General features: G+C 34.6%; 1 protein-coding gene across 1 annotated transcript; it reads right to left on the bottom strand.

Annotated features, from left to right (window-relative positions):
• Positions 1–15,078: 15,078 nt before the first annotated feature.
• LOC144437566 (glycine receptor subunit alphaZ1-like) lies at positions 15,079–55,617 on the bottom strand. The gene is made up of 9 exons (XM_078126528.1): positions 55,486–55,617; positions 49,613–49,734; positions 43,463–43,530; positions 28,753–28,982; positions 19,765–19,847; positions 18,010–18,144; positions 17,075–17,304; positions 16,526–16,641; positions 15,079–15,509 (listed from the first exon to the last, which is right to left on the bottom strand). Exons 1-9 carry the CDS (start codon positions 55,575–55,577, stop codon positions 15,224–15,226), a joined length of 1,362 nt encoding a protein of 453 aa, XP_077982654.1. The 5' UTR covers positions 55,578–55,617; the 3' UTR covers positions 15,079–15,223.
• Between the last annotated feature and the right edge of the window lie 16,472 nt (positions 55,618–72,089).

The following is a 72,089-nucleotide window of genomic DNA, read 5'->3' as shown; positions in this document are numbered from 1 at the left end:
TACACTTTCATGATCCACAATAAACCGTATTTAATCCTAATTCGATATCACTCCGTGTGTGGTAGAAGTTTCTGATTATGCACAAAGAGATGATGTTTTATAATCACGTCAGAACGTTATCACAAAGCATATCCGATGAGAGTTCTACGACTTTGTTGACATGATTAGGCAAGTATTTGTTGATACAATATGTCAATATGATAGCAAATATGAACTATAATATTACAGACGTATATATACATCAACATGATAAATAAATAAACAGACCGTATTTCAGTAGTCAATCCATCCATCTAGTATCTATCCATCCATCCATTCACACACACACACACACACACACACACACACATACACATACATACATACATACATACATACATACATACATACATACATACATACACACACACATACATACATACATACATACATACATACATACATACATACATATCAGCAGTTATTTACTCAGGATTCATGATAAACATTATATAGATAACGATGTTTATCCCCCCAAAATCGACTGGACACAAAATTTACACATTCATGTCTTACATCTTCTTTTCCATGTTCTGAAAGAGCCTTTAGCAGCACTAACACTCAGGTATCGTGCTGACCACTTCTTGGTTTGATGCGGGATGCCAATCAACTTAAAACCAGGTATTACTATTACACGTTTGTGAACTAATCCTAAACTGCCGATCACTATGACAACGATTGTACAAAAGAACCCTAGGTTATTAATTTCAAGAGAGAGTGGCATATATTTATCAAATTTCTCTGTGTAACACCTGTCGATGTAACCATCAAATGGAACTGAAACTTCAACTAGGAAAACTTCGTGGCCAGTTGTATCAATAATGGTTATGTCAGGCCTTATTGCTGTAGTTGTGAATGATTCTAAAGTACCGAAAAGAAGTACCGAAAAGCATGGTCTTGGTTTTACTTGTATTCAGTGTTAACTTGTTAGCCAAGCCAGGCCTTGACATGCATTATTTCCTCTGTGAGTGTCACTTCAATATCAGCAACTGAATTGCTTGAATAGAAAATAGCCGTGTCATCTGCATACATAATTACTTGAGCCTTTATAACTGTTTCCGTCATTGATATAAAGGATGATATATAAAGGTCCCAGGATTGAACCTTGGGGTACCCCACAAGAAATGCCCATGCTTTCTGATAATGTGGAATTTAACTGTACAACTTGTATACGGCCCTTTAGATCGGCACGGAACCATGTCAATGCACTGCCTTGTATTCCAAATTGATGTAGTTTCTGAAGCAGCAGTCCATGATCTACTGTATCGAATGCTTTCTTCAGATCTAGAAATATTTCACCAGTTAGTGGTTTACGATCAACATTATTAAATAAAATATATGTAACATGAGTAAGGGCCGTTGCCGTGGAGTAACCTGGCCTGAATCCTGACTGACATCTATTTGAGTCACAATGTCATTCTCATCTAGATAGCTGTACAGCTGATCATGGACAGCTCTTTCCAATAGCTTAGAAACTACAGGGAGGATAGATATTGGTCGGTCATACGGTGACGTCAGTTCTATCCCCTTCTTTAAATAATGGCACAACCCTAGCTCGTTTCCACTCTGCAGGAACCTGTCCTGTCTGTAGAGACATATTAAAGATGTATGTCAATGAAAATAATATATACGAAGCCGCATATTCAAGTAACCGTGCATTGACATTAGTCAATACCAGTGGCTTTAGCAATACAGAGTTTCGACAATTGCCTACACACGTACTCAGTGGTTATGGGCTTAAAGTAGAAGTTACTGTCACATTGGGTTAAAAGTGTAGTATTTGTAAACTCATTGCCAGCTTGGATCCAATTGTAGTAAAAAAGTTATTAAAAGTTATTTGCTATTGTTTTTGTATGGGTGGTGATATGATCATGTACTTTCAAACTCATTTATAAATTATGACCGACTTATTCAGACGTGTTCTCATCTAGTGAACTTTGTTTTTTTTCGCACAATAACAAATACTGCTGTAGAAATGACGCGACGAAGATACCAGTTCATGGAATTGATAATGGACTACTCGTTCAAGCACACCTTCCACGTGGCTGGGAAAGGAGACGCCGATAGCTAGTACTTCAACTTTTGTGTTGTATGAAATTAACAATACTGAGATATGACATGTATGTGAACTCGAACCACCAAACTGATAGAGGTTGAACTTTCGTCGAGACTTTGACTAGCTAGGAGTGCTAAGGTGCCTCCATCTCGTAGTATATAACATCTTAAATCCTGACTGTGTGTGAGTTCATCCAGTGTATGTCCATCTTATGATCTCTGTACCTCGAATTAGCCAAGCGACTGAGACTGTCACCCTAGAATTCTAGAAGTCTCGCTTTCCCCGTATCCCCTTATTTACACAGTTGTCATTCAGTGTTTTATGTCTATGACTAAAACTGTTATATACATGTCTGTCTGTCTGTCTGAATATATATATATATATATAAACTATAGCTCACTTTGACGTTACCTCTATTGAATATTTTGTGGAATCCTTTGGGAAATACCTGTCAATGAGGTGGCGGAATTGATTTCCGATATTTGATTTGACGTTTTTACTGTATGGTGGGTCAAACCAGATGGTATAGTTTCGTCTATTCTTCCTTCTTACTTTATCACCACCTTAATTACTTATTTATGTAGCCTCTTGCTTATTGCTGCAGGAAGATGCTTGATGATTGATGGCAGGTGGTTCGAATTAGAGTGAACATATACTGGGTGGCCATTCGGTTTCCTATATGGGTAGCACTTTCTGCTTGCAAGATTCAATGTGATATCTAGGTAGTTGACAATCTTCAAATTAGACTCTATCGTTTATTCAGACTAACCAGTTCTCATTTGTAATTATATGTATATCGCAGTTGTTGATACAGAAAAAAACGACGTTCTATTTTCGAAAATGTCGATCGTGCTGCACGGTTACATTTTTGGGTTACACGATCGACATTTTTGGTTTTCAATCGTATCATGCATGTTGTAAACACTGTCTATTTATTAGACACAATAAAGCATTTCTTGGACTACATCGCGATCGGCTTTTTACATCAATCGAATAGAACGGTTACATTGCTTTGTCTATGAGATAAACATTTTTGATTTTCATCCCTGCCAAAAAGCATTTCACAACTTTGTTTCATTTTTAAAATGCCAACTGTGCTGTGATATTAGGCATAATCCCTCTATGACTGATTTTTGTCTACACGATAGACATTTTGGCTTTGCATGATTTTACCGTTTGTTTGTTTTCTGTTGTTTTGTGAATTCATGAATAAATTAAGTGGCAGGGCGATTTACGGATGTCCTCTGGACACGTCCCTTTGGAGTTGCTCCCCTTTCGTGTTACATGTACCGCCATTAGTCGGATCAGTGGATGTTTACACTCACGGCATAATGCGTTAATGTGGGCAAATAACTAGTGAGTTTGTTCTTGAATTAGGAAGCTACTAATTAATGCAAAGCTGATAACCTCAGATAAGACAGTGATATCAGGTAGGAAATAGAAAAAAAAACAGTGAGAGGAAACAGTATTTGAAATATACAGAAAATAATATTACAAATCCGGAAAATCGCAAGAATAAAATTGATTATATGTCCTTTTCCCTCTGGTTTTACTTCGGGGTAAAAATACGCAATTGTCTCCGAACTCCCAGAGAGTGTAGGAAGTGAAATAAAGCTTTCCTGTTCTGATATGTTTGTATTTCGATATCAGAAAATTGATTTACTTTGTCCCGAGTTTATAATGATGAAACATGCGGCTGACATATGTTTACATTGTTGTGTACAGTGAGACATATGATGGCAGAACTATAATTACATATCTCTTAAAAATGCTGGCATTAGTGCCTTTACATTATAAACCTTGAATACGGTGACCTTTGATCCTTGACAACCCTATTGTTTATATATGTTGAACGTCCTTTAAACTGACGAATAAACTACGGCTAGTATACATATTATCATATCATGGACAATCCGTCCTTTTGCTCCCCCCCCCCCCATAATATATCAACATGATAGTCCACATCGTCAAGTTGGATTGTTCATGGTCATGAAAGTGCATAAGAGTGACTTATACTAACTGTCACATCGGTTCATTCAAAGGAATCGTTCATGAATCCTTAAGGTTATTGAATCTAGTACTGTAATACTGTAGAACTTCAAAAATTATCCGCCGTCAGGTGGTGAACATTATAGAACAAATTAGGTGTAAATTGTTGGCAAAAAAGGTTTTATCATTTATATTTCTATTGTATTGCCGACATGTCATCTTTCATGCTAATGAAGTTAAAATGCTATATTCTTATCAAGCAAAACCGATTAGATAAAATGCTTATTTCTTTTAAAGAAACTTTCATTTAGCTAAGGGACAACGCTCAGACTGATTCTTGTTATTATCTTTATTTGTGAACACATCAATTGCTTCATGTAATAACACCCAGATATAGCACTGTGGTCTTTTACACAACTTGTAGTAAAGTGTCCATGACACAAAATCTCCTTGAAACAAACAGAACAATGAGTCATTTCTAATTCCAAATAATTTCTGACATTTGTATTAGGGTGCAACAACTATTGTCATTTACAGTTGTCATGTCAACCTTATACGTGTATGTAGCAATAAAAGACCTTTGTGACATATCATTCCAGGGTTTTTTAAACTATCATTGACGTTGATTTACAGTATTTTGCCCTTTAATATTCAGTCTCAAGATTTATTATTTATGTAAGATTCAAGAATAAACAGTGAGATAATTGAGAAATTATATCGAGTAAAACTATATTTAAGTTACTAAAAGTACTTTCGATTCAGGTGAGAGGGGAGGTCAAAAGAACGGGGGCAATGGGCCTTCTTCCGTTACTTACCATGTCATCAGGTAAAGTAAAGCACAACATAATGTTTTGCTAGAATGTCTCTACTATTGATTCATGCTATTTACATATCAAGTCCAAAAACAACCATGTTATCAATATAAAGGTGCCCTTATTTGTTGTCCGTTTCTCATTACCAACATCAAAATAACCAGATTTAAACTGAATGCCTTCTGTAAGGCATAAGGGTATAGTCTTGCAATTTCATGATTTATGCAAGAAATTTAGCTCTATATCTGTGATTCGTCAAGTGTCAATGAAAGTTAGTTGTCAAAAATGTTGTTGAAATGCCCGCCACGCCTCCTATTCTCAGCACAGGAAAGCTTGCCATCCTCGACTTCACTCGGCTTTTGTGATCCCCTAGCCCTACATACCCGGGATATGGCATGTGCATGTTGAACTTCCTTCGAATTCTGTCCCACCACGAGTTTACACATTCCTTAATCACTACGGGAAAATTGTCAAGATTTTGTTGAGTGGCGCACCCTCACTGTACACTAATTATATAATAGTCAATGTATAGGCCACCATTATTGATACATTGTCGCAAAATTTTCTTTGTAGGCTAGGTGAGGCTTGGTCTATTTTCCACATTTTGACCACACACATTTGGGTATAAATTATAGATTATTACACTTGATAAATATGTGAGAGTTACAGATACAGAGCTAGCGGTAGTTTGTTATCGAGAGAAATCGGAAAAGAACACGGTAAAAAGGAGACGGTTTGAGGTCAATATAATACTTCCTAAACTTCTAATCGAAAATCTAAAAAGACAAGATTTCTCTTTATTCATCTACATTAGTGTGTGAAATTTGAAAATGATAAGTCTATATTTAATGAAATTGAAATGATGATAAATATTTCACCTGTTTGTGAACTCCGCACTCATTCAGAAAAAAACATTGTTTTCTGGTGAGTTTGAATAACTTAAATACCCTACCTCTCGGTCTTCTTTTTTCTTGTGTTGGTGCAGCCAATGCAGAGTGCAGATCCAAGGGAAACACAAAATAAGGTTGGCATGAAACCCCTGAAAACAGAGTCTTTCTCGTAGAGCATGAGTATGAAGTTGGTGTCAGATTCAGATTCAGGTAGCGTCATATTGAGCATCAGATGGCCTCAGATCCAAATACATCCGACGGCAGTGAAGCAGAATCCTTCCCTGTAGTCTCGATCTCAATGGTATTATTTCATGTTTGAGTCCATCGAGTGTCTTCGGATCTGAGGCCATCTGACGCTCAATATAACGTTCATAAGATGACGCTACCTGAATCTGAATCTGAATCTGACCCCAACTTTATACTCATTCGATCGATTATTTACTCAAATTGGTCATTAATATTCATCGGATTACTACCAAAACCTAATCAGTTCTTGCCATTACCCTACCGAACATGTCTATGCAATTTCATTTGAATTGATGCAGCCGTTTTTTCGGAAATGGTGATACAGACACACACACGCACATACACACAGACTTCATCACTATATTAAAACCTTCCTTACAGAAGGTAGAAATGTATTTCCATTTTCGCCCACCCTTAATATTTTGCAGTGTCTGAACTGTCGACATCATCTTCAGTTATGGCGGCGACGAGGCTTGTTCACGAACAGATGCCTTTCTTTCATGACAGAAGTTATTCTAGTGGGGAGCTCTGAATATGTCAGTTGTGTACCGCAGAGTAGCTACCTGGGAAAGGGCTTGTTACGAGGGATAAATAAAAAGGAGATAGAGAGGAGGAAAAGGAGAGGCAGAAAAACATGATTATTATTTGTTTCTCTTTTCTTATAAATCGACCAACCGACCGACCGACCCATAGTTGACGTGAACAAGGTAATGAGAAACATTTTTAAAAATAGGGTCACTCTAACCATTGCAACGACTTTTTCTTGTCAACGAGGACAAGGTCTGGCCATCATCGTCAGTACCAGTATTTCATATGAAAGTTGAAATATCTTAATATCGTCATTTTAGCCCCCCCCCCCACCCTCCAACCCCTTGGCCATATTAGCAACACATGTACAGTTTCACATACATGTGTTTACCTCGCATACAGACAGTTATTAAAGGTTTGGACTTTCATGATTTCGTCTGGTTCTTTTGCTGATTTTGATAAATATAAATATAAATTCGTTCTGCCAGAGTGCAAACGTTTTGAAAAAGTAAGACCGTTTTGAATTTAAAATAAGTATCAATGAAACCTTGACGGATGAAATTCTGAATCTATATCAGTCGAAACATTATTCATCTGAAAAAATATTTTATTATATTCACTAAAATATTAATCTATCAATATTTATGTAACTTAAGCTAGATGGACTTATCATACACTTGCGTCACTCTTTCAATTATTAATTAGTCTTGCAACTGATTGATTTAGATATGAATAATGCTCTACTGCATCATTCCCTTTCGTTCATTAGAGCACAAACATTTTCTGGGATATAAAATCTATGAAATGACAGGTGCACAGAATGTATTCTGGGACAATGTGTTAGGTAGATTCATGTATGTATATAATAGTATGTATGTATGTATGTATGTATATGTATGTATGTATGTATGTATGTATGTATGTATGTATGTATGTTTGTATGTATGTATGTATGTATGTATGTATGTATGTATGTATGTATGTATGTATGTATGTACGTACGTGTGTGTGTGTGTGTATGTGCGTGTTTGCGCGCGCATATGAATTTATGTACAGAATATCCACATCCACATGTCGCTATTCTGAAATTATTCACATAAAATCGTAAAACGATATTTGACATACATTTCTATAACGGGTTGCTGCATAATATAGCAAGCCGTAGTTGTTGTATAACGTTATCATCCTGCAGCAGCTGTCTATAGCAACACTGCAATGTGTTACTGTGGGGTCAATGTCGCTATAAGTCGGCATACTAGGACGTTGACAATCAATCAATCAACCAATCAATCAATCAATCAATCAAAAGAAAACTCTGATGTTCAGTAGCGTTGTAAGAGTCCAAATTAAGTGGTAGCAATGGTAACACTGCTTTCACGCTGTTCACAAAAATATCCCATTATGCAGCAGGTAGATAATTCCATTCATTGACTTGTTGTGAGCACTTTACCTGGAAGGAGTATTCTTCTAACTATTCCACACAAACACTTACTAGCCTGACAATTTGTCATCAGTAATGCAGTAAGCAATCGATTGATTGATAAGTGTTGGTGTCAAGGCTAAATATTACATTGGCAATGGCATCGGCTAGGTGATAGTGGTTATGGCAATTTGCATGCAGATAGTAGAAAGGAATTGTCACAAAGTGGTGACATATTTAGTAAAGTTATTGGCCTAGGGTCAGCGACATTAGGTTTACCCGTCAGAGTTGTGGACACGATATGGAAATCAGAAGCATGTGTGCTCGCATACAGTATCACTTAAGTAGTAAATTAGCATAATATGTCTCGACAGATGACTGGATAAACACCTTGATTGAATTTGCATATACTATCATGGAATTGATGGAATTTGCATATACTATGAAGTGACAACCGGTAACAATTATGATCATCCAATCGTGTGTGGCAACCGAGTTGTTTTGACACTAGTATAAAAGGGGCAAGGTTTGACATTTCTGGGAGCTGAACTCTAGATTTTGATCTGTGATATACCTTGATGAACGTTGATGTAGTATGCTGTTGGATTCCCGAACTCTTTTATTGATTTGCCGGGACTGTGATGATACATTATGTAGACCTGCGTATTTCATCACTCAGGAAAATCGTGAGGATCGTCTACGATTTCTGTGTGTTGTGGTATACACAGTGTGTCCCAAGTCTGTGCTTTGATACGAGACAAAAAGACTTTACATCGAATACGATTATGAGTAGTTTTTATTTGCTATAACCAGCCATCAGTCATTTTCAAGTGTACTCTAAGTTATAGATGTAACCATATTTTTTTCGTACAAGTAATTTCGGTGTACAAATTGTTAACGTTGAATATCTTTTTTATCAGATAGAAATTATACCAGTTCAAGTTAAACCTGTGAACTGTGTTGCCATGGTGTGTTCTTTCTTAATTCTCCAGCGAATGTGGCCCCTCTCAACCGTGCACTTTAGAAAACTCGGCTTTCGTGACAGGTATATAGCCTGATGAGCTACGATTTGGCGGTTGACAATTTCTTTAACATATATCCTGAGGGTAGAAAATCACACACCCACATACACACACACAACCCCCCCCCCACACACACACACACACGCACGCACAAATTAGATTATTTTATTTCAGTAAATGAACAAAACCTATGAACAGATATACAAATAGTAACAGCCTGTGATACATCCGTCATTAAAACGAATATGCATTGCATTGCATTGCATTGAAAAGATCCAATGAGGCGAAATGTGTCAGCTGATTCAACAGACACAGCTGTAGTGTCATATTGCACCATTCACTTTACATAACTTGCAAAGCAACTCACAAAAGTGTAAGGACCCATTTCCATCCAAAACTCTCTCAAGCTCTACATATTTTAATAGCATTCTACAAAATAGATATACTGTAAATGATTCATAAGTTTGATTGATGGAAGATGATAAACCTCATGCCATTAATTGCTGGATATTGTGATGACTACCTAAAACAGTGCCCTACCTAATCCCTTATATGTAACCTTATCTAGTTTGAAGAGACACAACAGTCATAAAAAAGACATTAACAACGGAAGGCATGAATAAATGATATAAGATTGTCTGACAAAACTCATTTGTTACCAATCCACGTTTTCAATTATTGCGAACGATAAGTATAATGGCATGACACTTCGGTGTGTAAAGCACGACGCTAGGTGTTAACGGTGTTCAACAAAAATACCTGTCTACTAGATTTGCCAAATTTCTGTTATTGTTACGTTACTTGAATTAGTTTTCCATTTTGGCATCACATTTTGAGTATGCCTCCTCAACATACTTGCCTGTAGTTTACAATTGATTTGGAACAGATTCTTATCTACTTTGCGCATAGTTAGGTAGTAACACATTGATACACTCGAAAACAGCTTTATTCCTCACCACATTCACCCTGTGGCTAACACGATACTAAAGTAATTGACCACCTGTATATATGAACGTGACTGAACTTTTGCTACAAAATTACTAACTTTGAATATGCCACACTTTGATTGTCGAAGGTACTTTTTCAAATCAACAAAGATGTTACCATCGTTGTACAATTTGTGGTCATTCTCGCGTTCCACTAATAATTACTTAAAATAGGTCACTACTGGATCACATCTATCACCGGATTTTATGTGGGTAAGGCCCCTACCTTCATACATCCAATTAAGAAAGTTTAACCTTGAAAAAATATCTACTTGCGACATTCCAAGAGGCATCTTTGCATCAAGTAACAATACTGTGATATACTTGAAATAAAGAAGTTATATTTTTATTTTTTATGCAGACTGTTTGATAAGCATCCCTTTGTAATTAGATACGTCGGTTAAATGCCATACGAAACTACGTTATTTATGCCCAATACTATTGTTGTATCCAGACAGTAACTAAATTCAAACGAATAGTACTGAATACGTATTTGATTTATTGAATGTATCCATTAGATTCTGTTATTAACAATGTCATTTGTTTACCTTCAAATATGCCACACTCATCATACATACACTCACTCGATAAACATGCAATTAGGGAACTTGGAATTTATTCCTTGAAATCTCCCAACAGCTGACTCTAGAGAGATATATAATGTTCTACTTGAGACAGGTCCATGTCTTCCTTAAAAAAACGTACTGCAAAGACAAGGTAAGTTTACAAAGTCAAGCAAGTAGAACGGTGATTTTCCTACTACGAATTTCGCAATGACTTACATATAAACAAAGTGCACACGCTAGAATAATACACTTTGTCTTGTCTAGTCCGACAATTATGTGTCAGTGTTGTTTTAATTATTTGTTTTACACTAACACAAAATGTCTCAATTTATGCCTTCTAATTCTATGAGTGTATGTATGTTGTTATGTAAGTCATAGCATAACCACAATTAAACACATGCATTTCACATGTTTCCGTAGTATTCAAGTAATTCAAGTTGAAGGAATCCGTTCAAGACCCGTGTCATTAATTGGCGGCGACTTTGAAATATATATACCAATTGAATTTGCAAAAAATATAACTCTCTGATCAAGCCATTACACTAATGCAATCATTGGTTAAATGTATTATGAATCAATTACGTTTGTTTCTAAGAACATATACAAACTTACATACTATTCTTGTTACATCTGCAAACCGCCAATTCCGCCGAATTGGAGGTATGCATCGTTTCCTTAATCATAAGTATGGTGATACTTTCATTAAGTGCGCTATTTTAAAATCATGTCAAGTCTGAGTCACTTCAGTAATCCAAATAAATAATGGACTTCGAACATCCTTGTGGTACCCGCTGAGCTCGCAGATTCCAAACATTAGGAGTGTGATAACTAATTTAGTTTTTAGCAGTTTACTTTATTTGAAACCAAAGATACAGGACAAATCAAATGTAATGTCTAGCAATTGGCATGTTGAAAAATAGCCAGTTAGTTAGCACTTGATGTGTAATACATCTTACCCTTTAGAGAGTACGAATTATATTATTCAGAGTGGAAGAAATGTGTACAGACTGAGGTCGTTTCTTGATATAACTCGTATGTCGTAAGAGTGACTTTTGTAAATTTGCCAAATTAAACTCATTTTACAGTTGCGATGTATGTGTTTGGTAAGGTATCTTCTCTTTAATATCTGTTTCACGGATTACCAGTAAGCTAACGACACAACTGAGACGATTTGTTTTAATGATCATAGCGTGTGAATCACCCATGCATGTTCATTCAAATAGAGTTCTCATCGCATTTCACTGTCAGTTGTATCACTGTAAACCTATAATTGTGTAAATGTCATTTCCTGTCTAATATGACTCAGGAAAGTGATCAGAAAATGCCCCGGGAAAATGCACATCTAAATTTGTTTTAGCCAGCAAGGTATACATACGTTCGGTCGTCTAGATACACACAAAATATCTTCTCATATTACTCTTGATGTGTACTTCTACTAAATAAGTATGGAACAAACATTTACATTCCTACGGTAATTTGTTACAATTTAATTTTTAAAAACAATAAAAAATCAACCAAGACTCTTGAGAAAATAAACAGCTGATATCCAAAGTAAACGTTTACATTGAAATCATGTATTACGCGGGCCTTGTAGATCAAAACACTGTGTTATTTTTATTCGTTCACTGACAGCCACAAAACTTATTACTGTCCCAAAGCAAAGCTTTCTACCAGTCTCTTCATATCACATCGTTTTCATATAGTCTTCAGTGATTGGCGTATACTATGTCACGTTGTTTCGACTAGTGACCCCAACTCACCTTAATTTGCATAGAGAGGGCAATGTAAACATCATTACATTTAAAATCACATGTACTTTATTTGAAGAATATTGCACAACAGCAACAACAACAACAACAACAACACTAGTAACTTGGGTAATATTGAAGGCCCAGCCTCCAAATATTTGTTTAGCCATATTTACATATCAAATTCTACATTGATACGAGATAGGCTTATTATATAATTACATACAATTCTAAGAAAATGGAAATTCCTCAGGTTTATTCAAGATTCCAAGGCACTTATGAACGGCAACAAATATAGTATTACTAATAGATCGGTGGCATTGAATATATCAAATATAATGACGTGCATTGAGAGGAAATACAACTCGTGTGAAACGTACAACTTATATAGGAATAATATCTTGCCATTATATCTACAAAGGTTAACGCACAAGCACTTCAATTTTTTCGGGATCGAGCTTTGAACTGCTTGTGCTAATAACCTTTGTAGATCATTTGATTTACCAAGTTGAAAAACATTTTAGGTCATCTTGTCATTTTGCTATTTGCTATCTATTGGTGTAACACTTAATGAACATTAGTATTTCTTCTCTCTGTGTATTACACACTACCATATTTATAAATGTGTCATAAGACACTGTCATACCATGGCAACAACAAAACAAAGCACGTATTTGTACAACGCAGTTATCGTTTACTGAATGTGATGTTAATCATTTCAAGTGATAGTTTCAGAAACTAAATATGCTTTACTTTTTAAAAAATAAAATCTTCAAAAATATTGCCATCACATAAAAAAACAAAAAAATCATTAGTCATCATACTTAATTAATGCATAAGTTAACGCAACTATCATGGGCAATGTTAAATTTGACCAATAATAAAATGTATAAAGTCTCAGTTTATCATCAATTAAAACCAGTTGAACTTCACTGAGTAGTGTTTGTAAACAGTTATGAAAAGGTTGCACTATTCTTTTCCTAATTCAATCTTCAGCTACACATAACATATTTATATCAAATTTGTACAAAATGTATTTATAGGTCGTAGGGCCATAAGTATACTTTATATATTATTATGATTCTTTTTTGCAAAGTGTATGTCTGTCTGTATGTATGTATGTATGTATGTATGTATGTATGTATGTATGTATGTATGTATGTATGTATGTATGTATGTATGTATGTATGTATGTATGCCTGCCTGCCTGCCTGCCTGCCTGCCTGTCTGTCTGTCTGTCTGTCTGTCTGTCTGTCTGTCTGTCTGTCTGTCTGTCTGTATGTATGTATGTTTGTGTGTGTGTGTCTGTATGTATGTATGTATGTATGTATATTGAAGGTCCGATAATATGTAAGAAATGTTGCTTATTAGCAGACGGTATGGCTGTACGTCTATGTGCAATGTGTATGTATGTCTATGTGCAATGGATTGCAATGGCACGTAGTCAGGAATGTAAGCAGGAGAACAACATTGTAAACCTCTATCAATCATTTGACTCACAAATAAAGCAAAATTCTAATTTAGGCTGACAGTAACTAAATGTAGTCGTCATTGTCCTCGTACGAAGTTTGTTGACCGATGCTGTAGGGCTCAACGACCCATGACAGATACACAGATGTATGCATTTGTATATAGTATATGCTTCGGTGAACCAACGTCACAGACTGGCTAGTCTAGAGCATTGAGAATCCCTCCAGCTAAATCACAACCTGTTACGAAAAATACTTGCCGAGAAGTACTTTAGGACCATCAATTAACCACGTTATAAATTGAAATGCGATGATGTAACATCAATGACATTTACGATATAAGTTTGAAGAAAAGAATACATTTGAAGAACTATAAGCTTATATGAGTGAAAACTTGAAATATTTCGCTGTGTGAAAATCTAAACATAGGTATTAGATTTCAAGGGAGAGGGTATATAAAACGCAAATTGTGACAAGGACAAGGTGGGTTAGGGTTTACAATGAAGACAGGACCAGCTACCTTGATACTGATGTATTACTCCTAATAGGCCTTAAACGTTGAACAACAATTGTCAAACAACAACCAAACCCACAGTTGCCTTATTCTTATTTACCAAATGTGTTAATATTGGCATTCGCGTAGTAAAAAAAATTACAAACTAGATGTTAATTGTGTTTCCATGTTGCTATAATTACGTGTTTGTAAGTGTAAAATTGCACTTACCATTGCTTGTTCTACCCAATGTATATTTACTATTGTTTTCGTGCCACTGTTCTACAATCGTGTCATATAAATTTGTTTTAAAACACACCTGTGTTATTTTCAAGGTGACTTTATTGCCCGCCATTCTAGCCTTCTTTAATGGCTACTGATACAAACAAGTTAGATAAATCAGAGCAATAAACGAGCTAGGAGTTATAACATTTTTATATATTTTGAACTGAGTGTCAGAATATCGATTCGTATAGAATTTTAAAATTTAATTTAATTGTATCACCAGCATTTGGACATGTGATAAAATCATGATATTGCCCTCGCTTGGTGTATTATTGGTAAATACAAACACCATCATACAAGTTATGTAGGAAATTTTAGAATGCAAAAATGACGTTAAAGATATGAATTGTAATGTTAATGCTATATAGAAATAGAAATGTAAAAAAAGACATCATTGACACATGATATCCGAGGAATGATGCAATGTTCAGGTAAATGATACACAAATTGAGAATACTGAAAACAATTCTTCAAATCTGATATTATTTGGCGTCATCCGGTAGCTAGCCGTGGCGCCGGACTGAGGAATATCACATACTTTTAAGCCACACTTTCCTTCCTTTTCATCGTATACATGTACCTCTCAATGCAGTGCTATTGGCTGTCACTGACGTTTAGGCTTACGTTACGTCGTGCACTGATTCAAGCGAATAATTCGCCACATTCCATTTAAATCACGAGCGATGAGGAATCGTTTCATCTCCGTATCCAAGGAAACATAGAGGCCAGTATATAACGTTAAATAGCAAGAATGACAAAGGAAAGACAAAACGAGAGATCCGATCAATTAGTCGAGGCGTTATTCTGGAATGAAATAGTGTAATAGCTGGTTGTAGAGCGAAATGTCCAGGATCTTCACACCCCGTTCCTTCGACATTTAGGGAGTTCTTCGATAGTGATTGAAGAGGTACATCAGAATTGCCATTTTCCGATTTCATAGATTTTCGCCATTCCTGTTGTGAAATAAAATGAACAAATAGTCAAAGTTTTCTTGAAATTTGATTGTACGTTTCTACTTCTATAAATAAATACCAGAAAATATACACCACACACGTTATCTTCTTCCACTTTTGATTGGGAAACAGACATAACAAAATCAATTGACCTTCTTCGACACTGTGGATGGATTGTTAGTTGTAGCACAGACAGGATTCATTGTCTGTGCACGTGGTTGTAGAAAAGTGACAACAAAGACAAAGATCTTCCTTGTATATGGTGGCAATTACTTCCACGTCTGAATTTACATATTACAGTCTTAAATTTTCACACCTCCAGTTTACCCAACACCGGCTCCAGCAAATTCGGATTATTCTGTCAAAGTCATTATTGAATCTGAAGGACAAGTGATTTGTTCAAAATATGTATGATTCCAAATCAAAAGAGAATGAAGAGAATTGCTGTGCTTCCATGATGAACATAAGTATACGTTCGTGTACGTGTTTGTAACTCGCGGTAAGAAAAGTTACATTATTTAGTAAAAAGGTTTGTTGATATACATACATAAAGTGATTTCTATATAATCTAGGTAAATGCAGTAATACCAACGCTATGTCGGGACATGCAGGCATCACCTTCCCATATATTGACATGTCATCATGCATAACTAGTTACCATGGGTTTCATGGATGCCATTACAAAAAGAAGTGCGCCCTCACACGTAAAATTATCTATCATTTCAGAGCAATATAAATGAAACCTAACATTTCTCATTTCGTACGCAGCTAATAATCTCTTCGAATTACTTGTAAAAACCACAGACAAGTAAAATAATCTCTCGAATTAATTATTAAAAGCAGGATAAATGGTATACGTAAAACATTTGTCTTAATGCCCTTTCTTCAAATCTAATTTGACTGCTTGGTTTATGTCAGATCGGTTATTAAATTTCATACTGTAAATCATTACTATTCATCTGACCCTTGACCTTAAAAAACAATACACTTCTCACAAAATATTTACAATTAGATGAACACGGTCTTACTTTCTTTGTTGCCTTCTGTCTCTGTTCCGTCAATACATAATTTACCAATGCAAACTCTACAAGTGCAGCGAAGACAAAAGCGAGGCATGTAGTCATCCACACGTCTATAGCCTGTGAAATGAAAATATCACATTTAAGTGTAGATCGTTCCCCAGAGATAATAATCATTGCAACCAAAGAGGACCATACATACATACATACATACATACATACATACATACATACATACATACATACATACAGACATACAGACAGACAGACAGACAGACAGACATACATACAGACAGACAAACACACACATTTACACTTACTTACTTGCTTACTTGCTTGCCTCTTGCTTGCTTGCTTACTTACTTAATACTTACTTACTTACTTACTTACTTACTTACTTACTTACTTACTTACTTACTTACATAGCCGCATTTGGGTAAAATCGAATAATATATCAATTGCCTTATGTTCTAAAATTTATCTTGATAAATGCATTACATGTGTATTAAATACAAAGAGTATTGACGATAAAGTTAAGATAATACCGTTATACCTTTATGTATGCCACTGGTGGCAGTGTTTCCCTTACTCCAGTACTCTGTGCTGTCATGGTGAGAACAGTAGTTATTCCCAAACCGACTCTAGCGGGCGATGCTTCAGGGTTGATCCAGAACGATACCCATGACACAACGACCAGGAGGATACTTGGAATATAGGTCTGAATCAGGTGAAAGTCGAAGATTCGTCTCAAAAAGAAGTACGCCCTCAAACACGTGAAATTACCTTTAAGAGCACAGGCGAAAAATTTCAGTCAGACCCAAGACTTTACATTCAAAATTGAGTATACCCCGAAGTAAAATTCACATCAACAGGTAATGCAGTTTTGGCAGCTATATCTAGAACTTTGACATTTACAATAGTATATGTGATACTGTAATTGAAAGTATTCCCTATAGGCGGTTAGTTTTACTCCCAGCTGCATTGATCTTTTCATCAAGGAAATATAAATATAATGACGTTTTGTATAATGAAAATATGTATAATGAAGTTTTCAATGACACATTGATCAGAAAAATATCAATTTCTTCATATCTTTTGATCACGGTCTCCTTTTGTTATGTTATAGAGATCTTAAAGGAGGTCAAGATGGCCTAGCATGGAAATAAGTCTTCTCAGTTTGGAGACATAGGACCCCAACACTTATGTGATGTTAATTGGTGTATACAATGTGCCTCTTTGCAGTGTATATTCATAAATTAAATTAAACGCGATTGGAATTGACTCAAACAGGTTTAAGTTCTGGCAGGATGATAAACCCTCTGTCCCGCGATATACTATTACGTAATCATTAGAAAATAATGCAAATATGATATACACATATAAACATATGCCTAGCCTGACGATATGGCCCAGGATGATAGTATTACAACAATTATGAAAATTAGTTTCTCGACATGCGATGTTGCATTATTCAATCTCCATACATACCAGTGACGTAACTATTTGTATCAGTCGTCGTCTGGACTTTATGCAACACAAATTCCGGTATTTCGATTGCATTATTCAGATGCACAGCGTCTTCACCTTTCCATTTGAATTGGACATCATGGACACGGTATCCGTCTATGCAATGAAATCAACACATACATTACATTAACGTGTTGAACTTAGCCATATACACTAATTTTAAAAAGAGTACAAGTAAGTTTTACGATGGGGATTATATTTAGGTATTTAATCAGCACAGCCTTAAAAATACGCTGAACTACATCACTTAAAGACTGTAAACGTAACCCTCAAATATCTTTTTAGTTTTCCTTCAAAGCAAAATTTCAATTCGAAAGGAATACCCAAATGCCTTCAAGGGACACTTGGGCTAACCCTTCATACATTGTTTCACTGAGATACCAAAGAAATGATATATGTCGAGGATGTGGAAATAATCCCCAATAGATTCAATGATAGTATACGAGGTTAGGCCAATACATTCATGATTGCTTAAGGTAAAAAACATACCTACAATGCATTATATGCAAGCGAAGCCTGCTGAAGCAACGTACGTTTCAAAGACCTACTTGACATAGACATACTTTGATTGTTAAATGTATATGGATTTACGTTTTTAAGGTCTTCTGTCTCCACTAAGCTCTACGTACTGTACCAGTGAAACCTTTGGTGTGGTCTGCACAGTTATAACCCAAAGCGTCGGTCGGTTTAAAGACCATCGTAGTGTTGAACTTCCAAACCATCCTTGTTTGTTTGTTTGATATTGTTTAATAATAATACGTTATTGTCATATGTATTTGTACAATGACGTTTATAGTGGTTCTGCAAATACGGGTTACAAATGACTTCCTAGTTCTGCGAGCTTTAAAAAAACCTCCGGTCTCTTTTTAAATTTATTCGTTTGTTTAGTCACTATTCCATTATCGCCGTAAGTTATTTGCCTTTCCAAAGAAGCCCCTCATAAGAAAAAGCAATTTATCTGAAGTCCCTCATGAAATATGTACAGCAGCAAGATTTGAAGTTTTACGACTTTGACTTTAAATAAAATTGCACAACACACATCGCATGCAGTTTGTTGTGAGTTATCTTCACAATTTAAGAAGCGGAAACAAGACCGGAAATGCCAGCCGCAATTAATGGATTATGTGTTCCTTGTACAATTACCGGTACATTATGAAACGTGAAAGGGAAAGAGACGTCACTTTACGCTTTCCTACGCAGTATTCCCCATTGATAAAACCAACCCTGTTATCTTTCTGTTGATATCATAATGTCTTTTAAGTAACCTGTAATGCCACTTTTAATATGTTTATCGCATAGTATATTACAATATTTGACAGTTAAGTATCCATCAAACTTCCTGCACGTTTTGCTTTCTTGCCTTTAATCTGTGCTTATCATCACGTTATGATATCTCACAAACATAAACCCCCTACTTCTGGAAACGATGCATTTTAGATTTGTCAACTTGATACACGTAAATCTTGTTCATGTTTGTCTGACAGCGTCTTGAATTTAAGCATATATATGAAGTTCACTGTACCATATCACCATTAATAATTCAAGCTAACGGTTGGTTTATTCGTATCGATAATAAACAAGTCAACATTTGTTCATTAAAATCGTTTGATACCCCGCAATTGTGAGTATTATTGTTGTCGCTCAGTATCATTGTTACGGAAATTTGCTGTTTTTGCTGTAACGGGATCACATACATATTAATGTAGCTATACTCACAACTTTCCATTTCCAAATGGCAAACTTGACTATCCATCGGATACTTTCTAAGGTCCATGTTACAGGCAAGGATCAAACTCAACCTAACAAGAAAATAAGGCGATTATAGCTTAATGGCATTGTTCTGGGCAATGATTAGACAGTGGTAACTAGGAATAGATAGGTAGATACTGTCACCTTCTCCATTTAGCATATTTGAGAGAGAAAATGTTTAGTTACTTGCTCGCTTGTTTACGTGCTTGCTGGTTTGGGGGTTTTGAATAGATTGTTGGCTGGTCAGTTGCTGGGTCGCTGGGTTAGTTGTCGGTCGATGGTCGGGTTTGTTGGTTGATTGATTGTTGGACCTTGCTTTCCCTTGTAGAAATTAGACTTTCTCAAACTGTACAAGAATGCTTAGTGATTTACAATGCCATTCCCATTTAACATGTTCATTAAATATATATGTAGAAAATGTCTTCAGGGAAATGTTGACCTAATTTCAGGTTCATATCGCCATGGCTAATTTTTCAACCGTAACGTGACAGTCATTTTTTTCAGACTAAATTGGTGATTATTTGATAAATAAATAGGTGGAAATATGAATGACAAACGGTATTTACTTTGGATTTTTTATTAATTAAACAATTTTACTATGGTTTTCTACTTGAAAAAAGAATGTGAAGCATCATACACAGGAAACCTTGCACACCCCTGCAACATTCACATACCTAGGACAGGGTTGTGCACATAACTGTAGCAGCTCAGTGGAACCATGGGGGCTGTGCCAGCTATCTGTACAATATCCCTGTAACAGCTCTGACCAACACACTAGGTGTAACATACCTAGATTTGACAGATGTGTACCTGGTGTGCCAACATCAATGTAGCATGTATGTTAAAAATAGCAATGCAGCACAGGTTTTTATAACATCCACGTACATAAGCTTTTTTCCCACAGCCATGTACCAGCTATGTGGGCATAGCTGTAGCATAGGTATTTCCCCTAGCCATGCACGAGCTATGTCAATATTGATGTAACAGTGGTATTTCCCACAACCATGTACCAGCTGTGTGAGCAATGTTAGTCAGATATTAACAAAAGGGTTGCTACAGGGCATTATTCAACCATAAATGTTACATGGATGTGCAACTGTGTGTTAGGTGTGCAGAACATAGCTATGGTACTGGGACGTGCAAAACAGTCGTGGCACAGAGGTGTACTCCATATCCATACAACATACATATTTTTCACAACCATGTACCAGCTCTGTGGTAAATATATACCCTGTAACGGAGCTGTGGTGCACACAGCTGGTACATAGCTGTGCTCTTCTTTCTGGCACAAGGATGTGGCCACATCCTAGCACTAGGATGTGCACATCCTAGTGCTAGGATGTGGGTACATAGTACAAGGTTCCCTGTGTATGCCAAGTCCATGTTTTGTAACCCAATAAATTGGAAAAAGCTAGAAAGTGTATTATTATTGTACGCACGATAACAAACATTTTACACCATTTGTAATTTGTCATCCATATAGCATGGTCACTTTAAGTAAAACATATACAGAAGAAACACTGTGTACAATTCATGGCGTTTTATTTTGTGGGTTTTGATACGTTTCCGAGGCCTTGTTCTACTGGTAATTCTCAACCCGTAATAATACGGAACATTGGCTACCAATTAAAGCTACAAGGAACGATATAATAGCATTAAGATTTATAATCCAAAATGATCTCAATGCTAATAATTTAATTCTAGTCTCTCATCCACAAATCTCGTGGGCTTATAGAAGGCTTAATGAAAGTATTACTGCCGCTTCGATCCGATTTAATACTGTAAATGTTATTGTAAAAATCATTTATCATAAAAAAATACTAATTATCAAAAAATAAATTCAAACGTCCCAAAGGATCCCCATATACTTCACATTTGGAATCTTAAAGTTGCAGTAATAACCTGAAGGTGTTATCTATGGTATGAAATAATTGATGTATATTTGATGTTCCTGTATATGTTTGCATGACAGGAGATATGTGTCTCTATCATAACCATGTAAGCATTGCACGTTCCCACGACACGTTAGTTAGACACTATCGTTATGGGGAAACCGATTTCATTAAATCGAATAGTGATGGTTACGTAGATTGTGTATAAGTAATTACGTCTTTTCATTGGATTTTCCCCCAAACGAGAAAACGAAAACATCTTATGAGGACAAAGAATAATAGAAATCGGAAAAGATGTCCTGCATGATTAACGAAGCTGACAATCACATACTTCCTTCATCAGTATACACAAAGCGGTCGTAAAAAAAAGAAGACTTCAGGATGGAATCGAACTTCCCGTTGTCGCTAACTTGGTAAAGTGTTCTCAACGGATATAGTTCAGAGAGACAAGACTACCACGATTACAGAGATGAATATATTCTAAAACAGATGGGAGTGCACCATCGATATCGTATACGTACAATCTAGCTCAAACTAGACTCGCGAGTGTCGTGTATTAACCACTGACTAATATGCATACTCTTGCACAACTCCAAAGAGATTCATCAGTTTGGTATCATACTGTATAAGAAGGTTATTTATCACAAGCAAGAAATGTTTCCTTGTCCCAAATATTTCGTCTAGATTCATTAACTACGTGACGCCATTATCTCCAAATGAAAACATTCATTCCACTGAAAAATACAATCAAGTCTAGACTAAATTTTTGGAAAAGGTAGTATTACTGCTTCTGATATAATTTTATCATTATACTATGTTGAATATGCTTCAAACGACCCCCGCCCCCGGCCCGTCTCCATGATACCATTTTTGCAGTTTGAGAATACAAGTCAATGCGGATCCAAAGAATGTAATATGAAGTCATGTTCATTGTTGCCAACATAGATTTGGCACATCGAATAGCATACACTGTGTAAACAATTATCGTAATAACTAAACTTTTCTTGCAATAAATTTCTGGTAATATATATACTTGACTATTGCATTGTACTATGTTAAGCTTATGATTTAAACATAAAACTCTTAATAATTAATGACACAACTTCTTAAATGATACGATTTGAATATTAAATGATAGTAATAATTCATAAGAGTTCCTTCACATATTGATAAAATGAATATTAAATAATTTGACTGTATAAAAAGTTACTTGAATGAGAATGACAGCATTATCTTTGTCAGTCCATCAAGAAGATTGCTGGCATGTCAGTGACCGCGATTACATTAACTTTTCGACACAGATCGATCGACAACTAACAAAAGAGATACAGGCAGATATACAATCTTGTAATACTAAGTGTTAACTGATATGTGCAATCAATAGTATATCCGCACTGCACTTTAAAAGTTCATCTTTGGACATTACAGGAAACTACAGACTAATGACCTCCTGAATCCCATGTACTGCTCACAAGATCTCAAAATAGCAAAATATTTTATAATCACAGGAGAGTGTAAAATTGTCATACTGTCCAGAACTATCACTGTACGATAGCATTGTTACTCTGTCCTTCGTGCACCTATCAGCCTAGATCATATAAGTGTACAAATCACTATTATGTCTCCACATTGTAACATGATCACTTGAACTTTAGGAATTAGTTAAATAAAATTCACACAGGTTTATACATGGTACAATGCCGAGAGAAAAGTAAGAGAATGAGATTATGCCACTAAAGATATGTACATCTGCTCTATAATTCTTTTGCCAAACTACACTCTAACTCTCTCCTACTAAGCCCAACTGTTCCATTATATTTAATCACTTCATTTAAAAGACGTCTAAATTTACATGGTGACTGTGAATAGTTAAAATAACGAATATAAAACCTATAACGATTAAGACAGGGAGTTATCATGTCATTTGACCATACCAAATGATTATTATGAATTCTCATTATATGAGAAATGTATACTGTTTTCTCACCAAGCTTAAAGACACATGGTGGCATCCTTATTATGACCCTAACTATGGTTTACTAACCTACTGATAAATCAAAGAAGGACATAATATGGCCAAACTATGGAAGTTACTTAAATTTACAAATATGTCATCGGTATTACAAGCAGTAATCAAAGATCTGTACTATGATTAAAACAATGACTAGGAAGGAGGTTGAACTGGCCAAGTCACAGAGGATGTGTTATATGTACCAAGGTATATTTAGATAGTAACTGTATCGTACTAAGTTCTCAATCTGCAAAATGTTACGACTGTGATATTCGAGCCTTCAGTTTACTAAGGTAGGCGCAAATTAAACCATTTGTTTTTCAATGTGGTAGATTGCACAAGTGGGTGATAACGGTTCCTCTGCTGTGTGATTGAAATCACCATCTGATAAAGATAGTATAAACATTGGAAGTAGTAAAACAGTACACTGCAAGTTCGTGGGACTCCTTCAATAAAAATCTGACATGCCTTCCTACTGAGACTATAGGGAAACTAATGTCCATTCAGTAGCTTATCACTGTTGTGGCAACATGTTGCGACAATAGTTTGTTAGTTTGTGTATATCTTTTAATTAATATTTTTAGTATTTTATATATCATTTAATTAGCATATGTATAACGAAGAAATATTTCGCTAAAAGTAGCAAATACACTGTACTAGTATAACTCTCTCTCTCTCTCTCTCGCTCTCTCTCTCTCTCTCTCTCTCTCTCTCTCTCATAGAATACTCCCAGTTTTCTAATTAACATCTCCAGAGCAGCTACCAGCATATTATTCACTTTTAGTAACGGCATACGCTCATGTCGTTAAAACTACCCTCTGAAACTGACAAGCTTACAGGAAGCGCATAATAGAATTCAATATACCTGTGAATCAATCAACCCGTATGGTTGAACATGCCAACAAAATTCCCATTTGTTATGTGCTTAAAACAATGATCCTTAAATCAAAACTCTTCTCTCCGGTTGTTTATAATCTCTTAGTTAGCTTGCATGGTAATACCCTGACTTATTGATTTTTAAATGACAAGGCATCTCTGTTAGTGCCATGTAATAAAGTTGTTTCGCAGAGTAGAGTTGCTTGTATTTTCAACCGTAACGACCAATCTTCATCGAATAGTCTGTTGCACATAGTAAGAGATAAGTTGCCATTGGATTCAACAAAGATGCATGCAAATAGCTTTCCTCTGATGAGGAGCTTTGGATTCCATATTGTTTAAATACAACAGGAATCCAATAACCTTATCATTCGTGGCGAGACGAGACGAGACAAGACAAGACAAGACAAGACAAGACAAGACAAGACAAGACAAGACAAAGACAAAGACGTGGTGAACAACAGAATCTCACGAAACACACGAATGACTCGATTGCAATTGGCAGTTTACCAAAAAGATGGCTGGCAGGAAGTCAGCGGTCAGCTACATTAATTTCCTATAAAACCCCTATTTTCGACTTGCAAAAGTATCTACTGTCTTAAAATTGATAACAAGGGATCAATGAATGTACGAAATTGGCAATTTCCTTTTAGAGCTTTAGAAAATTGGTTCCTTGCATTCACAAATGGCTGACTGTAAGAACAATGAACAAGCGTGACGTGCAGACTGAGGCGTGTTAATGAAATTGGCCAATTTATATCACAGAATTGTATATTACGGGATAGGGAAAGTATATGGGGACACAATGCAATTGTAAGAAACATAGCCATGGTGAAAAAACACAACATATTCTGTTACTATTTGTTTTCAGGAAAAATATCACTTACAAATTATTAATAAAATAAACAATATTTCTCTGATGATACATTTTGTAAAGATTTATAGAATTTCTATCAACTGATCTGATGTAGTTAAAGAAATAATCATCACTTATTAATATGCAATTAAGGAAATTCCTCAAGACGATTAATATTTGGAAAAACACCATCAATCATACGATGTAATCTCACATCAACACGTGACACAGTAGAATGAGTTTACTTCATGTGATTGTTTCATTGAGAGTTAGGAGTTATCAAAATTCCCAGTGGACCTGTATCTTTATTATATATTCTCTGGGAAAATTAAAGGAATGGTAAAGTTTTCCTTGGAGACATAACACTTTAATATGATCCACAGTTTGGGCATGACTGCTATCCCTGGCTGTATCATAAACTGCAATACAGCATGTAAATGTGTCAAACAGATATATCGTCTTCATGAACGTCACGCAATATTGAACGTTTTTATCTGAATCGAATCGTTCTTGGCCTATTAGGAATAAATTGTGTTTACCTAAATGAAAAGTTACAAATCTCTTCTAGTAACGACTTTTGACAACCTAAGGAATACAAACTACATATATTACTATGGGATGATTTATGTTATATAAATGGACGACATTGTTGCCTTGGTTTTGAAAGTATAATCACTCTGGTAGTGTAAATGTATACGCACGATTGATAACTTGATGAGCAAAACATACAATATTAATGACTCCTAGGTATTTTTTTTACCAGTAAACAATCATAAACGTATATTTTCTGCAATTTCGTGTGCATGTCTGCTGTCTCCAATGAGGCAGTGCGTGACCATTGAAGGGATCTACATTGAATAATGAATGAGGTAAAGTTTTAACTTGGGGTTTCCCGTAAATCATCACGTGACTCTCCGTAAAGCGCCATCAATTAAATTATTTGTTTGTCGTTCGCGTGCTGGTAGGTTTGTCGGTTGATTAGAAAAGAAAATAGAAAGAAAATACATTTTGGTCAAAATTTCAACGGAAAGCACTGTTTTATACTATAATTGTAAATGGAAAAACTGGTCAAATATCCTCAGAATTACTACACGTATATCTAAATAGTTGCTTATGACAATCAAACTTTTGATATGTGTATTTCAACAGTGTTACAGTAGTTTATTTAGGTATAAACAGAAAATGAATTAACACAAAAGTGAATTTACATGACATGCTAGCATTGTGCTTTTTTGTGTGTTTGCTTTTTAACCTGTCTGTCGTATAAGTGTTGGGGAAATTTAAGGACGGCAAACAAAGTATTTGATTGATGAAGCCTAATCTAAATTTTACAAAAATGACCTTATTTCTTGGCGTGTCGTTCCCCTTGAAACGTCATCTCTTACAGCTTCAAGATGAACAGGAAATTTGATATACTAGTGAACACTAACAGCGTCAAACTTAAAGTAATGTTTGATGATATTCGTACCATTTCATACTTTCTGAAGTAAAGATTTTAACGTTATATGAATAAAACTTTAATTAAAATGTGTATCAAATATTAAATTTCATTTCCTCTTTCCTTACAAGTCATCTTATCTGCTTGATTTATTTACATTGTTAAATGTTATTACACCATTCAGCTATATCAAGGGCCAGCTTGATTAAAATTTATTGGCCCGTTGAAGGTTCATAACATTGAAACTATTGACATATAAACCATTAAATGAACCATACCCGCTAGTTAATTAACATGAGCATGATTTATTTCGCTCAGAAAATAACTTTCTTTTGCGGTTATTGTTTCACTAAGTGTGCTTTGATGCTGCACTTGTATGGCATGTGTATATCATAAGAAAACGATATTAAATTGGAACGCAACTCACTAAAGGTATGAACCACTTATGAGTCATGCATATACATTGTTCACCTATTGCAAATGAATTTATCTTAACTCCCATGAGGCCCACAGCACAGACCTCGCAAATGGAGCACAAGTTCAATGTGGTGTTAATAATTAATGATGTAACGCATTGATGATTTTAATAATCCAATAATAGTACATTTGTTGACCACAAATTAGGATTATTGACTGCTGCACTCTCTTTATCATCTTTCATAACGAAGCAATTAAGTTACGAACCTTACAAAAACTAGTTATAACCTTTTGATAGTATATCGATATCCATTAAGCATGCTTAAACTCAGAGAATAACACTGAGTTTGACTTCCTCTAATCACATTGCAAAGTTCTTCCTACATATTGTACAGAAGATATAAACAATAACAATGATACATATATCTCAATGTAAAGTATTAAATGCTACAACAGGTATTTTTATATGTTTAAGTTTTGCTCACTCTTTGCATTACGTAAACGAATTCCTAAGATAAATAGAATAATTCTCTGACTAAATTCAAAATATGTTATCATTATACGATTTATCTATTTGCTGTAAAAATCAAGAAAAAATTAATACCGAAGTCTGAAGTTAGATATTCTCTCCATTTCACTTCCGTCTTGCTACTTTGGGAATGTCATTTTCCACTGTGTATTCAAAGTAATCTGTGGTGATTTACCACACCATCAACAAAACCACCTGATCCTGTACTGAACTCCAGGGTACAAAACCCTGGAGTCTTATTATATAATTCTAAATATGTATCAGATATGCCAGAGAATGAAGATCTGTTATCGCCTAGTTAATAAGTCGTGACAATTTAGCATGACCCTTCCTTTTCCAAATGACTTAACTACATTAGTGTTAGAATAGTGATGACATAAAATGAGTGGATATTCAAAGTCATTTCTTTATGAGTCTCTCTTCGTAGGAATAGCTACAGGGGAGTAATTCACACATGATGAGAAATATATATCACATGCAGTTTTTACGACTGTGGTATAGACAAAATTACATAAAACTCATAAAAGGTACCAACATAATCAAGGGCTCGTTGAATTTTCAAATGAATGCAGAACAGTGCAACCTTATTCCATAACGTTTTCAGGAAAGATTACTAATCTAGGGTTTACATACTAACCTCTAAAATAGCCGCCTCTTTTGTAAATGAAGAAAAATAGATAACTATATGTATGTATGTATGTATGTATGTATGTATGTATGTATGTATGTATGTATGTATGTATGTATGTATGTATGTATGTATGCATGCATGCATGCATGGATGTATGTATGTATGTATGTATGTATGTATGTATGTATGTATATTACATTTGAAACGATTGTATAACATCTAAAACATTATTTTGAGAACCTGCTTAATATAAAATATGTAAATTAATAACAATGCAATTATAGGAACGATTGTGTATGCCTTACCTTATGCTATAGAATATATCTCCATTCGGATAGATTCTAAGTGCTTTATTCTCAACTGTTAGCTCATGGAGTTCTCCAGCCTTTTCATTGATGATATACATATCTGGCACCCAGATTTTCTCTAGGAGCTTCTGGTTGACACTGAGACTATAATCTGGGGAGCTTGCATTAAAGGTTAATCTTGGGTCATTCCAATATTGTCGTATGAACGCCATTATGTTGAAGTCCTGCTATAGATAAAAATGTGTCAGGAGACGATAATAAAACTATTTTTAAAGAAAAAAGTTTCTGACACATACTTGCTGCATTAGCAATTGTTACTAAGTAAATACATGCATTGTTACGTAACATATTTTTTATGTGTTTTTGAATAATCAATATTTAAGACACGTCTCCAAAACATTGAATAATCAATATTTAAGACACGTCTCCAAAACCATGTCATATGTTAAAATATGCATTGTTTGCATGAAAATAAATGAGAAAATATATTATGACATACAGGCAATTTCGAATATTTCTAGAGTGGTAACCACCTTCTTAAAGATATGGAGGAAATGTGCAGACGCAGATGAATAGCTTCTACGTAATATGTGCATGATTCTTAACTTGGAACACACTGACTTCATGTTTTATCTTAAAGGTGTTAGTGTAATTCTTTCTAAATATGACACGCACACGACACAACGTCTATATAAAAAAGAACCTGTAACACAGTGTCAACACAATCTATCAGTACTTAATATAGAATTATCTTCCATCAGTTTCATAAGACTACATTTTCCAAATTAAAATCGAAGGAACTACTGTTATCTTTATACTCTTATCTCGTTATGAAATAGGTGTACTGGTCAATACCATTTTGTTAGTACATACTTTTCTAAACTTTTAAGATGCATGATGCTGATTATTATGTTGTGCACTTAGATCTATTTATGAGGGTAATGCCTTCTCATAACCTGATTGATCTTGTGAGCTAAGTGTCGTGTCCTTCACAACGGTACCTCTAGTCAGTGTTGTGACGTCTTTGGTTTACCTGTAACATGTCATTATATCTTTGTGGAATTATTAAAACATGCAGAAAAGACTTACAATATAGATTAACTGCCAGATATTACTTAGCCATTTTATTGTTGTGTTTTGACAATAATGCAAGTATAATTCATTACATCTTAATACACAGACATTGGAATGTTATTCTGCAAAGAGCCAAAGAAAGAGAGATACCCGCCTTAAGACACCCATCTTTACAAATTTTGATAGGTATCAAACTAGTTTGGACACGGAAATCTATTCTGCTATGATCAAAGCGTATTTTAAGTGGCCGATAATACATTTTCATCACGTAATCAATTGCATAGATACCTTGAAACCCATTGTGTCACATGTAAATTACTGAAAAGAAACCTAATGGACAGCAGGTAATTGGACTTCTTTACTATTAAGACACAAGATTAGAAAGGCACAGAAAGCAGCTATAAAATGGCAGAGATGCATGTTAATGGTGCCATATGTCTGTGTTTGATACGTGCTAAAGTCCATTCAACTGGAGGCAATCTAATCATCCACGAAAAGTAGACATACTGAATTAACGGAAATAACGTTAACCCTCACAATAACACCGAAATCATCCCAAGCACAGCACCGTACATTTGAATTTCCATTCGATTTCACTCAGTATGTTACCGTTGACATCATTTTCCTATATGGATACACGTTAAAATCTACGCAACCACGTTCCTTCGTGCCCAGTGTCTCCTGTCAGATATATCACTACTGTAGTTTGTGAGATGCCCATGACAACGCCACTCATTTATACAGTATTCATTGTATGTTTTCCGGCATTTTAAAACACATTAAACATCTGAAAGTGTGCCTAATAGACTATTTGGGTCACGTGTTCCTTTCTGACGTGTTAAAGAGGGTGATATACAATGTGATTGTAATCTGTCATCTGAGAGTAACAAACCAAACGTGTAGCATGCATATTAACCCAGATCGAGACCAATATACGTATCACTGTATAAGCGAAGTTTTAGAATTGTAACTTTGGTTTGGGTACATCTGTCACTAAGAAAGCGTAAGAAACATCATCGTAGATACAGCCTTTAGGGGTGTATACGATACGATACTTTCTTTACTTGAGTTCTATTTCTGCTTTAATGTAAATTTATATTTATAACAACTGGAAAGCAGAATTAGGTTCGTGTATTTCCCAATGTTTTGGGGATATATGTCACTCAAAAGTTGTGTACTTCATTATATACAGGATAAAATGAAATTGATGAATGAAACCACATGTTTAGGATTCCAACCCACGTCCCCTCAATTCTAGTTAAAGTGCTCTGTCCAGCTGAGTAATATATATTCCCTGCATTCGTCCTGCTGTGTACCTCTTTCCTCGTGGTAGGTGAGAAGTCACCTCATTATAACCTTTCAACCTAGAGATCAGATCGATCCACCTGGTCCGTGCCTACGGGTCTCGAACTCTGGAAGTGTATATGTGATGAGGCTAATATAGTCACACTGTTTTATCAATATTTGACTCAAGATAAGCATGCTGTATATTTATATAACTGTCCTATCTTAGGAAATCCATACATTTACCATGTACACCCATATTACTAAACTTTTGATCCAGGAGAAAACAATATTACATATACCCCTAATTACACACTATATATGTCTAATCGGTTAGTAAAATGGTGCATTGCATTCCTCACATGCATATGCTGTATTCAATTATGAAAAAACTCTAATCGTATCACTGTAGGATATAGTTGCCATGATTACTAGTGTTCAACGTATTGCGTTATGTACTTCCTAAGCTGTTATCATAATATGTTAGAAACACTCATTGTATATACTTCAAAGCTGAAAATCAATGTATAAGCTGTAGTACGTATGTACAAGACTTAGTGTATCATAGAATATGTTAGGTAATAAATTATTGTTAAATTACTGTTGTTGCAACAAATGTGTCGTCTACCGTCGTTTGACAAATCTAGCGCGAAGGAATTATGTCATCTCCTGTATGTAAAAAGACATGAGAAACATCTCTACATTCAAGCAAACGCACTGTACAGTAGATCTTTTGATACAATTCACATTCTCGCACAAATCACTTAAGCACACCTAGCAAATTACAGAACAAAGTAATTCCTCTCCTCAAAAAGGTCAAGTCGTCAATCATAATCATTTAGAGGTAATTGACGGAGGGACAAATTGACGTCGGGAGGAAAATCGAAAGATTGAAAGATTGGAAGTCAGGCTAAGTGCTCTCCCAACTTACGATGCATTTCCGATGTTTGCATGTTATCAGGAAGCCAAGGAGAAACTTTGCAAAATACACATAGATATTCTAGATATATGTTCAGCTTCATAGACAGTACCATTCTCGATAAGTCTTGATTCATTTTATCATGGGAATTAAATCTAATTAAATCTCACTATCACGTCACATATCCTCAATGTGAACATTTAAAGGTAGTTAGCATGACAGATTGGTTAGAAGAGTTGCATTTTCAAACATTATCGCTGAAAATCCCTCACTGTCATAAAATAACCAGATTTAAACTGAACACCCTTCCGTAAGGGTATCGTCTTGCTATCATATATATAATTCAAACTCCCTGTTCAAACCAGACATTGCACCCTCACTGTGCACTGAATATATATAGGTCAATGTAAAGGTCACCAGTGTTCCTACAATTTTGCGAAGTAATACACGTAGGCTAGATCATGAACAACAGTGTTGAAGACCAACAATTTATTTTCGTAGGCTTATAGATTTCATAATATTGCTATAAATCATACTTTACTACATCTTTTTTTATATCTGTACCAAATTATATGAAAATTGAAACTTGAATTCATAAGATATAGACTAATTGCTGAAAACCGTTGATTATGCAAATGAGTCATTAAAATTTATTGGATGTTTACCAAAACCTAATCAGATCTTTCTTTTCCCATAAGGAAGATGTGTACCAAATTTCATATCAATTGACCCTGTCGTTGTGGCGAAAACGATGATACAGACACACACACACACATACACACAGACATTTATGTCCCTATAGTATCTCCTTCCTTACTGAAGGAAAAAACGATTGGCCTAGAAATAAAATAAGGTTGACGAGAAGACACACAGCTAAACGTTGCGAAATATATTAACATGTAACATCTTAAGATAACATAACCTTTCAAACATGTCAATTTTGCTATTCTGTTTTCCTTTTAACTTTTCTTATTACAAATCAGACCCTTTGATCAATACATTCTTTACCGCGATTCTATCATGATTTATGTTTTCGAAATTCCTGAGCGCCTTATACATTTTATTAAATTTGATGTTTGTTAAGACCCAGTTGAATCATACATGTATTCCATTATGTGATGGCTCGATAAGCTTTTACAGGTTCACTTACGGTCAAATTTCCGCGGTCCGTTCAATCACAAATCGCTGTAATATATGCAGCCTGCATAATAAAACACTACACACTTTTTACGTCAAACTGACGATACGTACAGTCTCGACCATTAAGGACACAGGCTTAAGTTTAAACGTTTGAACAACACACATTAGACAATAACAGTTTACCGATATCTCAACGATGCCAAGTGTCTTAATAAAGTCACCATTAAGTCTCTATATAATTAGGAGTAGTCACATGACCGTGTGACACATATAATGGAGGTCATTGAAGGGCACTTCCTTTGCTATGTCGTGAGTTATGAATAGTAATTCACATGTAAGAGCCTAACTGTAGTTCAAAATGTAAAATGTGGCAAACCACTTTATATATTCAATCTGTAGATAAATAAAAGTATTGATTCAGAATATTGTTAAGTCAAACATTCATTTGGACATATATCCCAAGTTGACGACGTTTGCTGTTGATGAAAATCACAAGACAGGATACCTTCCAGCATAACTGTTTAATCTACTGCACCAATCTCTGTTCTATACCAACCATTATCAGATGTATCTACATGTTGAGAATGAAATATTGTTGGTTTGGCACAGCATTTGTAGATAAATATCCTGCCGTTGATTACATTGGTAAGAAAAGTGTTTTTAAATCTTCATGCTTAATTTCCAAGAAAGTTCATTACAATTATTTTGATATTGATTTATTTTTATTACAAGTCACTTAAATTATGAATGTATCAGTATTACTTTTGAACGTTGGAGCACTGACTGATTTCGAAGGGATGCATGCATGCACCCTAATTAAACGAGAATTTTAGTATCATTAACCGTTGTAGGCAACCAAACGCCTATTTCGGCAAAGTATGTACTATAAGAGTACCAAACACATCTAAATGAAGGAATCTAAATACAGCTTCTGCAATGAAATTCAAAGCATTTAAGACAATTTCCATAATTTCTCCAAATATATGATATTTTCTCCAATCAATATTTTATTTATTTATTCATTCTGATGATAACCACTATCTACATCAAATGATTGTGTGTAGCAAGGAGGTATAGGCACTCAATACACAGGCATGTTAGTGAACCCTCCCTTTTTACCTGACCTTTGTCATATCTCTATTTCATCTAATTCTGACTTTCTTTACATACAATGTAGATACATGACATGTAACTACAACAAATTTTGACATGTCATATCTCTATTTCATCTAATGCTGACTTTCCTTACATACAATGTAGATACATGACATGTATCTACAACAAATTTTGACATGTCATATCTCTATTTCATCTAATGCTGACTTTCCTTACATACAATGTAGAAACATGACATGTAACTACAACAAATTTTGACATGTCATATCTCTATTTCATCTAATTCTGACTTTCTTTACATATATACAAGGAAGTACAATGTAGATCAATCTGATTAAAATCTGATGTAGGGAACTTGGTACATTTCTTTATTTACCTCCCATACTTTTGTTGACATTTCTATTGTTATCTTTGGATATTTTCTATTGTTTGGTGGTTGTTTAGTTTTGAACATCAAGTGTTATATTGTAAGAGAGATTCTAGTTGGCTATACGTAAGTATGAAATTTGGTATGAGAACGCCTATGGTATTGTGTCAGATGTTGGCATCAGGTGCTCACAGAACAAAAAAAAAGAAATGACAATAAAAGAAGGAGGTAAATAAAGAAATCCATGTTTCCTACATCAGATTGAGTGTAGATACGTGATGAACAAATGTTGACGTTTTTAACAACTGTTCGTCAACATAGAAAAAAGCGGGGTATGAAGACAATCGTTTGGAAGTATGTATGGCTTTAGACAAAAGCTTGAAGCATATTAATTATTTTTCAGCAATGCTACTGATGGAAACAGGCAGCTAATACCGCAGATTAGGATAAAAGCTTACCGTTGATTGGGATAATTATCTCGATTGGGATAAATATTTGTATCATTTGTCAGATCGTAGTCTAAAAATGAGAAAATTAATATATTACGCTCTCCTAATGTTAGTCTATGGACAATTCAGAGTTGTCCATGTCTCTTTCCGTCAAAAGCTTAAAGCAATTATGACAAAGACTATGTAGAATACTGTCAAGTTGAGACCCGGGTGAGCGTTAAGGATAAAAGAAAAAAAATGTCTTCTCTTCAATGTACCAAGCATTACAAAAATATACAGCAAATAATGTAAGATAATGAGTTGGGTCATCAGAGCAATTTCCCTGGTAACGATGGACTGAAACCCATTAAAATTCGATAGTTTCATAAGAAGTAAGTATCTCTAACGTTAGCAACTATGCAGCTGTAGGTTCCCATAAATAATTCAGGTCTAGATGTGAAATTACTGACACCTGGATGTTTACAAAATCTCCTATTTCATATGAAAAATTGAAAATACAATCGATAGGTTTCTGTGCTATCTGGCATATATGTAATGGGATAACCAGTAGCCTCACGGGGTACTTCCATATCTAAGAAAGTTATATGTTAAGTTTCAAAACGAAACGTGTAAAAAAAGTAAAATGTTGTATCAAGTTTCAAAATGAAATTAGAATAGAATTTGGTATCAAGTTTCAAAACGAACTAAACGTCGAATTTTGCTGTATACACTGCTAAAAGCATTGGCAAAGTCTAACAAAATGACCTGACCTACATTTATGTTTCAAAGCTAGAAATGTGATCTCATAGTTTCTCGACAACATTATAGATTTAAAAAAACTAATCTAATTCTAATTAAAATGTATCATGAATTGTGATTTGGTTATTTGACTCAGAGTACAAAAATTATATTATTTTAGTGGTCATTTACGTTCGTTTTAATATTTGACATTTTTAAGGCTGTTATAACAAGTCTCAGTCTATAATTTTAATGACCATTTACTATCCTTGTAACATTTGACATTTTAAGGGTGTTAACGGTATAATTGTCTTTGTAGCATTCACCTTATTTATGTTTTTGTATTTTATGTGCAGTGCTTTTGAATATTGTAAATAGAAAAGGCGCTTTAGAAAATAAATAAACTTAAACTTAAACTTAAACTTAATGTATTCGAGCGATGATATACGTCCAATCCATGGATGATACTCCCTAACTTGTCTTCTTTCTAAACACTTCGACCATTACTACGTACATGTACTTCAATCTTATCTAGGTATTGCTCTTTTTGATTGCTTCATATTCGGTACACATAATATAGAAATCAGTGAAGTGTACTACCGAGTAATTGAATCCTATGCAGTTCCTGTTCAGGCACACATATAGCTTATTATTTACTCTGGTCTCCTAGATCAGAGTATATATTCACAACTTGCTTTTTAAGAAGCAACCGTATTTGGAAATATTAATTACACGCACATTAATGACAGAAAATGCCATCGCAGCAGTTTTTTCATTTTGTTTGATGAAGGATGCAATTTACCCTCATTAAATGTGTGTGTGTGTGTGTGTGTGTGTGTGTGTGTGTGTGTGCGTGTGTGTGTGTGTACGTACGTACGTAACGTATATACAAACTCATTTGCTATATCTATGTAACCAAATCATAAACTAGAATATATTGTAGTTGCTGCACTGGAAAGATAAGTAATATATTTTCGAGATCATAATTAATATTGCAATATATGGTAAAAGTTCACATATTTTCCATTTGATTAAATATTTTATCATTATCTATTCCGAAGTGATAACATTTCATACGACGAAGTTGTTAAAGCTAAAACGAGATAACAAACCATATTTTGTTAGCATATAGCGAAAATGTTCGTGTTTGCTGAAGCGCGTGTGAGGTCTTTTGGTTTCATTATGCCTTAGGGAGATAAAGCCTTACTATTACCTGCTGATGATAACATGGGGTTATGAGGTCATATATCTTAAATTACTCACGCATAGGAAGCTGCAAATGTTCAAAAAATGTAATGTTCAAAATACTAATAAAGTATAATTAATGATCCAAGACATGTACCCCATTATATTATATTGGTTTAAGATGGCGACAGAAATTTACGTGTTCATGACTGTGTGACTGTTCATGATTTGGATTCACTTCTTATTTGAACGTTAATATCTGCACTATTTGCAACTATAACGTTTTTTTGAAACTGTTTACTTAGATATAATTGACATACTCTTAAATATCGCGTACACCATAAAACAATATTGAATCCGTGTCGATAAACATATTTGTATAGCAGTACATAGTATTGTGTGATATATCCAATTAAATCGATTTAATCGCCCGCACCCAAAAATCAGTGCCCTAGTGAATCACGATTTCAACTTAGTATTACACTATACTATAAAATAGACCTCTAATTTGCATGTAAAATGTCTAATTGTGGGTATTTTAACAATTTTCAGTGAATTTATTGTTGTTGTCTGGTCAAACAATTATTATAACATTGCAATAATTAATCAATGGACGCTGGGATTTCGAATTCGAATTCGGTTTCTTTCATTTAGTGATTCTGCTTCTTTGCTTAGTATTCTAATAAACTACAGTAAACCGGTAAGGACAAAGATTATTAAAATTTGATTAAATGTCAGAACAGATCACTGTTTCAGTATACAATACTTTATACAAATTGCTGCAACAGGTTATTAAGTGAGGTTAACCATTTAATGCGATGTACAACTGTGAAATATAAATGCTTGTAGGCCCAAAACGTTTGATATAACACTTGGGTATATTTTGCTTGTATGAATAGTAATATTATGGTTTCGTATCATCTCTGCCTGCCACATATTTACATGCCTCAACTTAGTATTTTTCGTTTAAAAATGATATTAAACAGTTACTATTTTTTAAGAATAAGACAGCTATTATAGTTTATTCACTCAGCCAACAGGCGTTTATGTCGATTATATTGTTTGGGTCATCTGAGTTCTTGACATGCGCAAAGTAACAACTGATTGAAATTCTGCCATTTCATACAAGCTCCAAACTACAAAACGTTACGTTTGAAAGTGAACATTCGACATAGGCCTATTATTATACTCTCGTTGACTCACCAATATATTTTATAGATACATGTAACGTTAAACAATTTATAACACCCCTGAATGTATCTGCAGCTTTATCCCCTCACCTGAGTTACTGAAGTTGCCTTAATATTTAGTTCATGAAGATGGTAATGTGGATGCCATACCACGACTCCATATCATTATCTATGACTATGGTGTCGAATTAAGACGTAAATGTGAATACTGGATTATCTATGTTATAAATGTCTTGGAAATATACATGATCGCGATATTTTCTAGACAAGTACTATTATACTGTTATTCAATTTTAGTTTATGGTGATAACATTTGTTTATCCACGTTTATCCATGTTATATCATTATCACAGAGCTAAAATGTAATTTTTCCCTTCCTTTGAAAATGAAATATTCTTTAAAATATATATATCCCGAATAGCATTTTCATCAACTTATGATCATTGCTCTTCAGGTAAGGTATCAATATGTTCGATTATTCGTATGAATAACTACGATGATCTACTTATTCAGTATTTGAAGGCCAGTGGTCCACTTTACAATAAAACAATATGGTACAAGGCACTGAAACTAATATGTCATATAGCAGTACTCAATGTACCATTTAATTTAACTATAAGTCTATATTTAAGGGACGGTGTCACATTGCTACTCCGTTCATTTTTGTATAGATATAACATTCTATATAGATGAATGCCGCTGTCTTCCTTGATATATTCATTTCTGGAATCATTCATAATTTAATTGCTTGTAACTGTAGAAAGCCCTTTGCATATATTGTAATTATAAAGCTCTTTGAGTTGACATGGCATCTGGATGGATGAATGGATGAGTCTGTGGGTGGGGGATGGCGTTGAGTTTGGGTTTCACTTGTGTCTTATTGCCAATGCCTTCATGAGACCTGAGGTTACCTTCCATTTTAAAAATGTCAACATGAGACTAATTCGTGAGCTAGAAATATGAAGAACTATCAAATATGTTATCGTTGATTTGCCTCACTCACGCTTCCGACTAGAGAATCCCTGTAATGAATTCCAATCACGCCTAACCTTGTACGAGTTGATACGATGCCAGTACAGGTAAATCCCCATGGCCATGCATCCATGTATGTAATGTATTGTTACTTGTACCATACTTTTCCACATTTATCATTTTGATTGGATTAGACGCAGGAGTTTGTTATACAGTTTAGATGATAAGTTGAATGCTTTCATGTGACATGAAAGTAACACATTTATCACTACAATTTGGCCTAATCCGTCAATTGTTTTCTATCGATAGATTCTTTCTTAATACCTCATGATAAATCTCTTAAATATCTTATTACGGTGATAATATTTCATTATATTAATTCAGGTCAATTCACCAATATATCGTACAGTAATAATTAGAACTGTAGTTCTGATCACATTTGGAATAACTTATAAGCTCTGACTTAAATACACTAATTAAAGTTGTCCTTTGTCATATATTACACAAAAACGTTAATAGCATATGTCGTTGTCAATTCCGCTGTTAATTGCATCCTTTACGCACAGTTAGTAATTGCAAATTCTGTACACCTGCTTCGATATAACCGTATCATGCAAACACAAACTAATTGGTTGTTTCCCTTTGTCTAGGGACCTAAAACATTGGTTATACCTGTCCCTGTCCGGCAATTTATATTGAAATTACAGATGATAGAACGATAATTTTATGCAGATGTGATGCACAATACAGGGAAAGATACATTTTTTCTCAGGCCTGCGAGAAATAAAATAGTAAATTAAGACAACACTGTTTTACTCCAATCATAAATAAAATCTTTAAGCTCTATAGAAGCAACTTCAACTTTGATTGCACTATTATTTCATCGTTATGACGCAATTAAAATTAATCACAAAAACAATAACTTGGAGCTAGTCTCAGCTATTAATTGAATTGTGCAAATCATTATCAAACTATCTTTTCTGTTTAAATCCCCTGTTATCGTCTGAATAACATGAATTCCTGAACCTTAGAGTGAACTTCTCTTATAACAGTAACCCGATTAAAAGCAATGTTTCTGATTTACTTTATGTGCACACGGTTAGGATAAAAACGAGGATGAAAAGCATGTACAATTATACATGTCAGTATTACATTTAAATTCTCTTTTCCATATACTCTATATATCACTTCTTCTTGCATTATTTGATCACAATATCGTATGGTTTACAACTTGTGTTCAATTAATTCATAACTGTATGTGCAGATTCCATTACAATAAAGAGGACAATCGCATCTTCAAAAAAATGACCTCGTATTGCTTTGTTTGTTTCTTTGTGTTTGGCCTCTGTTGTTTTTCATGATTTTGGATACATTTACTTATAACCATTAGTCTAGTTTGGCTTTCAGACATTTAGTCAGAGTGGGGTTATTATTTAAGTTTTAATGTCAGTTAAAACAGAATCAAATTAGTTATTGTGCTAAAACTTATTTCAGTGATTTCGCAAGATGTTGTTAGGGATGTGGATATGAGCAATCAATAGCAAGAAAGTCCTATTTTCAAAACGTCCACAACACTAATTTCTCGATTGCCAATTTTAGACGAAAGCCCAATAGGCAACTAGGGGAGAGTGAAAAGCTTGTACAATTATACATGGCTAATATTAACTTTCAGTATTAACTAACTATGTTTTGAAAGAAATTAATGCGCCTTAGAGTCTACATATTGGTTCGAATGTCTTCTGTTTTAAAAGGTTATTCGACGCTGTCCACCACAAATAACGAGTTTCCTTCGTCATTTGTATTCCCACATATGAATACGTAGCTTTCTTCGGGAGTAATTACTTCAGATAGCAAGCTGTCCTAGCAGTCATGTAACTGACAGTAATGAGAGCAACTAGATGGATCTAATCAAACTTTTATTCTAAAGGTAATTGAGTTTTATGATATTCTTATCGAATGACATAAATGAACAAGCCTACTTGTCAAAAGTATCAATGTCAGAGTACCAACTTAACTGGAACAATCGTATATAGTTAGTTATCAAGTTGATCAAGTAATCTGACGAGGAATGTTTCATAGGATTGTGTTTAATTTCCATGTAAATTATATTTAATGAGTCTATTTGATGTAACCGATGCTAGAGAGTCCTGTCAGTGATAACGTGTGTGGTGGGGTGGGGTAAATATCTCAAGTAATAGATTTTACGCAAAGAAAGATTATATGTATTACAATATGTAACTTGTGCAGTGTCAGATTATACTTGGAATGAGAAAAGGTTGTCTGGCAGAAGTAGTCTGTCCTAAACATAGAATGATCCTATGTAATTCATATGGCTCCACTGATACGACCACCTTTAATTGAACTATGGGCAATTAGATGTTCTACTTGTACAGCCTTAAACTGTTTATAGCGAGTATCTTATTCGGTACGTGATCAGTATCATTGTTAAACTATGGAGAGTGTTATTATACCCAAAGACGAAGAGGACTTGGATTTTTAAAAAACATTTCAGTGTACAAATGACATTCTATATCTATTCTGCAGTCGATGGGAGAAATAAGATGTGGAGTAAAATATTTGTAAGAGTAGACTAAACGTAAATGGCCCTATGAGATTATCACACTCCCTAATAATATTAAAACATACAGGTACTACAAATTGACACCCAGCTATCACTTTATGCTTTTGTTGCGGTTTATGCTTTTTATTTATTGCGCGATTGATAGAATTGTCGTTCTGTATGGTTTACAATATTTGTCATTTGATAATCATGATGAACAAATGATAAACACAAATCAATCACCCTAAGAAATAAAAAGCTATCAACATATAACATAATCTATCCCTAATATCCGCTATTGTAATCGTTGTCTGTAAATGAATGCATATGATTTTGACAATATTTGATTAAAACAATGAAGATATTGATAATGGCAGTCTGGTCCCAAACCATGTTACAATGAGGAAGCTCATCAGACAGTCTAAATAACTTAAACCATATTGTTGACACTACGTCCCTGTCCAATTAGTCTTGCAAACAATCGTCCCGCTATGCATAAGTATTATCATACGTCTGAGAGTTAGTAATCTTTTGTGATTTTCAGCACACAGTTAGCTCAACAATCATTACACCGAGGACACTTACATATGCAAATAATGTACCTGACGAATTTCAATTGAATTTTGTGAACTAGAATGTAGAATAAGGCAGGTTCGTGATGAATGACATATCTTGCACTGTAAGAGGAAATCAACAATAATTCTGATTTGATAACTTTGAGGATCAAGGATTATATGTTGCCTCATAAATGTAAGATTTGTGTCATAACGTTAAACCACAATGTGCATAGATTATGTGTAAAACTCCACTAACCATGCATGAACACTGGAAATGTAATTATTTAACCAAGCTGTGCATGCATTTCTACAGTTTAGGTAACTTATAGCTGTTAAACTTTAAATACCATGCTAACAGGTAAATAAAGTTTCGATAGTCACTTGTCGACAAGGATCATCCCTGATAACACCTCTGTTATAACATGCGGTTTTTGGTATGTTTTCCCTTATCAATACCATTCATTTTTGCAAACATCACACATTTGTCTTCATTTATATTTGGCGGAAGACAGCAGTCAACACTAATAACAAAACATCAATACTGAACTACTTCAAGTCTGTTTTCATTATATGTCCCATCGTTAATCTTTAAACCATAACAGGGTGTATCCCCCGATAATTGGCATCATAAACACATGAGAAATAAAATTCTTTTTAATAGCAGGTAGCCTTATTGCCACTTTGAAAAGCATCGACCTGTGAATCGTAAATTAATCTATATCATCGATTTTAGTAGTAAATAACAAATTCCAATTTATCATGGGGATTTTTAATCAATGCTAGATATTACTATATCATCAATTTCAACCTTCAACTTATTTACTAGCCATAACATGCTGATTGGCAGTAATTACAAATACGCCTATTCATTCCATTACCAAGTTTATACATGCATTGGCTACAACTGGAATATTAATTATTTCAATACGACAACCAAAGCACTGTTAAAATATCAATAATTTGAATGTTAGTTAGGAGTCGATCTTACCCATACGTATTACGATAACCGGTTGATATCATGATGGGGTGTATTTTGGGTGCGGACAATTTGGTTACACTGAGTGCAACGTATTATAAGTAAGTCATTATATCTTACAATTAAAATTCAGTTTCAAAACATGTTCCAGTTGCATCTTATATGTACTATTATCGATGGACGTATCACATGCTGACTTACCATTGATGTTGTAATCGAGTCAAAACCGCTCACAATAAACATATCATAGTCAACCATTACAGGAGCACCTATGTATAGATAAACAAGAACACAGACATTATTATCCATTACAACGGTTACATTCCATTCATTTTCCCGGCCTTTGTGGCAAACTTCCTGCACTTTTAATCCTGAGATTAATGAGCCATTGCTAATAGATGAAAAATATTACTCTGAACAAGCCGAATAGTAATGTTAATTTTTATTCCAACAAGATTTCATTTTAGAAAACAATAAAAATATGAATTAACATCTCCGTAAACGTATTATTGATGTCGCCGCTAACATAATGACTTGATTGCAAATGCTAATGAAACGTAAATACAACGACACTTAGCTGCAACGGTGGGTGACTTCAGTTTGAATTGGCTCCTCGATGTATAGTCACTAGAATATTTGAGCCCTAGGTAAATATTTCTGTTAACATCTATTAATCAGTAAGATACATTGTCAATGTTAATGACTAATTATATATTAGACATGAACATTAATTTTGCTCAATTTATATTCTTTTCCGCCTTAAAGAGGCCATATGTATGACAAATGCATGTTTATTTTCGATTTTTCTTACTGTTACATTTTGTTTACTTAACCAACAACGACAAACAACATACTACCAATCCGTGTTTGTAACACAAGCCGCAGAAAATAGAAAACGTAAAACGAATTGTCGTGTGTATGGGAAGTTGGCTGACAATAGACGGGGTAAAGATAAATAACTATTACATCACGGCCGCGCCAGTCTGCAAAAATGTATGTCATTTCTCCGTATATTAAAACTATATATGAATTTATTGGGAAGCCACAGACTCATTGTTGACTGTAGGTAGCAAGCTGATTGATTGGGTTTTATACCTAGTGAATTTAAACAAAGCACTTCCTGTTCTACAATGACGAAATATTTCCATACTTGTTTTTTTTTTTTTAAATACTCTTAAACAATTTCTTCCGATGCATGTAGGGACTTCATCTATATGGCTCCACTATGGAGGAAAAGACATATCGAAGTTAACGTTGTTGTCTTAATTAATAATCCAAATGAATACCATTTCTAATCCATGGAAATTTCAATCACTAGACAGTACCTGTCCAAGTACATCATTGTAACTAGTCTCACCCAAAACTCTATTGCATTCAGTACTTTCAGGGATTGTGTACTACTACTATATGCACCCTACTGTTTTTCCATTACATATTTCCTGAATACAAGTACAATATGATATGTTTACTGTTCCAGTTTCCTTTTATGCTTGTCAGTAATGACGGGTCAACAGACTGAATTGTTTGAAACATACAATTTTGACACATCAGGGAAAAATTACGTTGCTTTATTTTGATGCTTGACGTGCTTTCTTTTACTTTGGTTGGCCTCCTTTGTCCTGTCTTTGCTTCCCTAGTTTAAAAAGGGGATTAAAAAACGCGAGTTGCAGGCTGCATGCGTGTATCGTGTTCTTTAATTATTAATAAAACTAAAATAACTTGTACATTGTTGCAAACGCGATGACATGTTTGTATATGACGTTAAACATGCCGGATATCAAGGGTTGCGGAGTATGACTCATTAGTTTTTTTGTGGTTATGTGTGTGTGTGTGTGTGTGTGTGTGTGTGTGTGTGTGTGTGTGTGTGTGTGTTGTGTTTTGTTTTTTTGAGTGTGGAAACCTTGTCATAACCAAAGGTTAACACGAGGACAAGGACAGGCAAGGCCGGCTATACTATTGGGATAATAGGGAAATGCATTGACACAAATAACATTACTATTTGTTCTGAAAACATAGTAACGTGAAAAGAATCCATTAGTCTGTTTTTGATATGTGCATAATAACGCAAAAATCGTGACAAACTGAAAACAAAGCAAAGTGTAGCTTTAGGCAGGGAAAACTTATCACCAATTTCACTGAGCGATCCAAGTTAAATATTCGAACAACTACTGATTTTAATATAAGCATAATAGCTCTAACAATGCTACGCTAGAATGACTGTACTGCATTAATAACATGCATGAAGTATTCAAAATGGTTAACTATAGTCATATGAATAATTCATCTCATAAAGTCATCATCAAATACAATGTCATAATGGGCGGTGTATATTTTCTGTAATTATTTTAAGGTCAATAGGTAAACATGAAAACCCTCCTTATCCATCACTGTTTATTGATGTACATACTGACACTTCTAACGTGAATTCTGTATCGTTGATAATTCTAATAGCTATTTCATCGGCGATGTTAAATTATTTGATTGACACAATAAGCACTGCCAAATACATTTTAGTTGTAACTGTTATAAGCTCTTTGTATCACACAAGCATCGCATTGTTCTTGTCATATTTAATTCATTCAATTCCCGTTGGAAGTCTACATCAATATTAAAGTGTGTATACGTATAAAGCTAAGATCTTTCAAGAGAGTGTCAAAGGTTGTTTTGTAAAAAATAAAATGAGCTATATACATGGTTGCCCTTACAGCAATGTCGACACATCAGATCGGGTTCTGTTTTGAAAGGATCGCATGACCTAGAGCCAAACACATCATTGTATGAGCTGTATCATAGAGTAAGGTGGAAAAAGATAAAGTGTGTTTCCAATAACATGGCCTCAGAAGGTAGGGTAGGTCGGTCAGGGTTTTACTTTATTTTATCCTTTTAATAGTTTTTTTTAATATTGCTTCGACCGAAAAACAAACAAAATGTCGGTAAGAAGACCTCTTCTGTGTTAGTTTGATGAACTACGTACAGACGTTACTGGGGAAAGAAAACAGACGTGCATGAAGGTGAAGAAGACAGAGAATTTCTTATTTCAATTTGTAAAATTTAGGGTCGGAGGCTTAAACTAGGGTCGGTCGCTTTATCAGAAAAATACATTTTTGTTTTTATTTGGCCTAAGTGTAGTACTCGGCCAACCTAACCATTGAATTGTATTTTAACGACTTCCCAGGAGATGTAAATTGTAATTTTACATTTCACGTTTCAACTGATAGCACGAAGCATCCTAAAGTACGGATACTACATATTCTAGTCTGGTACATATATAGAGCGGATCGTATGCATGATTGAATTACAAATAGAAAAGCACTTTCAGTAAAACTAGGTTCCATCAAGATAGCATATAAACAACTACAGACTCATGACGCGCTTACAGAAAACTTGTGTTTTTTTCAGACAATATGTTCGTTATACAAGTTATTAATTATAAATCTAAGAATACGATAGATTTGATCATCAGTGTTGCAACGAGTTGCAAGAACATTCCTGAGATTGATTCTCGACTACACATTCCGCTCTTAAACCAGTACTAGTTTGTGTGTGTTTTGGTGGGTTTTTTTTTTGGGGGGGGGCGGGGTGGAGCGAGGAGGCGGCGTCTTGTTTCTTTTACGATGTATGACTTTTAATTAAAGTAAGGAAATACACATTGCAAACAAACAGTCGTACAACAAATGGACTCCATTTTCTGTCCTTAGACGACAACTTCGCCGTCAGAAGACATTCTTGTAAGTTTTGATGGATATGATTAAGAAGGGGGTGGAAATGAAACGATTTCCTGTGGTTTTGAAAGAGTAATGATTCATTCTTGGGGGGGGGGGGGATGAATGTCCTTTACAAAAATAAAAATACAGTTATGTCTTGTCAGCCAATTCGTTGTATCATCGCTGCCTAACATCCAAATCTCAAAGGAACACATTAAATGATTCAGAAGTAAAGCAAAGATTCATTTCGCAAATTAAAGCATCCATAAAAGGAAAGAATGTATCAGCTAAAAGTTGGGATAACCTTTACATGAGTACATATATCGCCATGTGTTATCTAACCAGATTGATGAATAATTAATTATTTGATCATTAGATTGGCGATTTGGAACAACCAAGACCTGATTAATATTTAAAACTTACCCAAAAGAGATTTTAAAGTCTTCAAAATGCACTGTATTAATTACATGTAAATATGTCAACTTGATAACAGATGGTTCGAAGACTTGAAATGTAATGAAAGCACATTTGTAATCTCTTATAAATTCAAATGATTTGCCATTACCGTATTTCAAGATATAATTTGATTCAGTAAAATAAATTAATCAGCATCAAAGACTTATCTTCTTTGACAGATAAGGTTTTATTGAATGAGAAGTGTTCTTGATTGTGCTTGTTTTATATCCGATACATTCAAACATTGGCTAAGTGGTCGATGGTGTAATTTATGTTTCAGGAACTACACGTGCTAGGCATTTTTTATTGATTCCATTGCTTTAGAGTATTATGAAATTAAAATGTCAAATCGTGGCTTCAAATATTTACAAATTCTCAAAATGTTGTGTGATCGATAAAATTGTGCATTTCAAAGTTGAAGTTGAAGTTCATCATACGACATCTTATTAATAATTTCATGAATACTTAGACAACTGGTATAGTTGACACTCAAACACTATGTTATAAACTCTGAAATACATTTCTTCAATACCTGCATATAGGACATTGGAGGCATAAACCGTGTGAGAATTTAGAATCGGGTCAGAGATATAGCAATTCCAGAAATATCGAATTACAGGGGTGTGAACAGCTTGCATATGCCATTGTTCAGTTTGTCTGCTCTTTTTGCGATCAATGCTGTGTCTTGCAAAACACATATTCACACGAAGGAGCATGTCGACTTTGTATCAAGTGTATGATATACGTTCCAAACCACTTGTAATATAATTGAGCCCTAATAATGGTACTACATATTATATGCCAGTATTAACTGGTGTAGGACACGATATATTAGACGTACTTTGAGGTCTGAAGTATCAGCATTGCACTACTGTCCTAAATTCAAAACATTAGCCACGTCAGCTTTTACTGAGGTATTCTAGTGTTCCAGAAACATTATCTGTAAGACTTCGCAGTATTCACATTTTACAGTGAACCTATCTTACGAGTTGATAGCCTTTGTAGCGGAAATTTACATGGTCCATCTATAAATTGCCACTATATACTCTAGTTAAATGTAATTCGATTGAGTTTCTAGCAATCTCGAACCTGCATGTTAGTCGAGGTTAACGTATGAAATATCAATGTAATTTTGATTTAACTGAGATCCTCTCCTTATCCAGATTGGTTGGTAAATGATATAGCTGTGACCATTACCTATGTATATATTTCGTGGCGCTATTTGCTAAACAGGTAGTTTTATAACACTAGCTACTAAATGTCAGATTTTACTATATCTGCCCACGCGCAATAAAGCTTTAAACGTTACGTACATTTGGTATGAGACAATACTCCATCGTAAAGTTTGAACAAATTTACCCAGGGTGACTTCTCACTCAGGGATTATAGGCTACTCTTAAGTGCCAAAGGGGCACTTTGTCTTAAAATACCCCTTGTATTAGGGGATAGTCAGGTTCGTTTTGTGAAACCTTCAGAATAGTATATCTACAGTACTGAATCCCACGAATAATCTCTGTCTCTTAAAACAATTGTAAAATCAGATAACTGTAAATTGTCAATAAGTTAGAGTAAGATTAGATAGCTTGTCAGTCTAGTAACAGTTTTTTTCAAAAAAAAGTGGGAATATTTAGATGGTATTAACGATGGATGGTAATAAATGGGCAAAAAAGTGCATACATTCGCATACATAATTTATATAAATGTGCAGCGTTTGATTCTTAACAAACAAGACTCTGTTGCTAAACTAAATGTCACACAGTTCCATCGCGGCTAGCCTAATGTTCTGTTATTTAACCCTCTTTTCTCCCTAGGGGGCATTTGTTTGTACACAACTAAGTGCACGTTGAGAGAAATAGGATTTGTCAATCAATTTGACGTGTTTTGATTTGACGTGTTTTCGTTTCATTCTTTGAAATAACACAAAGTGACCGTTAAGTATGAGCTAGATTGAATGGGAAATATCCGGTTTCCTGGTAGCGGGAGGAAACTATGAACATCCCGAGGACATCTTTAATTGTACTTACAGAAAACACAACGCGCTATCATCGTAAGACGTGACTAGAGACCTTAGTCCATGACAAGATTTTATTAAACGTATGGAAGGGAGAGAAGAAAGGAATTATTGAGCAAAAACAGTAAAATTGTTCACAAAATGGAGGTATATATTTACGCTGTATTAAATCAAACTTACCATTTGCATTGGGTCTTATCCTCATATCATAACCTTGTAACATGTAGTCCAGTAAATATGTTAAATTATTCTTTGGGTCATAAGGTTCACTTGGCGATCTTTCGATACGATAGCGTTTGGTCCTGTTGAAATATGAGTAAAATTGAATACATCACAGATAAACAGATGGACATACAAACTGGTGGATGGACAGACAGTAAGACGGATAGACTAGCCAGACAGACAGAGAGCCAGACAGAAAGACAGGCAGACAGACAGACAGACAGTATTAATCCCATGTATTAATTTATTTAATTAGGTTAACTAACCCTCCCCCTCTCCGTTTGTACGTCCTGTGTTTTCTCTGTAATGTATTGTTTGCCTTTGTATTGTCTTGCAGTTGTTTTGGAAATAAAAAAAAATATATAAAAAAAAGACAGACAGACAGACAGACAGACAGACAGTCAGACAGACAGACAGACAGACAGACATACAGGCACACACAGACGGACAGACAGACAGACAGACAGACAGACAGACAGACAGACAGACAGACAGACAGACAGACAGATTTTCTGAATATTCCATTACTCTGAATGTCTTTGTGTAATTGAAAAAAAAAATCTAAAAGAACAAATAATTCATGGAAGCACGCACATTGGATAGATTGTATGGATTATCGTAGCTCCCATGGTAGACTTTCCAAGATAAAGAAAACGTGTTGATGTTATCCTATAATGTGACCACGTGTATGTAAAAAAGTTAAATATTAATAGTGTTAAGTCGTCGGTTTTCCTTTTCTCCGAACATAACCATACTGTTTTCGAACAAATTACAAGGGTTGTTGTAATGTACGAAGTAATCGTAATCGTATTTATAGTTTAAACACAGAACTGCCCTATATAAAGAGGGTTATGGCTAATCTATGCAAATGAGGGAAATTCAAACTGCTGTACAGAGCACTAGCTTCTGGTGCTTGTCTTCAGCATTTTTTCTGTACTCCGAGAAACACACAGGTCAGTCATGAATCAAGTACAAATTGTTTGTGAATGTCGTAGGATGGTAACTTGATACACAAATTAGTTGAAAATCAATCTGTTTGTTTCATAGAATGTAAAACCCTTTCAAAATGAGACAAGTTCCCCTGCAAACAGCTGTTTAGATTGTGTGTCACTCAGGATTATTAAAATATGCGACATTTGCATATGTGAACAGCCCAGATTGGGAATGTTTATATTTTGGTGTTTACTTGACATGAGTCATCACAAGTCCTCCACCTCCAAACATACAGTCAGTCATATGCAAAATATGGTGCTAGGCACAGGCAGTCATGTCCATCAATCATGTCTTCACATTTTATTTTAGTTTTCTTTTTTATAAAACCTACAGATCTAGATACACTTATAGATGTACCTAAAAGTCTAAAACCACGTACGATTGTTATTAGTAGAGAGTTTTGTGCAATTGATTAGTTGTCTTTTCCAACCAACTACTGCAACAGTCAGTGTCTGAACTCAACTCTTTCCACCATCTTCAACCAAGCGAATACAAGAATTTACATTTATGGTTGTTCTGGTTTGTTAGTGTATTTGTTTGTTTGTTTATTTGTGTGTTCGTTTGTTTGTTTGTTTGTTTGTTAACATGAACGCAGGATACATAATTCGATATTTTTTATTTCAGGTCTTTCGTTATAACATGTTACGGTCGTGCAATAGAAATTTCATTTTATGAAGTTTATATCAAGATTTATGATTCTAAATAGTGTCATTCCTCACAAATCACTCGTAATTTATGAAACCTCCATGCCGATATGCGTCAATCGTTGACTTGTTATTTGAAAATGTCCCAGACAAAAACTATGGGGAACATGTCCTTCCATTTGTACCATCGATAATTGACTAGTATTGCTTTTATACAACAAGATAAATGAATGTGTGATTTACCACTCGCAATACAATAACAAGTTAAAGGTGGCCTATTTGTGGAAAATTAAAATGCATTGGAACCGTAAATCATGGATGGCTGTCAGGTCCCTGACTTTGACTGTCAGCGATTTAAGATTTCTCTCTTGCAACACTCTGGAAAACTCCAGAATCCGTCCATTTTCGTGAACAGTACAAAACTGATATTTTCAATCATTTGCAGACATTTTCAACCGAGTGTATATGCAATATTCAGAATACTCTCTAGCATTATTTGCTATTATAAGATTTACTTCTACAGGGTGACATATAACATTCATGTATTGGCAAACGAAATTTTTTGTTTGCGGGAAGAGAAATACATTTTTCAACTCTTTGGTTGTCATTTTTTATATAATTGACAATCGCTTGAGAATATCTGCCTCGGGCCAACTTCTCTACATCATCAGAAACGCCTTTCTTAATCTGTCTCATCTTGCCAGGACCTTTTGCCGAAGTTGACTGATTATGTGTACGACAGAGTGTTTGGTATTTTGGCTGCTCACTTACATATGTTGTAACGTATACAGCAGGTTTTGGCAATAACTTGCAACAAGATGTAAAGTGAATGCCTTCCGTACCGGTTTGCCAAAGTCGTTAGATTTCATTCCTGCACACGTACAATATATAATTGTTGGAATGAAAAATTCTTAACTATAGCTACTATACATGAAATACCCTACTAAAGAAATTTGATGTTTATATATACTTAACTTATTGCGTAATTACCGAAAAATCATTAATTATGCACATGTATAATCTAGCTGTATAGAGCACACACAATTTGTTCTCTTCAAAGTGCACACCAAATTACATAGAATTTGAAGATTGTGTTCTCAAATCATTAATTATACAAAAGATCTATTACAATTAAAAACTACATCAGTACACTATATCGATGCATGTACCAAATTATATGAAATTTGAAGTTTGCATTTTTTTTAAATATAGCCTAATAACTGAAAATCATTAATTATTCAAACGAAACATTACAACTAACAGTTACATCAACAATATTTTAGAACATGTGCGCATTGCTATGGTTGATGTATGTACCAAAGTGTATTAAATTTGAAAAGTGCATTTGTAAGATAAAGCCTTATTACTGAAAATCATTAATTAGGCACATTATTCATTAAAACTAACAGTTACACAATAAGCGTTATGAGACACATGTGTCCGGGTATCATAAAGTTATGTACTGAATTATACAGGACTTGAAGCTTGCGCTCTTCAGATATAGCCTAATTACTGAAAATCATTAATTATGCAAATACTCATTAAAGAGCTACATCTACAAGCACTTCAGGACATGGCTTTTTTATTTTCGAAATACGTACCAAAGTATATTGAATTTGAAGAGCATTCTTAAGATATAGGCTAATTACTGAAACTCATTCATTATGCAAATGACTCCCTGCAACATTATCAAATTTTATCGGACATACACTTTATCCTTAAGTATATACATTGCACCAATTTATTAAACATGAAGCGTGTGTTCTTCAGATATAGCGTAATTAATGAAATGTTTATCAAAAAGATAGATAGATAGATAGATAGATAGATAGATAGATAGATAGATAGATAGATAGATAGATAGATAGATAGATAGATAGATAGATAGATAGATAGACAGACAGACAGACAGACAGACGGGCGTGCATGTGGGCGGGTGGGCGGGTGGACGGACGGACGGACGGGCAGACAGACTGACAGACAATTCCTAAAATATAACCTTCCCTTACAGAAGGTTAAAAAGTGTGGTTTTATCGTAGGTAAATGATGGTGGTCGACCTTCAAAGTCATCATCCCATTCATTCAAAAACATTGGTTTGGAAACACAAAGATCCGTATACCCTCATCTTTCCAACGTTCTCTATATGTAATTGTGATTCAAATTATCTGAAAATTTTGAACAATTTCTCTGTATCCTGTACAATGTTTTGAAAGCAGTCAACTCATATGTACATACTATTACTAAACTGTTGTTTATTAAATACATTGGCTCTGTTAAAAGTATACTCTACCAATTCGGTTCTGATTACAGCTGCAGGGGCTTTACATATGTCGAGTACAAGCAAGTAGTGAGCCTAGATAATTTCCCCTTGCCTTGTAGCTAACGTCAATTTAGTTGTTAATAACAGTAACAGAAGACATGTCGTATTTTGAAGTCCAGCGAGTTTTCAGTTGTTGGAAGTATAGCATGTACTGCTTCTAAATTTAAAGCCAATGATATTGATACATGTCTCATTTTTTAGGTCTGCAGCTGACACATACAGACACAGATGGCGTAATTAAAATCAAACAATGGCCTGAAACATTCTATAAATAAATGATATATAACGGCGTAGAGAAGAATAACATGCTATGTTGAGTATCAATGTTATTGTAATAATAGGATAGAGGAAAACTGCACCAACACTAACAGATCTAATTCAGACAGAAATCAATACACAAGATTAATAAAAATATTTTGCTTTACATTGTGAACTGCATTAGATTCGGAATTAGGTAACATTTGTTCACAGGCCGTTTTCTCCCGTTTTGTTTCTTCATGTAACAATAGTCTTATTACGTTATCAAACGTTATCATCATGTTCGTGGTAATATTCAGCAATATTTGATATTTATGTGAATTTATTTGACCTAAATTTTATATTTTTGTAAAGTACAAATGGTTCACAATATATTTTTTCCCTACTATTTCCAACAATGGAGAAACCTGAGCTGTGCAATTAAAGCAATGTGAGTGGTACATTGTAAATACGTGTAATGCCTATACAACAGCTGACGTGTAAGTTTTGTCGATTGCAGTGCAGCTATCTAATTTCACCAATTGCTATTTCAGTAATTAAAAATGTCAGCGGACTTAGTTAAGTTGCATAATATCTAATTACAATATTGTAATTAATTTTTTTCTGAGTGCATTGTTTGAAACTAAAAGATGATTTATTCTAATGTTTTAAAACGAACTTCCTTATCGATCTAAATATAGGGAGTTTGAGAAGATCAAGGACATTCAGATTTTGTTAAATTGCACATTACTGGTTAAATGGCCATTGTATCAATCCGGTAATTAGCACAATTTGTCGATTTTTCTAAACCTTATTATCATTTAGAACTGAATTCATTATGTAACCCCTTTACATCAAATTATTTATTTGATACGAATACGGCTACAAACATCAGAAAAATAATTGATATAATAACAAGTGTAATGTAATCCATTGTGTATTCGAAATGGTTTGTTGACACTTGGATGCTTGGCAAGTGGAAATACTCGCTGGCGAAACAACTGACATACAAAATCAATGAAGCATTGAGTTTTAAACCCGTGATATTTAGAAATATAACCTTGTAAAACTGACATTTTTGAAATCCCTACTGCCCTTTTCAAATGTGCCATATCTGTTGTGTGAAGACGAAAATACACAATCAGTATCAACGATAAGGAGGAAGTTTGGCTGAAGAATATGCTGACATCATGTAATAGCAATACGGCTGTTATATTACTGAAATACTCTCAAACCTAAGAAATGTGTAATATTTCAAAATTAAATTCAAACTGTTATCTTCCTGTATCAACATATATGCCTCATAGTACTCTTGTCGATATAACATTTGATATTGCACGTTTAGTGTGTTCAAGGCAAGGTTTGTGAACTTCAGGATTGATCGCTGCTCAACCTCTCACGTAACAAGTTGTTTTAAAAACATAGTAGCCTTGAATCACTTGCAAAATTGTAATCAAATAGCCAGGGTAAAGTACGAACATGTTAGATGTTTTTAACATGCAAAAAAAGATTTATACAAATGTACATCAGATTGCAACCGATACGCTGTGAACACATGTTCTGTAAAAAATTCTTTCAATTTTTCCTGAATGCACATTTGTCGAAAGTCTATCATAGGAAATATCGTTGGACTTACCCCTCTGTGAATTTAACTTGTGAAGACGAACTTCCAAATATAACCAGAAGGCACCACAAACACGGTGTTAAGTTCCTTGAATACAGTGTCATAATGAAATCCGTCGTTTCTACAAACACAATCAGAAAGAAAGAATAGTATTGTACGACAACTCTAGTCCATTAAACGACTGTGATGCTTTTATGTCGATAGAGACAGACTTAATGTACATGGACCCTCTAAGTACTCGCATTCAGAATGAGCAACCCTAGGTGGGTTATTTTAAACGCGCTTACAATACATACATGTATATGGAGGTTTAATATATGTATTGGCTAAGCTATTATTTTCATATACATAATGTATACATGATGTTTGAAAAGAATACTGACGGTACAAGTTACAATTCTTTCGCCAATTTCTCTGCAATACCTCAATTTCCGATATACTAGGCAGCTGGTACTAAAAGGCCACATACATACATTCATCTTAATGACATCTAACATGTTATCAACATAGGCAGATGAAGGGACCACAAACATCCATCATGCACGCGATGACACCGGGATTGTGAGCTACTTTTGTAATCATTCAGGGCGTTACGCTTGGCCTCATTGTAGCAGCTGACAACAACAAAAAATATGAATATCTAACTTCAATATCATCAATACCCTTCAGCGCATCTGTCATATGATGTTCTAAAAATACCAACTGTGCTAAACACCATCCTAATTAATCATTTCTATTCATTACCAGGTAACCGAACTATGGATATAGTAACATTTGAAGATGTTTATTTCGTTTGCTTGCCCACGTGTTCTCCTTAAACTATGCTGCGAAAACATGAATTTATGATAACGCTTATTACATTAATTAGACGGTTTGGATAGCAATTTATGATAATGGAGTAACAACAGTGATGGGTGGTGTAATGGGACCAGCGTTAAAAATAAGTAAATTATTGTTCATACAAGGCACACAATTATTATTGCTTTTTACTTCATTCTCCCTTTGAGATCAAACGTTTATTATCACTTTAATTGATCTTCAAAAACTACTTTTATGTACATTTATACGATTGATTTTGTGAATGAATAGAATCAATAAAGTGCAGCACAAATCGAGAGCTCCAAGAGTTCATTGTGAATAGTTCGTGTGGTTCTCCCTCCCATATAGCGTCATTGACAAAATACACCGATATTCAGATTTCGTCTATAAAATCATCTTCCAGGTAATTGTATGCAAAGCCTTCTCAATATCACAGCGGAAACAAAAAAAATAATATTGATATTCAATATGCTATCCATTCCCCTGAAAGATATATAGTGACCATCCTTATCCATTAGGCAGCGCATGGCATATTCGGTTTCAATACCACTGTGATTCGAATATATTATTAATATTAGATAACTCAAATTGATGTATTTCAAAGCAATGATTCCCCGCGTAAGATTTCCAATCTGTGACAAAGAGAGGCGAAATAGATTGTTCTGATGTTTCAATCACTTTACTTTTAATTGCTTCTTCCGTTCTGAATTCACTTATTACTTCTTCCGTTCTGAATTCACTTATTACTTCTTCCGTTCTAAATTCACTTATTATATTTTGTCATTCTTAAATGACATCTCTTGAGGAACCTTATTAAAACGTCTTAGCGGAGTGAATACATTGCTCTGTATAATGTAATAAGTTATTGATTCTGTGTATAAAATCAACAAACAGAAAGTACTTTACTAAAAAAATTAATGAAAATCTAGAAGGAATTGTCATGATTTAGATTTTCCTATTAATGAATCGAAGTATGCTTTACACAAAGCTATAGATTAGAAATGACATAAAATTGATCAATGTAAGATATTTTTGTCAAACAGGTGATATTAATTTTCCAAAACGATTACTCGAATTGAAGATTCAGCTACACGACAAATAGTCAGCCAATCATCGTAGAATGAATAAATATCTCAGTCCTTATTGTTTGCAATAGCGTAGAGTGAACATTAAGCCTCGAGTAGATATGGTTATTTTTCTGCTTCAATATATATACAATAGGTATGTAATCTATTTTGGTATTTTCTCATTACAATGGTTGTTATCATTACTAAATTCTCTGTTGTAAAAATGGAAAGCGATAAATTTGATATTAATTGTACAATGCGGCTCGTTGTTTATTACAAACTGTAATTACATTTTAAGATAACATCATTGCCGCAAAAAATTCTACCTGTGGACCATTCAATATCACGGATTTGCCAGTCTTTAAGAGCGTCATAAAACTAACTGTCATTTCCTTTTCTTGTTGTGCCTGGAGCTATATCATCGCCATGAAAATAGTACATCTCACCTTTCGAATACAGATGATTTCCCGAGACGGAAAGTTCACAAATTACTTTCTTAGCTTTTGACTTTTTAAGGTCAATACTAGAAAGCTATAACCTGTTTGATATGTTCAATAGTACTTTATCAATCACGTTTAAAACGACCTGCCCCACATTTCAAAATGAATGTCGACAGCACTGGTATTACGGGTTTTAAGCATCAACTTACGGAAAGGGCTTCAAATATTTATTGTACACAGCAGTTTGCATTTCTGGAAGGTACACATTGTATATAGCAACACATTTTATTGGTAGCTATTCCGTGAAAGCATCTGTCGCATAATGTATGTGTTTGCTGTTGTCAGCTGAATTTTATTTGCAATATTTTTATTCTGCGACACATTTATGTACTGGTATACATGTGCAGTGGTTTTAGAAAAACACCCCAGTGGGAGCTACATTGATTAAATAAAATGGGCGTGTCTTTATTGTCCATGGGGTCACAGTTCATATTTTTCCATTATAATATGTCCTGGCTGTGTACTTTAAATTGCATACCAGCATAAATATTTCCTATATTCAAAATTGCGCCAGGCAACCTAATCAAATGCAATCTAATGATGATGGCGATATTTGTTTTTGCAAAACGTATACACGAATGTTTCTTCAAGAACCTTATTGAATTCAATTTAACGATGACAGTGATATTTATCGTGCCAAAGACAGCATTATCATGTACGAAATTGTGTTTGAAGACCTTCAGGATTAAAAGACCATGATATTTGTTTCGCAAAAATCTAGATTTGTACAATGTATACACCATCTAACGCAGTGATGATCAGTTTGTAAGGATTAAAGTCTATAACAATACTCGTGATGGTATTGACTAAGTTAAAGGTCAAAGTCAGAGTTACTTTTCAATTTAGCATTTATTGTTCTTAAATATTGTTATATTTCCAGATCTGCACGTCATGGAAGATATGGGCATAGTACTTTAAAAAGTCCCAAATACCATAATAGTCTAGGATTCGATCGTTTACTTGTATTTCTCAGATTAAGGTTTAGCGGAAGGGGTTCCTCCTGATGAAAATGACGTTGAGCATTATTTCTGATTTTAGCGTTTTTTATGTATTTTGCAATACTATATACTTATTAGAGCGATATTAAAGTAGAGCATTGGGACAAGACAGGTAAAATGAGGCAAGTAATTTACAAAAAGTAATCATAACACATGTGGCGCCAACAGACAAACACATGGCGATGTATGCCTATGATAAGGCTCATTCCGGATTCTCTTTAATGATATGATCTGTCGTTATAATTTACTTTTCGTAACGATTTTGTTTATTCAATCCTGTAGTGTTTGAGAGTAGTGTCCATGTACCCTGGAATTTATGCTGCATAGCATACATTCTGAATAACATTAAATGGTCATGTCACTGTCATCTATATCAAGAGTTCCTATGAGAGAGCGGAACCCTTTTTATCCACGATATACAGCAATATTGCCAGTCCTTATTTTGAAATATATGTGTAAAATGTTACCAGTTATTTTGTAAATGAATGCAGACGACACAATTTGTGTATTTAAAAGAATTCGATCAAGTAGTTTCCTATCGCTCCATTGAAAATACTCATTGGAAGTCAATGTTTACACAATGTTATGGTGTGCGATTGAAGAAATAGAAATGTCGTATAGTCGGTGACTGTCCGATTTCCGGTTCAGCCACAGGGCACCCGGGAACCGTGTGACAAACAAAACAAAACAAAACAAAACAAAACAAAACAAAACAAAACAAATAAATAAATAAATAGACTATCAAATAAATGACAAATGAACAAGCAAACGAACGAAAAGTATGGGGACAAATAAAATAATTAAATAAACCAGTAAATAAACAGATACTCGTGGGGGTATAACAGGATACGTTTTTTGTACCCATCACTATACAAAAACACACTCGTTTAATAATATTTTTCATACGATTTCCAGCTTCTAGAAGTTCTATGCTTGTGAAATAATGCCCCTTCCACATGACCTGTCTGATTTCAACCGTTACGTATTTTCGTCAACCAATGGCACACTCTGCCTCACAACAACCTGCCTTCTAATGTGCCTAGCCACAATATAATACACAGTAGTGATGGTCACGGTTTTGATATTTACTGTTCTCAGGGGTCAAATATGTCAAATTAAGCTTAAATTGATGTGTAGACAAACGAGTATCAGCACAATGTATCGCACTTTCAGAGAAAACAAAATATTTACAAGCAGGGTGACATCTTAATGTGAGTGTCATATACTTGTTTATCCTACGTCACAAGATTTTCTCTTAGAACATGAAGACATTTTGTTGTGTCGAATGTTCCCTTATCCAGCCCATCCATCAATGTCAGCATCGGTGTATTGTACACACTGACAACAAAGTGAGTCAGTTATAATAATATTCACCGTGTATGTCTGCCCTAATTAGTTATCACGTTATATGCAGTATTGTGACAAGATCTGTTGAGCATATCACCAAGTAAGTATAAGAGCGCTGAGATAAAAAGCTGATAAATTCTTAATGCATTAACGATTTTATGATTGGGTTTCGCTAAAGTAAAAACATTTCGCCGGCTCATCATTTTAGTGCATCATCCTGAAGGAAAGGCATGAAATATGAAAGACGATGTAAGGACTGTGTGACATGTTATGTAAGAACTAGCAAAGCAACCCATAAATTAACACCTTCACATGACACAATACCATAACATGGGTAAGGAAACTGTATCGTATACGCTCGAAACGTGTCCTTATAAACAATTCTCAAATTGAGTATAGACGTGTATGACCGGGGGAAAAGACAATGAATTTACAGTAAGCTCATTGCAAATAGGTTGAATTGTAAATCACTGTATGCAACTACTAAAAATTATCAGATTTCATACAGTTCCTTTATTTAGTAACTTTTTAAATTTTTTATCATTTGACCGTTGTCGGTATAAAAGTTGACTTAATCAATCTACTCTTCTTCTATGTCATTGTGAAATATGCCTGAAATACCGTTACAAATTATAAGCTGAATTTCCATACGGCTAAACATGATATACAAAAGGAATAATGAATACGAATCAATTCATGAAATACGATTATATAACTTCGCAGCTTTTCAATCCTTTAACAATATTATCAACAAGGATAATTGAACAATGGGTTTGAACATGTAACAGTGGTGCATTCATTTATACATGATTGATGCTACGCTTAAAATGAATAGAATGCATAATGTAAACAACGGCAAATATGCTCAATACGGAAAAAGGGTGCTTAACATTCAATATACCTTAACATTAAATTGCAAATTAAACTTTAACTTGAGAATTATAAAAGCTGTCAACAGAAAATTCCAAATTATTTTTCCCTTTTCCCTCAACTAAAACATGTGGGCCCCTCAGCTGAATGAGGTCCACCTCGATATCATATTCATCAATTCACTATTAGGTTCGATTATGCATTGCAATTTTAATATTCCTCTGTATCACTAACATGTGATTATACTTTCCTTCCCGTCGTTGTTAACTTCGGTTGAATGTAGGTTAGTCGCTTTAAAACATTCTGTGTTGCATGACATCATGACCCAGATTTCCATTCGTATGTCAACGTTACTGTATTTTATTTTATTTTTACTTTATTTTATTTTAAAGCGGATAAAGCTGCCAATAACAGCAGAAAACTGCACATTGTAAACGCTACCGATGAAACATGAATAACTCGGACCTTGGAACATTTATATTTGATTGGCTAATGTTGTAGAAGGGACAATAGCATACTTGATTAGAGGATAACTTTGCGTCTCACTCATAAAAACGTAATTTTCGCGAAAGCATTTCCTGCGAAATGTTCTTATTCTTGAAAGCTTGGCTCCAGTCTGATGTTGATTACAAGTTTACAGCATCGTAAATGATATAATTTTATGGAGCTTCTCAAAACTGTCATCCTGATTAACGATAATAAATGATTGGTTCCTTTGTTGCAGTGGTAATTTGATTGGTTGATTCAATAGCACGTTGACTTCACTATGTTGTGTTTAGAATCTTCGCTGAATTGGGTGATTTGTTGGAACCTTTGCTGGTTTGCTGGCTTGTTTTTTTAAATATATATTTCGATCGTTGATGAGTTGGTTGGTTAGTGGGTTGTCTACTAGGTTGTCGGGTGGAATGAGTGCTTGGTTTCATCGTTGGTTGTGAAGTTGGTTGGCTAGATGAATGCTTGCCTGCTTTCTTCCTTGGTTCATTGGTTGGTCGGGCGGTTGGTTAGTTGGTTGGTTGGTTGGTTGGTTTTAAGTCGGTTAAAATGAGTGGGTTGGGTGGGTGGGTGGGTTGTTGGGGTTAGTTGGTGGTTAGCTGAGTGGTTGGATGGATGGTTTCACTGGGGTGAATCGGTTGATTGGTTAGCTAATTACGTTAATAACTGGTCGGCTAGTTTGTACCTATGATGGTAGTCAGTGAGGGTTTTCAAAAATAACTCTCTTTTTTTGCTTTTTACATATCAGTTTATATTTTATACTTTAGAATCCTTTAAACTCGCGACTTGCTTCTAAATTGTCTGAGGAACTATAGTTGTTTTGTCGAATTTTGATATAATTTCAAAATTTATGTTCCCATTAATTTTATTGCGTGATTTTTAACGCTATTGCAAACATTCACAGTAATATTAATTACGTTGTTTCTTCAAATATATACAAAAAAGAACAACGTTTCAATGTTTGTTATGTTTTTGCACGTTTTCGTGAAAAATTGGAATTTGTCCAGAGTAGTATGAATTGAACAATAAATAACATTCACACGTTCATGTTCAAGAGACATTGTTTGCGTACAACTATAAAAGTACAGAGACCGGTAATTGGTAAGATAATAAACTGGAAAGGGTGAGCAAGTGTATAAATCACAAACATAGCCATCACAATTTCCACTTAGTCAGATTTCAATCCATTTAAAGAACATGTAACGACTCGTTTACTGCGTTTGCTTGATTGATCTCTACTCATACGTTTCACAATGAACACCTGAATGTGGCAAACAGTACCTTTCCTAGGTTATTACCCGAGAATACAATCAACCATACATATTCGGTGTTCCTGCCTACAACAGTTGCTACTTCCTAATGATTCCCCAGAGCTCTAATTCAAACATCGATGTACTTACCGTTCAGTGTCATTGAACGATGTATGCGATTGATACTGACATATTGCTATTTCTCCACTGGGTAGCTGTATGTAGGGAATTGATGGACTTGTACTGCAAAAACTTACTTCGTGACAAATACTATGAATGTTTCATGCCATAAAAACAATCTGCCAAATGTAAATTCGCAAGCATAAAGTATAAAATAACATGGTTTGCATGAACTGTCTGACACCTATGGCCTAATCCCAAAGGGTATCTACTGCTCGAGTGCATGTCTTTGTACCTTGTTACTTTATTTCCAACTGAAAACACATTTACTTAATAAAGGAAAAGCGCCCATGGTTATACAGCATACATAATAACCCAGTGTTATATTTCAAGTTAGACAATACCCATTTCGTTATTACATTAATAAATCATAACACATTATAACATCATAACATAGCTCGTACGAAATGCGACAAAGATTAACCTTTACGCACTAAGCGACAAATATTGACCCCTTTCACGTTTCAAAGTACATCTTAATCTACTGCTGGGGGTTGTTATTACATCTCAGCTTCATCAGACATGAATAAATTAGTAGATTGCAATACTTTGTCCATTGGATAGACAAGCTATTTAAATTTCTCATCACATTTTACATATAATAATGAATGCAGGCTTGACTGAAAAGCCGAAATTATTACAAGGTAATGCTCGTTTGTCAAATTCCAGTGTTAACTAATAGGTCATCTATATTTATAGGTCATATATAGGTAATATATATATATATATATATATATATATATATATATATATATATATATATATATATATATATATATATAGTTTTGGTAGTACTGGAACTCTTTCTTGGTTGTAACTCGAAGTTTCACGCACTAACTCCGAGTTACAACCAAGAAAGAGTTCCAGTACTACCAAAACTAGTGCGCTCTGCCACTGCGGTATAGAGCACTGTCTTAGCAGATTGATACTCACCGAGTTATATATATATATATATATATATATATATATATAGATCACCATATGTAGATCACCATATGTAGTTCCACACTTCAGGACACCAGGACATTCACTTAAAGACAACGCCCTGAAAGCTACAATACTTTGTCTTGTACGCGGTTCAGATGTAGACTTAATTAAACAACTGGAGAGTCTATGGATTAATAGAGCCGGAACCCTACATCCCCATGGACTTAATGAATACGAACCATCTGGAATACACAACTGACTTTGCATATTTTATCTTGCCGTTTATTTTCACACCATTCATTACGTCACTTTTCACTTAACACTTTTCGTCGTTCGTATGAGCGCTGTTGGTTTTATTTTATTAGTCATCCTTGTACTGTAGCTTGATAAAGGTGTGCAAGACACACCGAAACGTCGCTATCAAGATTTCAACTTGGGATTGGAAGTAAGGACGACTTCGAACTTTCACTATCTATCCATCGAGTCACTTATACTGTCTATATATATATATATATATATATATATATATATATATATATATATATATATATATATATATATAGGTAATATGTTATATATATTTAAAGTTAATCAATTTCAGCTTGCATTGGCAAACTTTCTTAGCATAGCCCACGAGAAAGAAAGAATGTAAAAGGATTTCTGTCTTGGATACCTTTGGTTTCTTCTTATGAAATGAAATTAATTTTATATTCTTTTTACAAAGTGCCATTGTTGTGTACAAATTGTTTGCTTGAACGGTAAGTCGAACTTTATTTGATCATAAAACTTTAACAAGTAAGGAATGAAATATTGATAAGGATTGACATATTGACCTCGGGACTACACTACAATCTAAAAGACACTGCAGCAGACTGAAGTCTCACTTATTCTAATTGTAAGTTCAGTGATGCTTGAAATTGAACTTCGTTCAAATTTAGAATTTGAATCTACACTTCTGCTGACTAAAACATTTTGGACATGTGCACACCTGAATGTTTAATTCAATCAAACGATTGTTTCATGCTTGTTTTATTTTGCTGAAGCGGTCTGTGCGGTATCATAAAAACAGTTCTGAATTAACACATCGATCGATGGATCGAGATGACATCAAAGGGGACCGTCAGATTAGACACGTGTAATACAGTGTTTCCGCCCTTGACATTTGATAGGTCTATAAAAGTATTTAATCAATCTACAATGCCATGTTCAGAGTGATGACAAATGCTCCAAGCAGTACTAGTTAGAACAGGAAGGCATGGCTCATTGCTCTGACGAAATGACTTATTTCATAGATTTGTAGCGTTTAATTATTCCGTGAGATACAGACAAATTAGAGATTGTGTCAGGAAAGTAGTTTCTTACGGTATTAATATTAGTGAAGACATTGTCCTGTCCTTTGTGATTTAAGTAAAATGGTGTTTGGAATTTGGTTGTTCTGTAATTATTCTGCAAACTATCATGTAGGGCAGCAGCAGACAATTCAAATGTTTCACGTGTTAAATGTAATGGTATTGCTTTCCAATATAATCAGTCGTAAAAATAGGTTTTGTAACTTCATATACACTTAAACAAGTTGACGTTTCAATTACGTTGTTGTTACATGTGCATCTGGCGTAAAATGATATATATGTTTCGTCTTACGTAGTGTTTCACAGATTCAGTTTGTATTTTCTGTCACGATCCATTGAACTAAGATGCATGGACAAGTGGTCGACACTCGTTTGATTTATTTCCCATGATGTTATAAAAGGAGACAGACGGCCCAAGAGGATTACATAATATACTCATATCGTAATACAGGTCAATACTTGAACTCATTTTGACATGTGATGACAGATGCGGATTTGAATGCCTTTTAAGAGAACGTGGACTACATTTGATTTAGAGTTTGTTTGCAGAATTTGGTAAATCGTGAAAAACTAAGATGTACATTTCAACCTCCACATAACCTTGAATTATTGTACGATATCGGTAACTAATTATACCGATCAGAAAATAAATCACATCACCTATTCGAAGTTGTATAATTTTTATTTTGCATACACAATAAATAATAGCTCCACTATGTGGTCTTCACTACAACAAACTTTTCTCCCTGTTCTTTCTTTGACAGGCATGCTGTCGAACCGTGCTTAGGGACCAGACAGAATTTACGGCAGGGGGGGGGCTGGGGAGAAATTGGGGGGGGCCATGAAAAAAATGGGAGGCTTGAAGGGGGGGCCATGAAAATTCTCATGGTTTGAAAGGGGGGGCCGCGAAATATTTTGTCATTGAAAAAAATTAATATGTTAGAAAATTTAGCATTGCATGAGATAGCACTTGATATCGCCTTTAATATTGAATGTCTACACTTTCATTTATGTATTAAAATGGAAGTGTGTACGTTTGTATGTACCTATTTAGTGAAGCATAAAAACACTACTCAAGAATAATTTGATACACCCTGAATTACTCTCATACATGTATACTCCAAGTTGTTCACACACACACACATATGTATACATACATACATACATACATTTTAGCACTGTGGAAACAGGTTCAGTGTGTAATTACCATCAAGGATACATATGTATATATAAATATATATATATATATATATATATATATATATATATATATATATATATATATATATATATATATATATATATATACTATTACGCTCTGCCACTGCGGTATAGAGCACTGTCTTAGCAGATTGATACTCACCGAGTTATATATATATATACATATATATATACATATATATATATATATATATATATATATATATATATATATATATATATATATATATATATATATATATATATATATATTATATGGTAATATACTAGCATAGGACCTGTAATTTATGTGATTAAAAAGTGACCTGTAAATACAAAAACGTCTGGCCAGCTTAATTTAGATAGGTGTTTTATTTCTTTCCTTGACACTATTCTTGAGTTTCACTCTCAGACTCACTAGAGTCTGAAGATGTGAGGCAAGACTTGTCTTTCTTTCTATCTAAAACCAGTGAAATTAAACTATTTCCCTCCTCAGCATCATCAAATTCATCTATCTGTACTAAATATTGTAAAGCATTTAGATGTCTGCGTGGTGTTAAATGTTTTTTCATCAGTGACTTTGCGCTAACTTTGGTAGTTGCCTTCTGGCCGTATTTTCCTACAACCTTATCCACAAGTTGCTCACTAAAAACAATTAACAACAGTATTTTTGCTTGACTATTTGTTCTTTTCTCTTGCCTGACACTATAGGTTTAAATATGTATGGTTTTGGAACTGAAAGCATATTGATTACATCTAAGTATTCCACAACATTCTGAATTTCTTTGCACTTTCATGAAGTCACAAATGTCTTACATTTACATGTGTATTGGTAATGCATTTGGTGTAGGAAAGTGAAAGCTATATTTGTCAGACCTCAGTGTGCATAAAATCCTTAGTTTGCTAGCACTTCATGACATCACAAATGTCTGACATTAGATAGTTATTGTGTTATGAGTATAAATAGATATTTGAATACACTATGTACATGTAGGTGATGTGATGTCCTTAGATACTCCCCACAAATGTCCCCACTACAGTTTTTTTTTCACAAATCACGCATGTGAATGTGTGTTTACTCTGTGTCTGTGTTTCTGTGTATGTATCAGTGAATGACAGTTAAAACCACCACATCAAATGCCTTGGTATTAAGTGATGACTACTTATGGTGTCTAGTTGGGAAATAAACAAGATTATACCACATGTGTATGATTACATGTATGGTCAAAATTTTTTATTTTGTTTTGTTTTCTAAAAAACTTCCTCTACAACTACTAAGTTGTTTGGGCTGAAATAGTAACATAATAGTAGTACCAAAAGAAATATTACAGTTGTGCTAGACTGTCGACAGTCGCTCGCGCCTTTTTTCCCTACGTTTTATCTAAACTCCGATCCGGCGCAACACTAGTAATAGTATAATCGCAAACTGATTTCGAGGGCCGTATTGCGAAGGCCCAAGCCTTCGGCCCGCGCCCTCGATATCAGTCTGCGATTAGACTAGTGTTGCGCCGGATCGGAGTTTAGATAAAACTTGGGGGAAAAAAGGCGCGAGCGACTGTCGACAGTCTACAGTTGTGCTAAAGTAACAAAAAAAATTGTACTCTTTTTAGTTATTGTAGGGGGCAGGATATTGTGCACTTTTTTCTTTTCTTTTTTTTTTTGGGGGGGGGGGCATGAAATTTTTATACTTTTGAAAGGGGGGGCTGTGAAATTTTGGTCACAGTGGATGGGGGGGGCCAGGAAAAAAACCAAGTCAGAGATAATCTCTCCCCAGGCCCCCCCCCTGCCGTAAATTCTGTCCGGTCCCTTATAGAGATACAAAGATGCATGATGTCTTTGTGTGTAATGTGCAATGTAATGTTACAGTATTTTTGACAATCAATGCTGTATAATTCTCCAAAAGCATATATACAAGGAAGGCGCTATCTTAAAACCCCTTCGCTTACATTTTCATTTCCTGGCATTCAATATCATTATCAAGTCCCAGTTACATATACAATGTACCTTTTAGTCGATTTCCCAATACGCTTTGATAACCGTTCCCAAAGGTCCATCATTTGACCGACCAAAGTACTTCAGTTATCAACTTTTGGTGTAGGTGTCTAGTTGTGAAACTGTCCTTCACTTACGACCTCCTAGTACGATGTATCGTTTCTGTATAGTGCTTCAAAGTAATAACAAACACTTAAAACGGTAGTGAAAACTATCAATCCTAGATTAATAACGTTTATTTATGATTTCCTTTACGCATTTCTCCACCGTACTTATAAATAGGCATACAATCCATTATTTAGCTAAAGTAATACATTTTTAGTGACAGCTTTCTATAGATCACTCTGAGGAATGGTCGTGAACATTTATAACCAATCATGATATTTATTTTTGACTCAATATTGCAAGAATGGATGCAACCATATTATTCCCATGATCACAGAAAATTAAAGCAATCCATTCTAGGAAATAAGAGTTGGTCCGGTTCATAAAGCACCATACTTTTGTCTTCAGTAATGCCGGAAATATCAAATAACATTCAGAATCAGAAACTCCTGTCTGACAAAAGAACTGTCACATGCATTATCGATAATATTTGACATTCAGTTAATGTCACATCTTAAATAATCACGTCATGACATTCCTACACAGAGAAATTCAGGTCAAATGGCAACAATTTGTAATCAAACATAACGAATCTCGACTCAACACTCTTTTTGTCATGTCTAAATTGTACATATTAATTTTGGTTATACCGGTGTATTGAGTGAATATTATCACATAATTTTGACGTAAATAACACAACTTATTGTGTTGGAAAACACAGTTTAGCGGATATTTTATCGGTATGTCATCTACATTTTCCGTGTACTGTTGCGAGATAACAATTTAAACGTGTCCTTTTTCAGACAAAATTCATACAACATACAAATAAATGTCATGTTGTATTTATTTATTTATTTATTTATTCATTCATTTATTTATTTATTATTTTTTTGTGTTTATGTATTCATTTATTTGTATGTTTCTACAATTTCCATAATACACGGGGTCCCGTTCATTGATGTTTCAAACTTTATTTGTAATACTTTGTACCGTAGCACAGTTGTCTTTTATATGGACAAGAAATAAATGAAATAGGAACATACACTCAAATCAAATTGAAGTAGATTAGTTCAAGTGATGCATTACACATTTTCTGCATCGCCAATATACTTCATACATTTATTTTCCATTGCCAGTTATACTCCTGTCTGTGTTATCCTCATTGCTTCAACTGTGGGATTCTCAATTCCACTTCACGGGACACAACATGACACTTTTTACACATTTAAACTTCACAAACTCGTTAAACATCAATGTCACTGTCCACAATTGTGTTAATCATTTCAATGACTCTGTCCTCAACCTTGTTAACTGTTACGATGCCACTCTGCCAATTCGTAGACACATATGCTGTCAATTGCAATTACCGTATGCTGCCCAACACCATTGCTTGTGTATTTTTAACGTACACCTGTTCATTAGTACAAAAGTGTGTAAAATTACAGTACAAACACAGAAGCACTGTGCTATTGAGCTATTTGTTGCTGAATGGGTTTGCTGAATTGACTGTAATGTTTTCATTAACATGATAACCTATACGCGTACGTTCACGAGTGGTTATGCAACAGAGCTATGGAGAAACTACCAACGGTTACAGTGGGTAAACATTTAAATATCAAATTTGGAATCCTTGCCAAGTTAATTCACACTGAACTTTTCGCTATTGTAGTTTTAAGGTTTAGAATACTCCAACATTATTTGATGGAGTGTCTGTATGACATATATCAGCATTATATCCTGGGACGATCGCACAATGTTACACATGCTCAATAAATAAAGTCCTTTCTTTAACGGTGTGTGGCGTCTATACTATTACTGAACTTCATTTTCGCACCTCTAACCAAGTTTCGAAAACTTTCACGCCTTGAATGCTAACAGGTTCTGTATTTACTTCTGAGATGTTAAAACGTTCATGATTAAAATGTACTCCTAATGTCATTTATAGAGATGGATTTCCGATAACAGTATTGCATGTGTTTGCAATCATGTTTTTACATTGCATCGATCATAGTGGTGTGACCGCTACAATTTTCATCGTGGTTACAAACATACAAACATGTCGATGTGTGATTGCTCCTAAGTAAAAGATGCCATCGTACGTAAGACTAGATACATTACCCATGGGGTTATCTATTTCAACGACACACTCCCAAGGTAATATCAGGTCAACAAGAGGTTAGAGTTATTAATCAAGAAAAAAGTGTAGCGGGCGTCAGAAATCATGGGGGACTTGCCTGCATTGTCTAAATTATGGCTTTTTAGTATTATCACTGCCTAAGTGCATTTTACAAATATTACATAGCGTAAGTTGATGACCATATCACTCGTAATCTCGGTCATCAACCAAGTTTAAGGCACTTAACGTCAGTTTGCTGTAAAAGATTTTTTTGTTGCAATCGGAGGGATATCAGCATTAAAGTAAATACGTGGATATGCGTTCGCATTTATTAATGTCCCTTTCATTTCATAAACTTTCAATAAAAGTTAGTCCCCAAATACTCTTGTATACCTGCCATTATATATCCATAACATAATTAACTTGTAATGAAACTGCTTAGTGCACATATAAATAAAAATATGTTGAGGGTAGAAGAAAATCAAGTAGGGTTTTTCGTCTCTACAAGCCTGTTTCGTGAGTAAATCACTCGTCAGGAGATGCTGATGTACCGAATATACCTCGTATAAATCGTGTGGTGTACCACCGGTACCACCGTAAATAGCACCAATGCCAGTAAAACATGCAACTGTCGGCAAAAGAAAACATGCCCGCTCAACGAAAACTGTCTACAGCGATCCGTCATCTACCAAGCAGCCGTCACACACAAGGACTACGACATTACAGAAACATGCATTGGGCTTACAGAAAACGAGATTAAGACAAGGTACAGAAACCATACAGCATCATTCCGACACACTAAACATAGGAACTCTACGGAACTCAGCAAACATATCTGGACCCCCAAGGATAAAACATTGACCACTCCATTTCCTGGAGACCACTTTCATCCAATGCAACCTACAATAGCTCAAGCAAGAAGTGCAATTTATGCCTCAAAGAAAAGTTCTTTATTATCTGCCGACCCGAACTATCTACATTAAACAGACGAAATGAACTTGTATCCTCTTGTCGTCATAGAAATAAAACATTGTTGTGTAACACCTTACCCCATCGCACATCGCCATAATTAACACCTTTATAAAAACAAAAGCACCACTCAACACCCTAGGTAAAACCCGCCTTACACCACACGATTTATACGAGGTATATTCAGTACATCAGCATCTCCTGACGAGTGATTTATTCACGAAACAGGCTTGTAGAGACGAAAAAATCTACTTCATTTTCTTCTACCCTTAACATATACTCTGCTCTGCGTGGAGACGTATCGAGCACTGTGCTACGGATAAATCTTACCACTGACTTCATATATATATATATATATATATATATATATATATATATATATATATATATATATATATATATATATATATATATATATATATAGTTTTGGTAGTA

Source organism: Glandiceps talaboti, chromosome 7 (genome assembly GCF_964340395.1).
Source record: "Glandiceps talaboti chromosome 7, keGlaTala1.1, whole genome shotgun sequence".
Lineage (NCBI taxonomy): Eukaryota > Metazoa > Hemichordata > Enteropneusta > Spengelidae > Glandiceps > Glandiceps talaboti.
This window is presented reverse-complemented; position numbering and strand designations above follow the sequence as displayed.

Bases quoted from the DNA above. Each gene is read 5' to 3' on its own strand.
- LOC144437566 (XM_078126528.1), bottom strand. From the start codon at position 55,577: ATGACACTGTATTCAAGGAACTTAACACCGTGTTTGTGGTGCCTTCTG. The intron at 28,983-43,462 runs GTAAGTCAGCAT...TTTTATCTATAG, and splicing joins ACTCGATTACAACATCAATG to CAGGACTTCAACATAATGGC. The intron at 16,642-17,074 runs GTATAACGGTAT...TTCATTTCACAG, and splicing joins CACCAGTGGCATACATAAAG to GCTATAGACGTGTGGATGAC.